This window comes from Castanea sativa, chromosome 1 (genome assembly GCF_040712315.1).
Source record: "Castanea sativa cultivar Marrone di Chiusa Pesio chromosome 1, ASM4071231v1".
Classification (NCBI taxonomy): Eukaryota; Viridiplantae; Streptophyta; class Magnoliopsida; order Fagales; family Fagaceae; genus Castanea; species Castanea sativa.
In genome coordinates this window covers 71,335,204-71,400,500 of record NC_134013.1, presented here as the reverse complement: position 1 = coordinate 71,400,500, position 65,297 = coordinate 71,335,204, and the positions used below count along the sequence as shown (strand labels likewise).

Genomic DNA, 65,297 nt, shown 5'->3' with positions numbered 1-65,297 from the left:
ACTGCACCTGCTAAAACCGATTATAAGATAATATAGTGATATATATTCTTGACGGTTTGTCTGATTTAACTTATTTCAATTATTTTTAGCTTTTTTAATGTAAATTTGCTTGGTTTATATTTAAAAAAAATTAAGTTTGTTTGGTCATGATCAGGACCAATCAGTTTTTTTTACCTATTAATTCAATCCTGCTTTTAAAACCAAGATGTGGATGTGTGTGTAGCTCGGATGTTGCTACTTGCTAATCTTTGTCATTGTCCTAGATTTTGATACTAGGATATGGTTTTCTTTCTTTTTTTTTCTTTTTTCTTTTTCTTTTTTTGATAAGAGGATATGGTTTTCTATGTTTAAGCATTAAAGTGTGTGGTTAAGAATAGGTCATTGCACAAGTGGGTATGAATTTGTGATTGGTTTTTTAGGGAGGTAATAGTTAAAAGTACTTAATTCGTTTTGGTTGAGGAGGTCCCACGCTTTGAGATCCTTTGGGCAAAACCTAGTGGCTTCTAATGATTTCATACACTTGGTTGTGTCATGGCTTTTTGAACCAAAACTCGGCCACCAATACTCACATAATCATTGACTCAAAGCTCCACTAAAACACATTGTTATTGCATGCTCTATTCTATGTTCTTTGGTCACTTTATAGGATTAGTTTTTGTAGTCTATTGGTGTTTTTTACTTTTATTGGGAAGCAAATGTCCCAAATTTTTTGGGATGTGTGTGAATCTTAATGATTCTTCTTTGGTTAATGACAAAAGATGGAGTATATCATTCCTCTTTGGTTGTTTAAAAATCAAAAATTACTCAAAAGCATTTCGTTGAGTCTGGATACTGGAATGAAAATATTTTGCATGACTTTTAAAGCACACTAAATCTGCTTTTCAAATTGATAACTGTTGACTTAGGAAACTTTGATTAATATATTTTGTGTGTGTTTGGTTCCAGGTTAAAAAGTCAGCTTATTTTATTATTTAGCTAACTTTTACATTTATCTATAATATTTTTAACAACAAAAAATTTTAGTTTTAACAAAATAAGCAAATCTCAAACAAACCATTTACCACTAAATTGGTGTTGGTTAACTTTATGGACAAGTTCTATAGTCTTTACTTTTCACTCCTGCAAATCAATGAGAAGTCCCTGAAATCAGAATTTCTTTTTTATTATTGTGTTAGTGATGAATATTCATAGGCATCAAAATTTGCTTGAGTGGTTTGAGCATAATTCTTTAGAACATCCATGTGATACAATAACACAAATTGAGGTTCTTAATTCCCTCGTTTAGGGACCACAGTTTCATTATTGAACAGAATCAAAGTCTTAAAAAATAATTATAAAAAAAAAAAGATTCAAAGTGGTCAAAGGATTGATTGGCTGCTTACCTTGGATGGTTGGCCAGCTACCAAATCAAACACGCAGCTACTGGTACTTCTGACCTCTGTTTTAACTTTTAGCTATTACAATTTTTTTTAAGAAAAAAGTTTAACTATTTAAAAGCCGTTTAGATACCACTTATTTTGCTGAAAATTAAAAAGTAATATAAATAATAATAATTAAAAAATCACTGTTCACAAAATATTTACTGTTCACATGCCTAAATTCACTGTTCATGGACAATGAACAATGCAAGAGGCGCTCAGCTAAAAAAAAAAACGCAAAACGTATGGTCGCAGAAACGCAATTCAAACGCCACCTTAGTTTTACTTGGTCATACGAAGGACAGTGAAATATCAATCATTTTGCACAAAAAGTTGGTATAAGAGCGCATTCACATGTATAAATTCTTGTCTATTTTAGCATAACAATCTACTTTTTTTTTACTTTCTAAAAACACTCACTTAGTCACATTAGTTTATTTATTCTACAAATTTAGTTCCATATAATTTTTTTTTTATTACTTCATTCAATAGTTCAACATTCTCTCTATCCCTCTCTCTTATAGCTACCACCCATGTTTAGCCATAACCACCACTGCCACAACAACCACCAAAATACATAAAACATATCCGACCTATGTTGAAGCAAACCCCATACTTGAAATCTCAAACCAAATCCACAGCAAACACCACACAGCACAAACAACAAATCCAAAAACACTTGAACTTTCCTTGAGATGAACCCAAATACATTTGAAATCAAAATCCAATCCAAACCAAGCACATGCAAGCAACATCAAATCTATAATAGCCAAGCCAAATCTAAATCCCTAAACCCACAAATCAAACAAAGAAAAAATAGAGGGAAAACCTCCACAGAGGTGGCAATGGTGAGCGGCATGGGTTGCTTGGGTTTAGGTCTGGCTAAGGTAAGGGTGAGATCAAAGAGGGCTTTGCAAGGTGGAAGCAGTGAGCGGGGAGCGGCGGTGAGTGGTTAACGGCAATGAGATGTTCGACCATGGAACTTTGAGAGAGAGAGATTCTGAAATGGAAAAAAAGAGAAAGTGAAAGTGAAAATGAGAGGGTACAATTGAGAGAGAGAAAAAAATTTTAAAATTAAAATACAAAACTACAATAAACGTGTAAATTTACACAGACGCTCCCAATAATGGATAGCTACAGTAATATAGAAGAGCTAATGTGGGTAAATATTGAGTAAAATGTGTAAAATTATGAACTTTTCCTATTTTACACCTATTGGTGTAAGTGCTTTAAGAGATGCACACTTTGAATGTGACTCACAACTAGTTGCGGATGCGGTATTACGTGCAAGCAACCCTCAAGTGACCATTTCTAACATCATTGCAGGAATTTGTCAAAAACTCCAAGCCTTCAAGACTATGCAACTTTCACACGTTAAGTGAACAAGTAACCGGCCAGCACACGTCTTACCTTAGTATGTCAAGAGTATTGATAGTTATGAAAAATCCGAATATTATCAAGTCTATTTTGGAATAAGATGTATTGAATTTATTTTCATATTAATAAAGTTGTAGTCTTTTTATAAAAAAAAATCAATCAATTTCACCTTTTTAAATGGTTGTAGTAATCCATAGACTAAAGTCACTAAACATTCATTACTCAAGTCTGATATGATATCCAACAAGTTTTGGTCTTAGAATATACAACTTTATGCCCTTCGAGATGGATCAAATATTGGGTATCATTATATTCTGTGACGAAAATACATTTTGGTCGTTTTCTAAGTTCTTTCCTAGTTTCCTTCATGAGTTTCATATGTTTTTGTTTTTTTTTTTTTTTTTTAATTCTCCTTATTGATTGGTTAGGATGGCCTGCATTTCACATCTTTGTGACAGCGAAGTAACATCAATTTTTCTGTTAATTTCGCAGAAAGAAGATAGTTACACTAGTGTCAACTTTACGCGTCAATGGCAGTACCATGAGGCACAAAATTATGACGCAAGCCATTGTGTCGGACATAAATTATTAATTTTTATGGTGTTTAACTTGTCTCCAAATCACATATATTATTGTCATTAAATATTAAATTATTCTCTCTAGTAAAAAAGAATCATGGTCTCAAAATGTTAGTAAGAAATTTCGAATAGAGAATTTCATGGATATCAACTTATAATTGGTATAATTATTTGTCAATAATACTACACTAGTAAATAACTTCATATTTATAAATACAAGTGAGCTCCAGTTAACTCAACTAATAAAGTTTATGTAGAGACGAAACCAAACCTTTGAATTAGGGGGCAATTTTACTATTGGTTGTGTGTAGCGGTTTCAACTTCTAATTCTGCTACTTAGCTGTTGATATTTTTTTTTTTGAGGGTAAGAACAAAATTATTATTGTTTCAAAATATTTAAAGGGCAGGGTTATTTATTTTGGATAAAATTAGTTAATTGAACCTTTTTTTTTTTTAGTTTTACTGGTAATTTTTGTTGTTGAGCTTTTTTTCTTTTGGCTTGTATATTTTGTTTTAGATTTTAGATCTATAAATTTTTTTATGATTGCTAAAATGAGAAAAATGCTATAATTACAAGTTTTTTTTTTATACAAAATTACTGATGTGATAAGTGGTTACTAGTAAGTAAAAAAATGATGTGAGTGGTGTGTTTATATGCAAACTAATAAAAATTTGCTACTAAAATAGTTTGTAAAAATGTTATAAAAAAGTTTGTGAGTATAGCATTATTCTTAAAAGAATCAATGATATTGTTAAAGGAAAACAAAATGTAATTTTATAGGACAAAATTGCTAAAATTAATACACATATATATAATAATATATATTTTTTAAAATCTAGGGGGCAAAGGGTGGTTCCGTCCCTAAGTCTATAATGGTTAAATAAGAGATTTGAAATTTAATCTCCACTTACACTAAAAACTTATTAGCATCTTTATTTGATGGTAAAAAATTATTATAAAAAACGGATATCATAAATTAAAACTCTTTAAATAAATAAATATATATATATATATATTATATAATAGAAGCTTTATAATAAATTTGTCAAAACTCCTGTTGCTTTGCGCTTCTCATTGTCAATGGGGTTACAGCATGCATGAACGACGAGCTTCCAAAAAGTTATCTTAATAAAATTTTGGGAAACACTATTTATTATCATTATTTAATAGGAGATAACAACTTAGGAGATAACAACTGTAATTAATCATAAATAAGACATTAGTCATTTGCCTTTGCACCTAACTGATCACATGGTTCATTATTTTAAAAGTTATTTCTATCATCTCTGCCAAAATTGTAAGGTTCTTTAAAGTGGTCTAACGTTTAAAGTTTTTATTTTTATTTTTTTGGTTTCTCACTGTGTTTTTTCAAAATTTTCAACCAAAGACTAATCACTGTTCACAACGGATAGACCCGTAATGGGGTAAATCGTTGTTCACTGACGTTTAAAGTTTGAACTATATGGTTGCATCTTTTGGCTATTAGTTTATGCCTCTCGACTTATTAAATGAGCATATAGTTTACTTTACACACAAATATATACACAGTATGTGTGTGTGTGAAGCGTGAACAGGAGAAAATTTACATTATGCTTAGATGTGACAAAAATAAATAATTTATTATTACGTGCTTCCTTTAGCATTTAGCGGGTATTAGTAAAGTTTTTTACGTTTGTATTTGTCTGTGTATGCATGTCACGTTAAGCGTAATTTAACAAAGAAGTAGTTCAATTTGTGAATAAAGAGAAGTTGCTTTTTGGTTTTGGCGAGTTTTTTTAAGGCTATTAAGTCTCTTTGCTAGATTTAAAATATTATTGGAATAATTACAACTTACCTACTTGTGGTTTGACTAAAATTTAAGTTATTTACCCATAGTTTAAAATTTGACACTTTACCTACCTGAGATTAGCTTAATTAGGGTTCTGTAACCCACCTCTGTTAAAACATGGGACTAAATAGAAAGGTCAAATGATATTTTTTTCTCCTTCTGGCAGGAGCATCTCTTTCTCACTTAGGGTGAGTCTTTTCTTCCCACGGAGCCACGCCGCCGAGTGGATCTTCACCCTACCCTCTATAGTCCCACGCCCTAAAATTTGGCCAATATTTAAGTTGTTTACCGGTCGTTTAAAATTTGACACTTTATCTACTTAAGGTTAACTTAATTAGGATTCTGTAACCCACCTCTGTTAAAAAATAGGGCTAAATAAAAAGGATATTTTTTTCTCCTTTTGGCAGGAGCCTCTTTTTCTCACTTAGGGTGAGTCTTTTCTTCCCACGGACCCATGTTGCCGAGTGGATCTTCACCCTACCCTCTATAGTCCCACCCTTATGACCCCCACCATATAAACCACCATTGTTTCCCTGTCCCTACCATATAAGACTACTACTGTACTAGGTCGGGGTTGAGATGGACCTTGACATCCTGGACCGCATCAAACGGATATTGCTGATAGCGAAGGAGATGTCAAATATTGCAATACAACACAATAGCCAGGATGAAATTTTGAAGGATTGTTCGCTAAGCCTCCTTGGGCATTTTCTCACAGAGAGACCGTTCAACAAAAGGATAGCTAAAAACCTTCTCCGTGATAGTTGGAAGTTGGGAAACGATCTCAAAATTGCTGACGTCGGCGACGGTATTTTTCAATTCAGATTCAAACTTAAAAGCCAGATGGAGTGGGTGTTGGATAAAGGCTTGGGGAGTTTTGAGAACCACTTGCTAGTGGTCTAACGATGGGAGAGAAGATTGACAGCTCAAAACATCACCTTCCCTACAGTTTCATTGTAGGTCCAGGTTTAGGGAGTACCCTTTGAACTATTCCATGAAGATGCAGCGCGCAACATCAGTAAAGGCATTAAGACTGTGATTGACATGGAAGAGAAACCTTTCTCTTCAAAGCAAGCACGATTTCTACAAATCATAGTGGAGTTGCCCTTGAACCAACCCTTGAGATGGGGAGGACTAGTGGTGAGCCCGAAGGGAGAACGGTCATGGGTTATGTTCAAGTATGAACATATAGTTGGGTGGTGCTTTTCCAATGGTAGACTCGGCCATGAGAAGAAGGCTTGTACTTATCCCAAACCCAAACCGGATAGGGAGAATGCCCTTACGGGGAGTGGATGAAAGCAGGGGGTCGACAACAACCAGAGGAAAAGGACAAGAGCTTCAGCAGCCCACCGAGGAGAACTAAACAACCTAATGAGATGGCATAGGCGACGCCGCAACAAGTTAGGGCAACACTGTTGATTGAAACAAGCAAACCTATTTTAGGAAAAACTCCCATTAATGCGAAGGGCCCACAAAATCTTGAAGGAAAGGCAATCAAGGATTTTCCTTCCCATTTAAATGCACTTATCCCATAACCCAATATGGAAACTACGTTGCATGTAAACCCACCACCAAAGAAAAACAATAATCATATCCTAGATAGCCATGAAGGAGACGTTAACCATACCAAGGGAGTGCATGGCCTTGCTCTTGAACGAACCATAATGGACCTACACATATCATCCACGCTGGCAACTTGGAAGAAAATACCACGCCCTTAGTACGCAAAGATGGACATGGCCAATGAGTCCAACATATCATATGTGGGCCAAAGACGACGCTACAAAAGGAAAATGGATGGACATGTATCTGAGGAGGAGGCAGATAAGAAACGAGTCAAGACTACATGAGAGTTTGTTCACATGGATCTTCAAACAGCGGAGGCTGGTTCCCAGTCCTGCTGAACACAATGATCATCATGAGATGGAACTGTCGGGGGTTTGGGAACCGCTTGACAGTTCGAGTACTCTCCAACCTGGTGAGATCAAAAGGACCCACAGTTTTGTTTCTTATGGAAATTAAATTGTTAGTAAATGAAATGATTCCGATTAGAGATGAACTGGGGTATCATTCCATGCTCACGATACCAAGTGTGAGACGAAGTGGGGGTTTGGCTCTACTTTGGAAGGAAGACATTACAATAGATACTTAGACTTACTCTCTTAATCATATTAACGTAAAAATCATGGTTTCTTTACAGGTAAAATGACGCTTGATTGGAGTGTATGGCCATCCAGAGGATTAGAGGAAGAAGGAAACCCGGGCTTTGTTATGGCATCTCCACTCTAGGGCCTATATGCCATGGGTTTGCATTGGCGACTTTAATGAAATCTTGATATCTGATGAAAAAAGTGGTGGTGTGCCTAAGCCATTAGGGCCTATGCAGGATTTTCGAAGAACTCTATTGCACTGTGATTTAGCTAATTTGGGACACCATGGGTACAAATATACATGGACGAACGGCAGACCCGTGAACACATTTGTGAAGGAGCGGTTGGATAGAGCTTATACGAACCCGAAATGGAGGGAGATGTTTTTGGCTACTAAAGTTAGACACTTAACAGCCTCTTACTCTGACCATGACCCTCTTTTACTCGAAATAGAGATTGCTTAGTTGAGACATGGGCGAAGGAGAATCCAACACTTTGAAGAAAAGTGGGTGGCCCATGTGGAGTGTGAAGATTAGATAAGAAGTTCGTGGACCCAGTCCCACCCGATTGGGAACCCAATGTTTTGTCTTTTTGAAAAGATTAAGAAATGTCATATGGACCTTGTGAAGTGGAGCCGGGGTGCCTTCGGGAATATGCGGGATCGCCAAAACGCCAAACGACAAGAGTTGCAACAGTTGGTTAATTCCAACTATGGAGTTAATGTGGAATGCATTAACCAGACAAAGAGAGAAGTCAATGAACTCATGCATAAAGAAGAGGTTTTCTAGCGACAATGATCTCGAGCTATATGGCTCCCGATTGGCGACAAAAACACTAGGTTTTTCCACTAGCGTGCGAGCCAACGAAGACAAAAAAAAAACCATGTTGAAGGCTTGGTTGATTCGGATGGGATGTGGCAAATGGAGAAAAATAAAGTGGCAAAGATTGCTGTGGACTATTATCAGACTCTCTTCTCAGCATCTGCAACTACTAATATGACCGAAGTGGTGGACAAGGTAGACAGGGTTGTGAAAGATGATATGCGATGCACACTAATGCTTCCATACACTGAAGAGGAGGTGGGGGTGGTCCTCTTCCAAATGCATCCATCCAAGTCTCCCGGCCCCGATGACATGTCACCATAATTTTTCCAAAAATTATGGCACATCGTTGGCCCCGATGTCACGTCTGTTGTGTTGTTTGTTTTGCACTTTAGACGGTGCCTATACAAAATAAACCTAGCCCACATGGTACTCAAACCCAAGAAAAGTAAACCTGAGCAAATGAGTGAATATCGCCCCATCAGCCTTGCAAACGTGGTATCAAGGATGGTCTCAAAGTCATGGCTAATTGTTTGAAGAAAATTCTGCCAAACGTTATCTTCGATGCCCAAAGCGCCTTCGTGCCGAATAGACTTATCACCAATAATACCACAGTGGCTTTTGAGATGTTACATCGTATGCGTAACCAACAGAAAGGGAAGATTGGGCACATGGTAGTGAAGTTAGACATTCAAAGCATACAACCGGGTCGAATCGAGCTTTACCTAGCAAATAATGCTCAAGATAGGACTGCATGTACAGTGGGTGGACATGGCCATGGAAACAGTACAAATAGCAACTTACTCAATCCTCGTCAATGGTGAGCCTCGAGGACATATTACTCATATCCGTGGAATCAAACAAGGTGACCCCCTTTCCCTTTATCTCTTTTTGTTACGTGTTGAAGGTCTGTCCTCTATATTGAGAAAAGCCACGAAAACCAAAGACTTGCATGGCATCACTTCGTGTTGAGGCGGCGTCAAAATATCACATATCCTCTTTGCCGATGATAGCTTACTCTTCTGCAAAGACACTCCCGGTGAATGTCATCGCTTGCTTGATATCTTGGCCAAGTACGAGGCTGCCTCTGGACAAGCCATAAATCGCCAAAAGACATCCCTTTTCTTTAGCTGAAATACAAGACATGAGGTGAAGGAAGAGATTCAAGGATTAATGGGAGCGCAAATTATGACTGGTTGCGAGAAGTATTTGGGGTTGCCAAAGGTAGGGGGAAAGTCCAAAGTGTGCATGTTCAAAGAGCTACAGGAGAAAATCACAAAAAGGGTCATGGGGTGGAAGGAGAAGCATATCTCGAAGGCGGGTCGAGAAGTGCTGATCAAAACTGCCGCCCAAGCGATTCCCACCTACTTGATGAGCCTCTTCAAAATTCCCAAAACAATTTGTGATGGTATAAACTCTGCTTTATCTAAGTATTGGTGGGGCCAAACTAGGGATGAGAAGAAAAAACATTAGATTAATTAGAGAAGGCTGTGCACATCGAAAAGGAAGGGTGGAATGGGGTTTCATGACATCCACGCCTTTAATTGGGCTATGTTGGAGAAGCAGGCATGACGGCTTATCCATGAAACACACTCACTATTTTACCGTGTGTACAAGGCCCACTATTTTCCCTCATGTTCCTTTATGGACACGGAATTTGGAGCAAACCCATCTGTGGTATGGCATAGTCTGTTACAAGCACGAGATGTGATACGGGAAGGGTCTATATGGTAGGTGGGCAATGGAAAACGATTGATATTAATACCTATAAGTGGCTACCTCGACCACCAAACTTCAAGAACGGAGTCGATAAAAGCTTAAACGTGGCTAACCTCATTGACGCTAATACAAACCAGTGGGATCGATCTAAGGTGCATGCCATCTTCGACCCGGGTACAAGGGAGGATATCCTAAAGATCAAGTTAAGTAACATGACCTCGAGGGAAAAACTGGTATGGAAAGAAAATAAGGCAAATAAGTTTTCAATGAAAACGGCCTACTAGGTGGCTCTTAGACTCCACCACCCACAAATAGGAGAGCACTCCCAAGCCAGCATGGACCAGAATATGTGGAAAATGATATGGTCTATAAACATCCCTCCCAAGGTATGAACTTTTATTTGGCATGCATGCTCTAATATCCTACAGACCAAAGCAAATTTGTTCCAAAAGAAAGTGCAAGTGGACCCCACTTGTACTCTTTGTGGACAGCATGAAGAAACAACAAGACACATCTTGTGGTAATGCCCTCTAGCTTGTAATGTGTAGGCACTGGTTAGGGGCAGAATTCAGAAAACAAGCTCCTTAGAGCCAAGCTTCTTCCTACTTATGAGACAAATGATGGAGAGACTATCGGGGAAGGAATTTAAGCTATGGGCTATGATTACGTGGGCGATCTGGAATGCACGAAACCGTATACACTTCCAAAACACACAGACCCATCCAACGGAGATCCTCAAGCAAGCAACTGACCTAATGGGGGACTACCAGAAACTTGTTAAAGATCTTGTGTAATGGCAGAAAGCATGATGCCTTTTATAGTTTATTTTTGTTAAGGGCCTTGGCGGCATACAAGGAACTTGTTATGGACCCTCTTCAAGTTTTGTTTATTTTATCCTTTGTTTTTTTAATGTTTTGGGTTCGTAGAAGCTATAGGCCACGATGCATGGCCTTTTTGTATTGCAGCTCCTCAACCAAGTCTCTATCTGTATATAGTTCACTTTTAATTTTTTAATATACTTCTATCTTTGATGTTAAAAAAAAAAAAGGGGCTAAATATGTATTTTTGCTCTCTTTTATTTCTCTTTCCTCTCAAAACATACAAAACATAAAAGAATAATGCTTCGTTTGTTTCCATGGAAAACCTTTTGTAAATTAAGATAGTTTTTCATATTTTCCAGGATTTGATAACATAAAAATAGATGAGTTAAATGAAAACAATCTTCGATCAATATAAAAAGCATGACTTATTTTTAAAGATTGTTTTCTGTCAATTTTTTTTGGAAAACAATTCTATCTTACAATAAGCTAAATAAGAAAAGTTAAAATATTAATTTTGAACTCATTTAAAGTTGCTACCAAACATTGAAAATGAGATAGTTTTATAGAAAATGCTTATTGAAAAATGACTAATTTTCTAGAAAACATCATCTTTAAAACAAACAGAGCGTAAGAGAAAATGGGATCAAAGGGTGAGGGTTTTACAATGGAAGCTTCTATGGTTGTGGTAATTTTTGTTCTTAATTTTTACAAAACCCTCACTTTTTGATCTTATTTTCTCTTATTCTTTTGTGTTTTGTATGTTTTGAGAGGAGAGAAACATAAAAGAGAGCAAAACACATATTTAGCCCCATTTTTAACCAAGGTTGGTTATGGAACCCTAATTGAACTAACCTCAAGCAGGTAAAATACCAAATTTCAAACCATGAGTAGACAACTTAATTTTCAAACCTCATTCCCGCTCCAATTGTGAAAGGAACCTCTATATCGTTGTCACTTTTGCCCTACACCACCATGAGCTCTAATACCACTTATTGGGGAGATAAATACCTTGGGAAGACTCCTTGAATAATTAATATAATATATAGAAATACACCTAAACCCAAAAAACCTAAGCACCAATGGGTATGTACTTAATTATATTATATTAACCACTCTTTTTTCTCATCATTATTCAATGTGGGACTTTACTCATATATGCAACCCAACAGTTTAGACTCCCCTCTCCCTTCTCGTTTCCCGCAATTGTTTTTCGATGCTAGATTTATTAGGAATAAATTTTATGCAAAAAAAATATGGATTTAAGCATTTCTTTTATTATATTTAATAACATTTAAAAGCTACAAATATATATATATATATATATATATATATATATATATATATTGAAAATTTTATATTCTACTTAGTAATTGATAAATTTTCAAATCAAGTATAAGAATCGCATATGTTCATAACAATGAAGATTATGTGATGCTTTTGGTGGATGTTGATACACTAGATGTTGCATCAATAAATTTTTAGTGCATATATGTCTTGGAAGAATTTTACTTGGTACATTTTACCATGTATAGCACCGCACTATTTGGGCAAGTCGGTTCCCAAGTTTTAGCATCCGTTTGAATTGAGTGGGAGGGGAAGTAGAGTAGAATCAAGTAAAATTGGCTCAAAATTAGCCTATTTTCAACTAACTCTACTCCTACTCTCTCCCCCCTCAATCCAAATAAGCTCTTAGTGTTTCGGGAAGAAAAGAGAGGATGTAGATTCAAGCTACGAGGCATCAAAGACAACATATTTAGGATTTAAGTATTTCTAACAGTCTCAAAAGTTTATAAAGTATAAGTATACATTATTATTAATTATCCATGAGTATATCTGTATATGGAGCTTTTTATAACTTCCTCAAAAAAAAAAAAAAATCTTTCAATATTATGAAGCATTGTCAGTATGTACCAATAAGGTAAACACACTCTGACAAGGAGAAATAAATATTAAAAGGCAAATGATTATGCTTAGGTTTAGGTTTAGGTTTAGGTTTATTGTGACTAAAACAATGAGTGAAAACTCTAATTAAAGTAGTATAAATTTGAAGATTATGGTAATGCTATTGTTAGACTTTATCCTGTGTCCGCATGGGGTTAGCTTCTAATTAGAATTTTCTTTTTTTAGTTCTTTTTCCTTGAAGTGACTAATTAATATTTTTTAAAATTCTAAAGTAAAGTTGCTAACCAGTGTGGGATAGAAGCCAACGCATAACAATTACAATAGCATTACCATTGAATTTATACATTCTCCTTCTTCTCAACTCGCACGCTAAATTAAATTACAGTGGTATGAGTTTCGTTGATGGTAATGCTATTGTTAGACTTTATCTTTCTATCCCGCATGGTTTAGCAACTAAGCATTTTTTTTTTTGAAGTAACTAATTAGATTAAGAACAAAGTTTGGATATACCTTTGGTTGTAACCAATGACTATAACTTTACTCAATATCTTTTTAATAGATGTAAATTTTAACAAATCCACCATTAGATTACATTTTTTTCTTTATATCTTTTATGCTTGCAAAATTTCCAAAAGATTAAAAATCAAATATTTAAATTTCAAGTTTTATAGTCTAAAATTATGCATGAAATTTATGCGTTTTACATATACGAAAAACATTGAATCTAATCAACAATTAGGTTTTCAAAATAGCTACGTTAAATTTTTAGTGAGAGTTGTAGTCAATGGTTACAACCAAGTTTGTAATTGTAAGTGCACAATTTGTACTCGATCCAATCACTAGATGGACTCAGGCCCAAAGAGCTTTATACAATGAAATTTGTAGAGTATGAGTTTGAAACTTAGGTCATGGACGTTGGAGAAATAATAAACGGGCTAGATTGCTGCTATTTTATGCAAATAATAGATGAATATGACAAAAAACTCTCCTCGGACGTAAACCGAGGACCACTTGTATTGCCTTTCTTTCTTTAAGCAAAAGATTACAATTGAAATTAAAGTCTTCAATTCATTCTCTCTCTTGATCTCCTCCTTCTAATTCTTCGATCCCCCTCTTCATACCTCTCTCGTTTTTTTATATCCATCTTCTTCTCCCATTTTTCTTCCACATGTAACACAGATCTTTCAAATAGATACTTGTCTCATCCACCACCTTCTTGAAATCTTCAAACAACAGCTAGAAGGCTGAATATTACTGTTCAGAGGTCATTTCTCCATCAATGCGGCTAGGGAGGTAGGTGCAAGGTCTTCAATGCGGTGGTAGCAGCCTTTTCTCTCGATATTTCACATACGTTTTTTCTCTTTACAACAGCATGGAACACATCTTCACCCACCAGGCCTTCCAGAATTCTCTCCCCATACATCATGATATGTCACACGGTCTTTAGCTGATCTGGCCAAGGAGATGCCTCTCCTCAGACAACCTCACCAATCTATCTAGCACGAGTCGACTTGTGGGCCTCGAAGGCTCTGCTCGGACAGACTTATACCACCAAATCAGGCCCAAGGCCCAAATGCATATTTTGACCATTTTACCCCCATAGTATCAATTTTTTTTTTAGATTAATAATTTTTTATAAAAAAAATCTAATTAACCTCTTATCCGTGTTGGATAGACGAAAAAGTCTAACAATAGCATTATCATTGAATTATACACTCTTTTTTCTAAACACGCACACCAACATGTCAATTATATGTTATTTACTTTTCAATTAATAAACTCATTTTTTGTGTGTAATTTAAAATAATAAAAAATTGAAATTTTAACATTTTATAGATAAAATAGGTATTGATCTCTAATTGTCTTAAAATTTTGAATGTATGGAATATAAAAGAAAAAAAAAAGTGTAAATATCAGTAGATTTGTCAAAATACACTTTTAATAAGAAATTATTGAATGATTTAATATTACCCAAAATTACACCATATGTAATTTGAATTCAAACCATAATATATACTCCTATAACTATTTCAAAATCAAGACAATTAGAGGTCAATAACTATCTTAACTACAAAATTTATGAGTTTCAAGTTTTTTGTATTTTAAAATTATATACAAGCCATAAGTTTGGATCCAAAAGTTATTTTGATAAACTTATGAGATTGAAGAGGATGTGGCTCATAGGATAAGATAGAGTGGATGAAGTGGAAAAGCACATTAGAATTTTTGTGTGATTGTAAAATACTTATTAAATTAAAAGGAAAAGTTTATAAGAATGCGTTTGGGAGCTGCGTTTTGTGTCCACGTCTGGACGTAAAACGCATTTCAGTAATTTTTTTTTTGTTTCAGCTGCGAGGGGACAAAACCGCAGTGCGTGTACTGTGCACATACTGTGTGTGCACTGTTCATGTACTTTTTCAAAATTTTTTTATTAAAAGTGGGTCCCACGGTACTATTTACACATTAAAAATTTATTTTGCTACAATATTTTTCAGTTTTCAGTTTCAGTTACATCCAAACGGACCCTAAGACTGCTATATTATCACTTATACTCTATGGTATCGGGTGTTGGGTTAATAAGAAGTAACACATTCATAAAATAAGTGTAATTTAAATGAGAATGTTAAGATGTATAAATTAATGGAAGCACACAGAAAAAAAGAATTTAAAATGAGAGAATTCACTTAAAAGATGGGGGTAATCCCTATTGATGAAAAGATGAGAGAAGATAACTTGAAATGGTTTGGTCATGCTTAGAAAAGAGCAATTAATGTAATGGTAAAAAAAGTGAGTTGATCCAAGTTGAGGAAACAAAAGAAAGTAGAGGAAGAACAAAAATAACACTAGTAGAAGTAATTAAAAATGACATCTTTCAAAAAATTAAAAATGACATTAATTAAGGAAGTAAAAGAGTATAATTTCAAATATATATATATATATATATAATTGTAAAAAATAATACATGTGACCAACCCTAACTAATTTGTTGAGAATCCATTGTCAATTTCAAAATTTTGGGACTAAAACTATAGTTGTTGTTGTATATGAGTTTATTAATTGAATAATACTTAATATGAAATTTGGTACGCGTGTTACAAAAATGAGAAAGCCTAATCTAATGGTGTTAAAACATTAATTTAAGTACAAAATTTGACTCCAAACATGTTTGGAGCATTGGGCTCTAACCTGCATAAAAAGATGACATTAGTTCTTGTCATATGCACTGTACATGACTCAACATAACCAATCAATTGAGTTATTTATATTACACAGATAGGACACATGTCACTTTCCTATTAGTAGTTGAAGTCTAAGGCTCCAAACAAACATTTTCCTTCATTTAATAAGAAGTTATTTAATGGCAGTGGCGGCGCCACATATAGGTCAGGGTGGTCCCAGGACCACCCTAACCTGAATTTTTTTTTTAATATATATATAATAAAAAAAATTTATTTATCTACCTATAAAAAAAAAATTAGGAACATCCTCAAAAAAATTAGGAACACTCTCAAAAAAATTTTATGCCAATAAAATTAAATTTTGGTAGATTATTTGTTACATTTTGGCTGGTACCAGTTTTTAGAAGAAAAAAAAGAAAAACTCTTAAACTGACAAATTCGTCAGCACAGTATGTCATTACTTGCGTCAAACGCCTAAAAAACAAATCCAACTATCGCAAAGATCGGCTTCTTCTTCTTCTGTGCTTCATCTCAGACGTTCTGCTAGTCTACCTCTTCTTTCTTTTTTTACTCTAGTTTTTGCTTTGTCAAGTTTTTTCTTTAGTTTGTTTTTTAGACTTTTAGCTTGCTCACCCCACCCACATGACAAAACTTTGGAAATGACAAAACTCAAAAAGCTAACAAAAGATTTTGATTTCAAATTTATTTATTGAGTCTTGCCTCTTCCCAATATGATATACATATATACGCTCTTATTGTACTATTTTTTGTTGTTGTTTTTCATTATTCAATTACATATTTATGTTTTAATATTCTAAAACAAAAATTGTTATGTAATAACTAAATGATTTGAGTGTCAAAAAAGAAAAACTAATGATTTGTTTATTTGAGTTTTACTTATTTGGATCAATAATTTTATGTTGTATAAGAAAATATAAATATTTTTTATTTTTATTTTTTTTTAGAAATCCCGAAATACCCTGAAACGGTACGTCGAAATAGATCGGTACCAAAATATTTCCTTCCACTAAACAAACCGAAACAAGGTCCAAAACGGTATTCATAACATTGCTTTCAAGCAAAAAGAAAAAGCTAAAAAAAAATTTGAACTAAAATCTAAAAAATAAAAAATTGTAATAGAAAATCTGAAGAAAAAAAATTGTAACAGAGCAAGCCCACCAAGGAACACCCTGAGAAACAATCTTGGAGCCGCCACTGTTTAATGGTATACCTAATCTTTTTTGAGAAGGTGGTATACCTAATCTAATGGTGTTAAAATATTAATCTAATATTTTCCTCAAAATCTTAATATATTAATCTAATATAATGTTATTTTATGGTATAATATTAACAAAGACTATAAATCCTGACCCATAACATTTAATATTTTGGTAAATTTCATTGTTATTTCTTTAGAACTTCGTATGTTTGCCGGTACATTAATATTTTGGTCATTTTCATGGTGATTTCTTCAGAACTTCCTATGTTTGCTTGTACATTTAATATTTTGGTCATTTTCGTGGTGATTTCTTTATAACTTCCTATGTTTGCTTGTTTGGCTTGGATAGGATTTTCTTTAAATAATTTGACTGTCCAAAACCCTATGGCAAACCAGTAGTTTTTCTTTTCTTTTGAGGCAAAGGGTAAACGACCTTTACAATCATTTGATGGTGAAACCACATAAAACTCGGCCTAACACACAAATAATCCTGAGTCAAAGTTAGATAATCAACAAACAGCAGAGCTTTTAAATTAACTCTTTCATTTAATATCTAACCATCAATCTCACTGCAACATCATCTCCCCTCTATTTACTATTTTGTGTCTTTCATGAGCATTTGCCAGCTATTAGAACAACAGGTAATAGCCAACTTAATTAGAGATATGACGGATAAGTAAATTTGTATCTACCTATCCAACACATAGGCAGGTGATCGATTCCTTGCTTGTGGAATCATATAGAGCCAGAATCCAGCCAAACACCACGAGTTTCATAAACATGCATACGCTTAAAGAATAATGGGCAATTTCACTCAAGATGCTAGGAAACTTCGATTTGTCAACATGTTTTGAAAGTGACATTTTACTCACCTAAGATATGCTCCCTTGAGATTCCTTATGCTCTTCTGTCAGACATTATCATGCAAACAACAATTATAAACAACACTTCTGGATAAAATGCCATTTTTCTAAACCCACCAATTAGTAAAATGCTAACTTTTTAAACCACAAGAAAAGAGAGTAAAATACTACTTTTCTAAAAGCATGTGAATTGCCAGTGCATGTTTTGACATCAAACTTTGGCAGTAATGGCATAGAACTCAGATGGGAAAAGATCATGTTTTTTAGACCAAAGGTTAGCAAAGCAAACTGGCCTCATACCACAAGCGAGTAGAGTGTAGTTTTCCATAAAGAATAGTTACGTAACCTTTGTTCATATTTATGTGATGCATACAAATCTGAAGCAAGCAGGAACTGAAATGAAACTAAAGGCTAAGCTGCTTAGACGCACAAGAATGGGAAATAAACTCTTCAAGAGCTTTATCTTGGAAACTAGCACTTAGGCTAAAATCTGTACTCTCATCTAAAACTGAGTAGGTTTACAATCCTTGGCCTATTTAATATTTATACAGTACACTTGAATTACTAGGGCCAAGATCTTAGCCAACTCAACATATGGCTTCTGCCAGCTGGCCTCAGCCCCCAACAAATTTTGTTACAGCATACTAACTACTAATTCCTGTAACTGACCAGCAGCTGTAGCTTTCTACTACAATGTGTTCTACTTATCACATATTAGAATTACAATTACACAAGCATGTTAACTGCTGCATCATTATGGATGACGGAATAGTTTGTTGAGTGAATTAAGAGAGACAATAAGGGGGTTGATAATGTAAATAAAACTTAAAGAGAATTATGTTCATTTACAATTTGACCAGACCCTTCGTGCACAATGAATCACTAAGAACTATTTCCCAAAAAATCATCCTCTCTGTGTGAAAGCTAACCATGAATGAGTCAGCAGTCATGTCCAAATGTCTATGTCATAAAACTCCCTCCTGAAGATAAGCATTGATTGCTAATTTACCAATACTTGTTCCTGCAATGTATCCACCAGACCAAGCATTCTGAAAAGAAAAACTAATGGCTCAATGAGGAATAAATAATATCTTGTTTCCTTCAGGAGGGCTTAGAGAAAACTGAATAGTGATCAAACAGCTAAGTCTCAAAAGTAAAAATTGAAGTCTCTTGGATGGCTATGAGGACTATATATAAAACTTTCACCTGTAGCACTACAGTGAAAGGGTCAACGTGCTACCTTTCATGTTAATCATGGATTATCTTTCTTCAAAAAATAGGTTGTCTTGCCTAGGTCACTACAACCACTGGAAAGAGTGGCTCAAATTCTATCATTTGGCCAAATGAAAAGAAGGAAAAAAGATGATCCTTCTTGCAAAGCAAAATGCATGAAACATCTTATGTACTAGTTTCTGGGAAGGAAATACCAGATCCACTTTGACGATAGACAATAAGAAATTATATTGAAAAACTGTATATATGGTGGCTATATCAAAAGTTGAACCTACTAGAGCAACTAACAAGGAAGTGCTTCCCATAGAAGCTAATTGAGATATTATTTGATTTTGGAAATGGTTCCATTAGAAGAAGAGCTACAAGATATATAATTTATTAATATGTAACAGCTAATGCTAGTTATTAAATGGATGTTTTACCTGGAAATTAAAACCACCAGTTACCCCATCAACGTTCAGTACCTGCAGAAAATTCAAACTTTTGAGGGCCATAGATGGGCCTTTATAGGTTGCAGTGGGTGTGAATGGAAAGCAAAGAAGTACCCAAGTAACATTACCTCTCCGGCAAAGTATAGATGTGAATGTATTTTGCTTTCCATTGTATTCAGCATGATCTTCATAAGGGAAAGAAAACCAGAGTTATATTTACAATGAGAGAAAGAGAGAGAGAGGCAAGAGTGAGTGAGAGAGAGTAACCTCAGAAAGTGGGACACCTCCCGCAGTGACAAATTCATCCTTAAATTGACCCTTCAACAGGAAAGAAGGTGTATCATCTCAAGAAAGCATGAAGTTATTAACAATATAAAGAACTAGAAAGTTCAAGCGTTGAAACCTACCTTCCCTGTTACTTTGAACGTACAATGTTTTAACAAAGAAGCGACAGAAATTAATGAGTTATTAGAAACAGAAGCCCACAACATATCTTCAGATAAACCCTACATATAGATAACAGAAAAAGAAAATCATCCTTCTGGAAAATTTCACCAGAAGACAGCATATGAACTCTCAACTTGTAACACCACTTATACCTCACGATCCAATATATATTTCCAAAATCTCTTTACAAGGCCAAATTCTGAAGGACATGAATTGACCGCTTTCTGCTTCTGCAGAAAATGTGGCCAAACAATCAAGCAAAAATCAATTCAAGTACAACAAAACATCAAAATATTTTTAGTGTGTCACAGTATGCAACAACACCAAAGGTCAACATGAAAGCTTAGCACAGCATCTAGTTAAGACCATATTTGAAATAAGCTTTATTGCCCAACCTTAAGTAATACCTGTTAAAGAGCATGTTAAAACAATATCATTACTTTTAATACTGCACTATCTTAAGCTAACCTCAGGTGTTTGCAATGAGTTGTATCTAATCATACATTCCATGTTTAAATTGCTAGACCTACTTAAATTACTGATCCAACTCTATGTATGATAGCCAGATAGGAAGTTGGGTTCACCATGAATTATCACAACTCCATCCTAGCAACAAATATTTCCATATTAAAAAAAAGTTCCTAGTTCCAGCCATACATATAATAATAATAACTTAATGGAAAGTGCTAGAATCTCTGCAAGCAAAACATAAGATCCAGGATTACCACAAACCGATGCTTGTGCTTATTAAGTATGGACTTCACATCTTCTATATGCAAATCAGGTGTAAAATCCACAACAAGCATCCCTGCATAAAATGCTATCAGGTTGCCATATAGGAAAAAGAAAATTATAGGAACTTTCATTACCTTTGTAACCAGAAATGAACAGATTTCGTGCCCCCCAGGCAGATAGCCGAAGAACAACAGGCCCACTGAATCCCCAGTGTGTGACTAACATGGGCCCAACCTACAATTCCAAAGTTGTCATCACATGGTATAAATTATCAAGTACTTAGATGGTCACAGTGAGAGAAGCATGCCTGTGTGAGCTGTGGTACGCTACTTTGGACATTATCTAATTTCAGCTTAGCTTTAACTTTAGGGAAAGTAACCTGGCATAGAAATGTTAACAAATTGATTGAGCTACGCACTTATAATAGAACATTGACTGTTATACTTTCAATATCAAGTAGCTACAACTAGTAATCATCTAAATAATGATTATAAAAAAAGAATATCAGAATCAGAATAGCTACAATCCATAGCTCCCAAAATTCCACATTGTGTAATGGTGAATTAATTGCAGAGGTTATTATCAGGTTACAGCTTATGTGATCTGTACAGAATCAGCTACTTCTGGTCTGGAAACCTGTAAACAATTTTCCAGTTATACTCATCATTAATTTGTATGATTTGCAATATCACATTACTATGATACTGGATTGCAACGCATGATGCACACTCTCTTTTATCAATAATTAGAATAAGAATATTTTATCATTCATATAACCATTACTTGGTATAGATATCTTTTTCCATACTACCATTTCTGAAAAGTAATTATTTACATATTCTCTCTATTATTTCTTCTACTTTTATCTCAAGAAATGGATAATAATAACTACTATTTGGGTAAAGAACCACTCATACAAAATTTTCCCCTCGCACTCAAGTACATGAGTTTTAAAAAACAAAGAACAGGAGCTATTGTAAAGTAGTAAAGATTTCGATTAAAATAAACATTACTCCTGACAACTCTGCCAATTGTGAATCCTCAATCTTGAAAGTAAACAAACTTGGGACTGGATCAACAATTGAATGACCAAGTTGAGCTGCAAGACTGTAACCCTGTAAGAAGAACAGGAACAACTTATCAAGAAATATAATCCACATACATGACAATCCAATTGAACCACTTATTCATCACAACCTGCTGACTACTGCCACTAGCAATCAATAGATAATCAGCTTCAACATATTCAACATAATTTATTGTTCTCTTCTCAATCTTAATGAGGAATTTTCCACCACTAGTAGCAGAAGCGGTTGTCACAGCTTTTCCAGTCTGCAAAGAAACTGATTGAGGAACTTTTAGCATAGGCTGCTCAAAAAAATGTTGGATTATATTGAGAAGGCTACAACTCAGGTTCTGTAAAATATATTGAACACAAAACATAGAACTGGCAGAAAAAGGCAAGGTTGCTCATTAATGAACTGAAGACATTTTTAGTGGTTTATGAACATCTGTGATATTTCCATACGATATGAAGTTGTTAAAAGAATCACGCAGCAGTAATATATCCCTCTCACAAAATGCTACAAACAACAATTTTTTTAGGCTTGAGGATATTAAAAGAAGCAGACTATTCCTCAAATATTCCTTCAGTTACAATAGCAATAGCCTTTAATTTTGACAGGAAGCAGGGTTCTGGCATCTTGCAAACAGTAAATATTCAGATGCCAGAATTTTTATTTTTTATCTGTACCACATTCAATAAAGAAATCCTCCCTCTTGAGTCTAGCACTAAGAAAAACGTTTAATGATTAAATTATCTACTTTTTGAGATATAATGCTATCAGAGATATATTAGCTAAGCATGGAGGTTACAATTGTAATAATTGATAAATAATGTAATCAGAGAATCAAGGCATCTGGACACTAAAGACAACACTGGATCATTTGCATTGAACATACTTACTAGTAATTATAGTCAGTAAACCATTGACCTAGGCCATTTGGTGAAATTATTTCTAAGGCATTCACAACATGAGAGATTATTTCTATTTGTTTTTGAAGCTCTAAATATTAGGGATCAGTGCATAGTGAAATCAAGCTAAAACATAGAACACTTGCAAAAGAAACACAAAGTAATTTATGAATTGGATAGATGGAAGTCATCTCAGCCCCTGAAACCCAAGATTCCTGTGTAGCCCACCAATTGCAATGCATGTGATGTCATGCAGGCAAAACAACCAGTTAATATTCAAGGCATACCATTACAACATAATTGAATGCAAGATAAATAAGAGTAAACTTTATTCAATTCATAAATAAGCATACCTCCCAACCTCGTTGCTTCAGACATTAGACAATCAATTATTGAAGAAGAACTGTTACTGACAGGAAATACCCTTCCATCATCCTCAATCTATGCGCAGATAAACATAGATTATGCATGCACAAAAAATAAACAAACAAGTGACAGGCAGTTTCAAAGAAAACCTTAAGCTTCACTCCATGATCAGAAAACCAGGACATGGTATCCACTGGGCCGTGCATGTAGAAAAAAGATCCTCTCAGTTCTTTATGACCCCTAGGATAATGTTCTGCAAGAATCTAAGAACAAATTCTTAGGTTTTAGGGAACATCAATATACTAAGTTTAGTGCAATGAACCAATTGGGAAAAAGGAAGAAATTGTTATAAAGCCAGTTAAAACTGGCAAACTCTCTACATTTAATAGAGTTAACAACTGAGAAACATCATAACAAGAATGATTTCAATCATTTCCCTTCCCAGACATGAGCAAAAATTAATTTAATAACCTTGAAATTTTATGTCACCTAAAAAATCCAAGCTACTAAAAATTTTCATGTTCCACTCCCACAATAGATGATGAATAAGTTATTCTAGAATTTTAGAGTGTAGAACTGTAGAGCAAACAATCTTCCGCAGTTTTTGACATGTGGGAATTCATTATTATGATTACAATGTGGCATTTAAAATGTAGAACATAACTGTAGGCAAAAATATTGTCATAACAAAAACAAGTCCAATATTCTTGTAACTACTTGAAGTCAATTATTGTGAAAATTTCTTATTCCCATAATCGCAAATAACAACCAGCTGACAATTTCACTTAACAAATAGAGAAGTGCTACGTCTACAACATTTTCACAACAAATCATAGGTGGTAAGTTGTTATTGGTTCTAATTTGAATTCACAACTTAAATTATTTTGTTGTGAAAGTATTGTGAAAATGTTATGGACATAACATTTCTCTAACAAATATGATTTACATTGAGGAGGCCAACTCTAACTGAACAGACAAAAAACATTGTCAAATCACCATCTTCTAGTTCTTCATAAAATTTAGGCAGGAGAAATGTGGTTTCTTGAAAAAAAAAGTATTAAAAAAAAAATTCAAAGATAACATCATTAGCTTAACAATATTATTACACACCAACACCATACAACAATTCATCCATAACTTATGGCACTATGTATTGCCATAAAGTGTGTGAGCTATTTCATTATAAAACTTACACCCAGAACTTCAATTTATCAAATTTCTTATTTATGATAATAAATTATAATGCTCACCAAATTGTCAGTACAATGTCCATTTGTCACATTGCACCTACCCCCTCCAGATATTTTCACCTACAAACAATAACATTTTAAAAATATATATATGAACAATAAACCAAATAATATTTTTATTATTATAAGATTTTCCAAGAATATGTAATAAAACACAAACCTTTGACAAAGGTTTCCCTTTCTCAATAACCACCACTTTAAGATTTGGCGCAAGAGTCTTTGCTCTAATTGCCCCAAAAACCCCAGCAGCTCCACCCCCAACTACCACCAACAGTTCTTCACTTGACTGCCCATTAAAGAAAACCAAACAATTAAAAAAAACCCAACTTTTTTTTTCTCTGTTTGGTTGCTGAGAAAAAGAAGAGGGTAATGCGTAAAAATGTTACCTTTTGTGCTAAGGGTATGGCAGTTGTAGTAAATTTTCTTGCTCTGGGAGTTAAAAGGAGAGAGCCATGGTTTCTGGCGGTACTTCCAGCTTGTGTGGAAATCCCACTGGTGAGGATAAAGCGCGCCAAAGTGAAGCTCATGGTAACTAGTGATACAATGAAAATTTGGGCGCACCAGGGATAAAGAGTGTTTTTTGGCGACCTGATACGAAAATCATAACTTTTTGCTGTTTACTCCCCAACTATTCGAAATCATAGGTAGTAACTTAGGAGATTTGGTACACCCAATCAAATACACATTTTTAGTTTTTAAACAACAGTACATATACTTTTATACATTTTTTTTTACCCGCATGTAATTTCACATATATTTTCAAATAACAAAACGCATATTTTTAAACACATATACCAAACATCCACTTAATTGCCGTATAGCGTTTAACCCATGGTATCAATTTACTTGGATGTCCTTGAGGGACAGAGAAATTTCATTGTTAATCCTTAAAGTTTATCTACGGAGCACTTTTAGTTTTTGAAGTTTCAAGTGGGTGATATTGATCCCTAAAGTTTTAATAATGAGCGCTAGTGCTCTTCTATTAACTTTTGTTAGTTTTTTTGTCTACATGTCTAAGTGGGTGATATTGATCCCTAAAGTTTTAATAATGAGCGCTAGTACTCTTCTATTAACTTTTGTTAGTTTTTTTTGTCTACATGTCTAATGAAATAATGAAATGATAATTTTTTAATAATGTGTCATTTTGTTATTATTAAAAATTACACATCAAAATATACATTAGCTTAGGTCCGCCAAATCAAACCCAGTTCTATTTTGGATCATACATTGATTTTCTTAGTAATCAAACAGAATTACTACTAATTTTTTTTTCAGATCTTACATTGATTTTCTTGGCAATTTGCATCTTATAATGACTGCTTGGCTTCTCCAAGCTGTAGTAGTACCCCCACTCTCTCTAAAACCAAAGGATTTAAAATCAAAACCCCAATTTGAATTAAAAAGAAAAAAAATTACAAGAATAGGACTATCTGTGATAAAAGAAAAAGATGGGGATACCCTTTTGATTGTCCACCAAAAAATATATTATATAGGGTAGGGAGATGCCAACCAAAGGATTTAAAATCAAAACCCCAATTTGAATTAAAAAGAAAAAAAATTACAAGAATAGGACTATTTGTGATAAAAGAAAAAGATGGGGATACCCTTTTGATTGTCCACCAAAAAATATATTATATAGGGTAGGGAGATGCCTTCCCAAATGTGGGTGTTAACTAAACAATCTTGAAGATTCCCGTGTACTTTGGAGAAATATATGAGTTGCGGTTTTTCTTTCATTATCCTAATAATTATTTTGGATATTATGTTATATCTCCAAACCTTGAGAATATTTTCAATTTGTATTTGATTTTCGGCATGTACTACAAATTTCCAAGCAATGGTGAATCTAATAGCTAGTAAGAAGGCAGACAACGATAAATTCGGCAAGCTAGGTTTCAGCGATTGGAGAGTATTAGTAGTAGTTTTGTTTGGTTGGTAAGAAAATCAATGAAAGATCCAAATAGAGTTGGGTTTGATTTGGAAGACTCAAGCTGATGTGTAAGTTTTTAATAATAAAAAATTGTCACATCATTAAAAAATTGCCACATCATTATTTCGTTAGACACAAAAACAAAAACAAAAACAAAAAACAAAAAAAAACTAACAAAGTTAATAAAATGACCACTAGCACTCATTATTGAAACTTTAGAGTCTAATAGTGCTCACTTGGAACTTCAAGGACTAAAAGCGCTCTGTAAGTAAACTTTAGGAACTAACAATGTAGTTTCGCCAAGAAAATACATGGTGTTTCATGTGTATATTTATCCCCTCACAACTGATGGGGCCCATAGCTAATGAGTTACACTAGCTAAGAGGAGGAGGACATCTGATATAGGGTATACTTTCTTGAAGGGATGAGGTCTACCCTCTTACATAGAGTAGATCTCATATTTGTAAGGTTCACTCTCACGAGAGAAGGTAAAAGCATGTATCAAATGTAGGATAAATTTACTTCTAAGAGATCTCCTCATAATAGAAATAAGACAACAAATATATGGACACAAATTATTATTATTTCTTTTGGTCACAACTTTAATATTCTCTATTAAGTGATAATAGTAGATCTAAGTATCTCACTATCTTTTGTTTATATGAATGAGGAGGAAGTATGCATTTATTATTAGGTTCAAGAACCGAGGGTAAACCACTGCACATTCTTAGTGCGATGATCACTCTACAAGTATAAGTCCTTGTGGAGTGTGGAGGGCAAAAATCGGGGTTTAAGTCTTTAGAAGGGAGTTTCACAGACATATACATTTAGATTAGGTTAGAGTAGAAATTCTATCTTATATAAAAAGAAAAAAAAATGAGGGTAAAGATAGATTTAGGATAATTCTAACCATTAAAAAATCATTTATTTTTGCTCAAAAAAAAAAAAAAATTTTGTTAACTAGTGTTTCATGCATTAATGAAGCATCTATTAAGTCCCATTTGCATTAAGAAATAGCAAAAAGAGCAAAATTTAGTTGAAAGATCGACTTTTTTATTTATTTATTTTTTAATTTTAATAATGAGAGTAGTTTCATGGTCTATAAAAGTAGCTCCATTGCATTGGTTTCCCAATATTAATGAATGCCATTAATTTGACCATTTATTTATTGAGAGGTGCTACGTCCACAACATTTTTACAACATTTTTACAACAAATAATAGGTGGTTAGTTGTTATTGGTTCAAATTTGAACCTAACACTAAGATTACTTTTTTGCCCCAACAATAACAACCAGTAACATCCTGCCACTTAGGATTTGTTGTAAAAATGTTGTGAAAATGTTGTGGACATATCATTTCTCTTATTTATTTATTTATTTATTCGATGATTTTACTTATCAAAACTCAATAAATGTTTTTGGCTCCAAAATTTTTATTTATTTATTAAAAGTCCATTTGGAACAACTTATTTAGCTAAGGGCACGGCTCTTGTCTAATGCCTTTAGTGCACTAGACCCTCTGTGATCATGACGTGTATTCGTTTTTCGGACACGCATCATGATTGTAGCAAGTCTAGTATCACAGGACATTGGATAGAAGTCGCACCTTTTAGCTAAAACTAAAACTTTTTATTAAAAGTATTATAGATAAAGCTAAAAACTAGCTGAAACAATACAGTTAAACCCATGAATAGTACCAAAAAGTGTAATGAAACTTATGAATAGTAGTAAAATAAGTTGAATAGTAGTAAAATAAGTTAAATAATAGTAAAAATAAGCTAAATAGTAAAAAAAGTGCAGTGGACATTAATTATTTTTGCTAACTTATTTTACTATTTAATTTATTTTTACTATTATTAATGGTCTCACTACACTTTTTGGTATTTTTTATGGGTTCTATTGTACTATTTCAGCTACCATTTATTTTCACTAAAAAAATTTTAATTTCAGCTAATCCTAAACGGATACTAAGGCTGAGTTTGGATACGGATGAAAAATGAAAGCGTCTGCGTTCAGCGTTTTTTTTTTTTTTTTTTTTTTTTTTGCCCTTCTGCTTCACGCGTTTCATAGGAGAAGCGGCTACTGTTCATGCTACTGTGCATGAACAGTAGCCGATTTTGTTGACTTTCAGCAAATTTGTGGGTCCCGTGTACTGTTCACGGGACCCACAAACTTCACTTTTCAGAATTTTTAAAATTAAAAATGGGACCCACGGCACTATTTACACATTTAAAAATTATTTTGATACAGTGTTTTCAGTTTTCAGTTTTCAGTTTTCAGCAATAAGCTGTATCCAAACGGACCCTAAGGCTGAGTTTGGATACGGATGAAAATTATTGCGTCCGCGTCTGTGCGTTTTTTTTTTTTTTTTTTTTTTTCTTCTTCTGCTGATGCACGATTCAGGGGGGACAGCGGTTACTGTTCATGCACTGTGCATAAACAGTAGCCGATTTTGTTGACTTTTCAGCACTTCTGTGGGTCCCGTGTACTGTTCACGGGACCCACAAACTTCAATTTTCAGATTTTTTAAAATTAAAAATGGGACCCACGGCACTATTCACACATTTAAAAATTATTTTGGTACAGTGTTTTCAGTTTTCAGTTTTCAATTTTCAGCAATAAGCTGTATCCAAACGGACCCTAAATGTTATTGATTTTTTTTTTCTAATAAAAAAACTAAATTATAAAGTAACCTCATATATTCAGTTATTGGAGGGTAAAAAACAAACACTAAAAAAAAAAAAAAAAAAAAAAAGGGTTAGAAACACACTCGGACACAATAAAACTGAGGATTTCTATTCCTTACTTGCATGGCATTCGAACTCAAATTTCACTTTGGAAACTCCTTTCATCAATACAATCGTTGCCTCGCAGCCCCTTAAACAATGCACACACCACATGGCCGCCCATCTCCGAGCATGGAAGCGTTGCATGTCACTGGCTCAACGCTGCACCACCATGCGCCAACTCAAGCCCATCCACGCCATTTTCCTCACCCACGGTCTCCACCACAACAACTACGCCCTCAGCAAACTCCTCGCCTTTTGTGCTCTCTCCGATTCCGGTAGCCTCTCCTACGCTTCCCTCATCTTCGCCCATATCCAAACACCCAATTCCTTTATCTACAACACTCTCATCAGAGCCTATTCACGTAGCTCACAGCCTCAACTTGCTCTTCATTACTTTAACCTCATGTTGAAAGATTATGGTAGTAACTTACTAGCTCCCGACAACCACACCTTTCATTTTGTTCTTTCGGCTTGCGCGAATGCCAAATGGGTACATTCAGGCAAGCAAACTCACAATTGGGTACTCAAAAATGGGTTGGTTTTGTTTGATGGTCATGTCCAGACTGCGCTTATTAGAGTTTATGTTGAGTGTAAGGTTTTGGATGATGCACGCAAAGTGTTTGATGAAATTCCTTGTTTAGATGCTATTCAGTGGAATGTTCTTATGAATGGTTATGTTAAGTGTAATATGGGTTCTGAGACTTTGAGGGTTTTTCGGGATATGTTGGTGAGTGGAGTTGAACCTGATGAATTTTGTGTAACTACTGTGATTACAGCTTGTGCTCAAACGGGGGCGGTTTTGCAAGGTAAATGGATTCATGAGTATGTTAAGAAGAGGAATGGGATGGAATCAGATGTGTTTGTGGCGACAGCGCTAGTTGATATGTATACTAAGTGTGGGTGTATAGACATGGCTGAGGAAGTCTTTGAGAGGATGCCTAAAAGGAATGTGTTTTCATGGGCAGCCATGATTGGAGGATTGGCAGTACATGGGTACGCAAGGAAGTCAATTCATTGCTTGGAGAGGATGCAGGTAGATGATGGGATAAGGCCTGATGGGGTTGTCCTCCTTGGGGTTCTAGTGGCATGTACACATGCAGGACTCCAAGAGGAAGGCCAATTGCTGTTGGATGACATGGAAAATCGATATGGTATTAGACCAAAACATGAGCATTATAGTTGCATTGTGGACTTGCTATGTAGAGCAGGTCGATTAAATGAAGCACTTCAGCTCATAAGAAGAATGCCAATGAAGCCACTTGCTTCTGTCTGGGGTGCCTTACTGAGTGGTTGTCGAGTTCATAATAATGTTGATCTTGCACAGCTTGCTGTTGAAGAGCTTTTAATGCTAGAAAATGATGGAGTAGAAGAAGATGGAGCTTATGTTCAGTTGTCAAACATCTATTTGGGTGCACAGAGAGGTGAAGATGCATGTAGGATAAGGAGGATCATTGGTGATAGGGGACTTAAGAAAACACCAGGGTGTAGTATGATAGAGGTGGATGGCAAGGTGAATGAGTTTGTTTCAGGGGATGTAGCACATTTGCACAGAGCTCAGATATGTGCAATTCTGGAGCTACTGTCCCTTGAGTTAGTTTAAGATCCTTGTTAGAACATGCTGAAGGATCTGCAGGCATATGATATGTATAATTTTATGTTGGAAATCCTTAAATTAGTCATACTCCAATGAGCTTCAATAACCTGGTTTCTGTTAAAGCCACAGTGGCAAATTGATCATCAAGAGATGGATGGCAACCATTTGTATATGCACAGGATCCTGAGAGATTGAATGGCTTCCACACAACCATTCACATGTTATGCAATATAATTGGCATCTTGACATACTATTGGCATCTTGACCTACTATTGGCAAGCATTTGGGGAGAAAACTAGAACAACCACTGAAATCTATTTTAATAATGCTACTCTATCATGGCTTTCTAATTTAGTGGGATTTCCATGTTTTCAGAGATAGTATCATGATGTTTTTCCGTAGGTCAAAATGGGTCTTGCAAACTCAATGACATAAAAATTCCACTAACCAGTGAAGAATGGTTTAATTGGCATTACTTAAAAGTATCAACACTAAAATTAGTTAAAAAGGAAATTTGAAAGTGAATATGGTAACAAAAACGTCCCCAAAAACTGAATAACCATTGCAGGTGCCTGTGGCAGATTGGGGAATGCTTACTACTGCATTAATGCCCTGGTTTGTAACTGAGAGCTGGTATGTAGTAAAATGACCATGATATTAACTTCAAAAATGATTTCGAAACATCCTCTGTTCTTATCCAGATTTTAATTGTGCAGGTGGTTGGTAAATGTCTTGGATTGATGTCCATAACATGCGTGGAAGAGGGCACTTACAACCACAGGTTCTCTTCTTCGAAGCTGTATTGTAGATTTGTTACCCGAAACTTCCACCATTATCACAGAATCATTTATTCATTCAAACAAAATTTTGGGGAGCAAGCTTGTTGGAGCAACACATTACACATTGTCAAAGGAACAGGGACAGGAACAGAGGTTCTGTTTCCTATAAGCTAGGAACATTTGTTTTTTTGTTCAGTAACAGGATATGAACTAAAGGACCCTGATACCTTCAGAAAAAGGCCCAAGTACTTAATTTTCCTGCTCCCACACCCAAAATTTTTCCCCCTGCAGCAGCTGAAGGCAGAACAACAACCAGACTAGTTGATCACTTGAGCTCACCATGCTGTCATCCCATCGGCCTTGGTACAATAAATACAAACAAAAGTACAAGGCGTACATACTTCTCAGGGGCGACAAGTTTCCTGACCCATTTGTTAGAAAATTATTTGACTTTGCCTCTAATGTGCATAAAAGTTAAGTGGTCACAAACCATGGGTTGAATGCTAAAAGTAGATTTTTTTTAGAAGAATACTGTAAATAGAATTGGATGATGATGTTGATATTAATGATGACAATAACAACAAGAAGTGGTTATGTTAATGATGATAGTGAAAAAAAAAGAAGAAGCTCCACCTTTTGTTTTTTTAACTTGCTTGAAGTCTGAAAGGTGGGGAACATGAAATCTGATGTAGTTTGATTAAAACTAGTGGCATGGGTGTTACCTTTTCATCAGTCCTTCATTTTTGTTGGTATGTACCATGGTCATTGTAGCTTTTGTTACAGTGAATGGATTTAAAGTCAGCTCACTTACAATATGCATAGAAGCAGCTCCCATTAGATAGACATCTCTGAATAGACATGTTACAATGCTGTATACTCACCTTGTGAATCCCAATGGGAATTTTAGACTGCTAATTGTAGTCATTGCCATCCTGATTTAATTTATCCTCACAGAAAAGATACAGAAGATATTACTTAGAAAGATATTGAATTGAAACGATATATCTTTAAATATGAGCAAATGTTGATGAACAAGTAATCATATATATAGAAAAGTTCTATAGCACACGACAAAATTCATGAGTCCTCTTCCTCTATCTATAACATGATAAAATTCAGGAGTCCTCTTCCTCTGTCCAAATTTCAAAAACCATGCAGCAAATACAATATAGTAGCTTTTCTGCATCATGCGGTGCTTCCTTGCCCCAGTGGTTTGAATTAGGGAGTACAATTAATGTACGGAATATGCGCATATGTTATGGTGCCGCAAATGCAAACTCGGATTATAGTTCAGTAGGATTCCCTGGTAAGTGCACAAAATGAACTATGTTAGGCCACCATAGCAAAAAGGAAAAGAACATGATATATATTTGTCATTCTCTTTGACAGTCATGACCAGGGGTCACAACTACCTATTATGATATTATGAAAAATTATCACCTGTCCCAAAATCTTAACTGGATAAGAAACTATAAATTTAATGTTTAACAATTAGTCTAGTGGACACATTAAAATGAAAAAAGACTAGTAAAAAAACTAACCTTTCCATGATGATGGAACAACAACGACATGCATATTAGTCTTGTTTGGAGGAAGATGTAAGCGAATGGGGTAAAGTTCCCCATTCAAGGGATTGCGAGAGCACACAAGGATATCACTAAGTGCCGTCTCTTCCATCAACTTTTCCTTTAATTCCTCCACACCACTCCCCTTGAATGTGAAGGAAAGTCCTTCGGATTCATCCTCAACGTCTCCTTTTTCATTAGCCACGTTATAATAGATAATCCTGCCTTCGGTTTTCATGGGTGAACCATGTAACTCGTCACTCAACTACATTTAAATAACAAAAGACAACATAAGCTCAATATAAATTCCATTTAACAAAACATAAAGTCATTGTCAAATATTACTTTTCATAATGACATGTTCTGTTTCTAATGCAAAATCCAACACTTTTAGTGGAATCATTGAAAAAGGGTTAGAAACATTGCTATCACAAATGAAAAGATATTTTATCACAAGCGTTGTATAAACTCATCTCACTATAAACTTTCTCATCACATGCAGAATAGTCTATTATTTACTCATTAGATGCCCTTGATATTTATGATACTTACTTTATAGTTTATTTGGATGGAATTATTTGAAGAAAATAATTGGAATTAGAATTTTTAGTTTAAATTACACGAACAAAGTATGAGATGGAAACCCTCAAAGCTCAAATCCATCAATTATAAAAGTTATAATTAAATAATTTAGACTAAATCTAAATGTAACCTTCAACTCATTCCTATATGAATCATATTCATATTTCATGGAACAATCAAGTAGGGCCATAAATGAATCAAATCATACCTCTTCTCCCAAATCAGGGGACATAAGTTCAATCTTGGAGCCTGCTTCTGAAGAAAAAGAATCCGTTCGCTTAACCGGTTGTAACACCAGTGGAGGTGGTGGAGATTGCATTCGAATCTCTACCATATCCACCTCCCACAGAACCCAATCCTGCGTTGCAGTTCTATGTGGAATATCATGCGTGATCGAGTTCCGCCAAGGCGGCAAGCCTCCATTCGCACGTAAGTATTGGCCGTAACGTGTCCTGAGCCTGACCTGGAATCCTTCTCTAATGGGCTCCCATTCCAACGAGGAATCCAATCTTTTTGGCAATGTTTGTAGCACTTTCTTGCCTGTCATTCCTAATAGAAATGGCATGTTTGAGGCTGTTAAGTACTTTCCATAACAGCTTTTGAAACGTAAAACATTGGCATTGTCAATGAACTCCACAGTCCATTTAGCATTCTTGACCGAACCATTGCGATCTTGGCTTACAGATTCTTCATCCTCATCGGCTAATAGGTACTTGTCGTGGTGGCTTCGGAAACGTACCACTTGGGCCTTATGGAAAAGTTCCATAGCACTCTTAATAAAATAAGATCAAATATTGACAAAAATGGGGGAAAAGATTGGTGTTTGATTTGGTTTATACCTGATTTTGAAGAAGCTAATGATCGGAGACAATGTGTGATGGTGTTAGAGAGAATGGGAAATGTGGTGGACGTGTTTGGTAGAGAGAAAACACTCAAGTTGATAAAGGAGGAAATGTTGCTACGGGGGTGTTACAAAAGCTAATATATTCGTTTATGTGTAATAGGATTTTCCCTTTTATAAAGGAAAATTTACTGAGGATAACAAAGACGTGAAAACTAACTGGCTGTTCGAGAAAGATAATGTTGTACTGGGCTAGTTTAGATCGGGATAGCTAATGTTGAAGCAATTCCATTTGATTTGTCATTGCTAAAGGAAGTGTCTTTTTAATGAAATTCTAGCTGTACCGTGTGTCTATCGCGTAAAACCAAAGCACTGTTGGCCTTAACTAATTAGAGCATACATTAATGAGTGGTTCTAAGCAATTTTCTGTTAATCTGTTTGATTCGGTATCTCTAATTCAGAACAAAACTATCTCAAAGAAAAGGTGTTAATTCTGAGTATTCAATTTTGGATTTGGTCAGGGTCTGGTGCTCGGTATTGAATTTGTCATGATGGTGCCCTTTGTGCACGTTTAGCGATGTGTCATCATCGTGACTAGTCAAATATGCTAGAAGGCTAAACTCAATTTCTGCCCTTCTATTTTATACTATATCATCATAAGTTGCCACATGTTCTTTTTTTCTTATAAAATAACCAAAGTTTAAAATCATAAAAAAAAAAATCAGACATATGACAGGTATTGTAGTTGATTGAGCATAAAATATAACTAAAAAAATGGATTAGAAGATTTTATTCCCATTAGCAGAGAGATGAATAAGAAAAACATTGGGACCAACCGATGTAAGTTATGTGATGGGCGTTGCATAACTGGATTTGTTTTGTCATGTTGACAATAATTTTTTTTTTTGGGTTAAAGGGAAGTTGTATATCAAAGCTAACTAGCAAAAATAGAGGGCATAGCAAAAAAACTAGCCAAAATAGAGGGCATAGCTAAAGAAAGCCTTGATTGTATTAAAAAAAAAAGGTCATGCTAACGGATGCTCTTAGGGTAATGGTTAACAACCTATTTTAGGAAAGTTTTGATACTACTTTTATGGGAAATAGAAAAAACTGTTAAAATATTAATTGTTTTTTTTTTCTTTTCCTATAAAAACTTTCTTTAAATGGATTGTTAACCATTACTCTAAGAGTATCTGTTAGCATTTCCAAAAAAAAAAAAAAAAAGCCAATAAGAGAACAAACTAGAAAAATCAAAGTTTAAAAAATTAAAAAGATCACAAAGGAGGGTTCTTCAAAAATTATAAAGTCAACCTGTTGAGCACATCCTCTTTTCGCTACATCTGCACGTTGTTCACCTCACGATAAATATATCGACAATTTGCCATTACAAAAATTTATAATTAATCATAAAATCCTAGTTCTAGTTTGACTATTATGCAACCCCTATTTAAAGGGCAATATTTATAGAAAGATAAAACTTAGGTATAGTACCTTGGGTGATGTTCCTTAGGTTCTTCTCTTAAAACACAGTCATGTAGCTATTTAACTAAAAAATACATTTTTATTCCATGAGAAAAAATCTACATGGTAAAATCTTAAGAGGGGAATCTAAGGAACAACACCTAAGTACTATTCCTAAGTCTTGCCCTTTATAGAAAGGTTGATGTAGACACCTCATTTTATACCCCTTATGACTCGGGCCTCCGTTTCCCAATGATGCTCGAACTTTAAGGCCCAAGGCCAGTTTAGAGCCCAATATATTAAATTGACTTAAGAAATGTTAAAATGGAAAATATAACATTTTAAATAAGCAAAAATATATTTTTGGAAATGAAATGACCCAAGTAGCTCTTGGCTTGTGTACGTTGGTTGCGGCTTGCGTATGTGAACCAAAGTATGCGTATGCAGCTAGGGTTTTAGAAACATAAGAAAGACAAGTTTTCTGCAATAATGACTGATGTTTGGAATGAATCCTATATTGTCTGGGAGCCGTTCCAAACCTCATTTTCTCAACTATAAAAAGCCTTATATGGTACATTATCAAGACACACAGAAATCCCACGGGAAAAACCTAAAATTCACTAGAAAATAGTGAATCACAAGGAAGTTTTTCACAAAACACTCTCAAGTCATTTTTTATTTGATTGGGACCTTTTCTGGCCCCAATCCTTTTAGTTTAACGTTGCTAATCACGTTTCTATTGATTTGTGAATAGATCGACTAAGGGCAACGGTCAAAATCAAGCTTGAAAGTTTTTTTTTAGGTATTCTTTTGAATTTTTTTTTTCCATTTCTACCTTTCATCTGTTTCTTTGTTTGGTTTATGTTTATATATGTTTGTTTATGTTAGTTTTAGGCTTTCTTTATGTTTTTAAGCATGTTAGGTTGCTAGATTTATGTTTCCTGTCTTGTTTGGTTTCTGCTTTGTTTCTGTGTTTTTAGGTTTTCTAGGTAAGATTTGCGTACGCATGATCTAGCCTGTGCACGCAGGCTGAACTCATACATATGCAAACCTATTCTAGCTTGCGTGATGCCGTTACCCAAAAACCCTAATTTTTTGTTTGTTTTGTTTCTGCATTTACATGTCTGTTCTGTGTAGCCTCTTTTTCATCTGTTTTAAGCCCCATAATTGCTTGTTCACCTTTTAACATGTTTGTTTGTTATCACATGTTTAGATTAGGGTTTCTTAGTTTTAATGCCGTTCATTCACATGTTCATACATTGATGCTATAGGTGCTGTGTTGCTGAGAGGTAAGTAAAGGATAAGTTATACATTGGCAATGTCCATGCATTTGTGTTAAGGATTCACTTTGATGATATGATGGAACATGCTTAGATGTATGATTAGGGTTTATGGTATGTTTTCCTTGCTATGATGATATTTTTGTTGTCGTGCTTGGGTGGCTGCCTTGTTGATACATGATAGGATTTTGCATGCTAGGGTTTCTTTTGTGTTTGGCTCTTTTGTTTTAGGATGATAAGTATGTTGTTTTAGGATGAATGATGCCATGATTGTATGCGTAGATGTATGCTAGTGTGTGTGTGAGTATAAATACAAATATCGAACATGCTTTTAATAAGGTTAAGACATAAGACACAATGATGGGGCTAACCTTATGGTTGGGTGGTCTTGGGTGCCTAACACCTTCCTAAGAACAAACCTACTCTCAACCTAAACTCTGATAGTAAAATCAAAGGTCCTTCCTCGAAAGGACGTTATATTCATGGTTCCTAGACCATATAATTAGGTGGCGACTCTGACACTTTTCCCCCCTTATGCCCACAGCTGCATCGTTGTAGTGACAGTGAAACACATTTTTTTTTAATTTAAAATTTTAATCAAACTATTCAAGGGAATCTAATTTAGTCCAACGAGCAGTTCTTTCAATTCTTATATTTGGAATTCCTAAGGTTTTGACTTATTTTTAATAGATATATTAGTCCAAACCTTAGGAAATTATGTTAAAAATAAAAAAGTGGACTAAATTGTGATAATGTCAAATCAAATAAGGTAAATTGTTACTTCTCGAGCTCATCTAGGTAATTAGTTGGCTGGATATGCTTAAAGTCAATGCAAATAATTACTTGAACCTAATAATTTAATAGAATATTTAAAATTTTGGTACAATTCATAGTTTTTTTGTGCGACCTAATTCCATAAGTGTTATATCATAGATTTTTCAATTAAATTGAACCAAATGATTCTATTCTTCCCATAAAAAAATGATTTGATTATTCATAATACAGATAATGTTATTTTCTAATAAGAAAAATAAATTCATCATTGATTGATCAATACAACTACTTGATTGAAGTTAATTGAAAGATTTAAAGTATAGCACACTTGTACCTATACCTAAATTTTATATAAATGAAATATTATAGTTATTTTATATGACTATATATTTGAAGCCACTTATCAATTATTTGAATAATATCAATTGTAATTATGTAATAAGTTTTGATTATCATTGTATTCTCCTTAAGAGAATAAGAAATTTGAAACTTAATTTTAGTTAATCCAAAAGAAATTAGGAAAATATAATGCATAATAACAATAGTTAGACGAATATGAATCACTTTAAATAAAAAAGAATAATATCAACAAAACACCAAAATTTTAAAATTATAGATTTGTGAAAATAGGGAGATGAAAATTACTTTTAGAAATTGTTTAATATTTAAGGAGAACAAATGATTTATAATAAAATTTAGAGAATAAATTATACATTAGACCACATTTCATAATAATTATATATACCAAACATGGCATGGGTTTGCAGCTAATTGATATAAAAGTTGTGATTTTAAAAGTCTAATTAAATATGTCTTAGGCTTAAAACAATTTTTAAGTTGTGCTTTTATTTTCTTCTCAAAAAAAAAAAGTGGTGTTTTTATTTAACCAGTCATGACAATTCTGAATTAAGGGGGGAAGATCTATAATTCTTTCAATTCTTGCTATTTAATGATATTTTGGTACTTTAGTTTTTTGAGAAGGTGGTACTTTTAGTTTCTAGGTTTTATTTTCTTTGAGTTTAAGTTAGTCTTTTATTAGATTTTCAATTTTTTTGTCAAACTAAGAGTTAAAATGCTAGTACAATAAAGACTCTTATGCATATTTGTGAATGTACTCAAAGAAGTAATAAAATTGATTAATTGTTGTTCTTATCGTTTTGTTCTCCTTTCTATTCTCCCTTTTCTTTTTCTAGCATTTTTTTCTTCTTGTGATACAATTCATACCGTCCTTAAACATCATAAATTTCTTTGTTTTCCTTTTTCCTCACATTCCCAAATTAAGTCTTTTCTTTTATCTATTAAGACCCTAAAACCATACATATTTACTTCTACTTAAATAATCATTCAAATAACTTATTAAATCACCTTGTAATTTCTAACACAATCTCATTTTGCTTTCTTCAACAATTCTAATTAAATGCATGAAAAAAAAAAAATTGAAATTCTAGTTCAACAGACCATATAGGTGCCAAGAGCTTTTTAGTAGTGTAACATAAATTGCTCTTCTTTATTAGGAAAATAGTGTTCAAATCCCATTCTCTCATTGTTGTAACTAAAAAAAATCCACCATAGATGCATTATACATGTAACAAATTTTTCCTTGTCCTATGTCAATTCAAATCAAACTTCTTCTCTTGATTTAGGGTAAAGGAGTTTAATTTTGGAGCTTGCTTCTAAAGCTAAGGAACCGGTTCGACTAGTGCCTTGTGACATTGGTCGAGGTAGTGTAGAATGCCTTTGAATCTCTACGATATCCACATCCCACAGAACCCAATTCGATGTTGCAGTACTATGTCGAATATCATGTGTGATCGAGTTCCGCCAAGGTGGCACACCCCCATTTCCACGCAAGTATTGGCCATAACGTGTCTTGAGCTTGACCTGGAATCCTTCTCTAATGGGTTCCCATTCAACCGAGGAATCCAATCTTTTTGGAAATGTTTGTAGCACTTTCTTGCCTGTCATTCCTAATAGAAATGGCATGTTGGAGGCTGTTAAGTACTTTCCATAACAGCTTTTGAAACGTAAAACATTGGCATTTTTAACCATCTCCAAGGTCCATCTAGCATTCTTGACCGAACCATTGGGATCTTGGCTTACAGATTTTTCATCATCATCGGCAAATAGGAACTTGTCGTGGTGGCCTCGGAGACGTACTACTTTGGCATTTTGAAAAAGTTCCATAGCACTCTGAATGAATAGGATTAAATATTCTGCGTACGTAAATTAAATTAAAGAGATTGTAAAATATGTAACTAATTTGTTTTAAAGAAGCTAATGATAACCAATGTGTGTTAGAGAGATTGGGAAATGTGGTAGACGTGCTTGGTAGAAAGAAAAAGAGTCAAGTTAGCTAGAGGAAATGTTGTTATGGGGGGTTACAAAAGCTACAATATATAAGAACAGTAAAGATAACAAAGACTTGAAAACCAACTTGCTGTGAATTTGCAAACCCCCCCCAAAAAAAAAAAAAAAACCAACTTGCTATTAGACAAAGTTATAACGTTGTATTGCGCTAGATTAGTGCATCATCGATTTGGTGCAGAGAATTAATGAAGAAACAAATGCCTTTGAGGTCTCATTGCTAAAGGAAGCTTTTGAATTATGAAGTAAAATAATTCTAGAGCAAAAACAATTTTCATAAAATATTTTACAACTTTTGAGGAGATAAATTAGTAATAGTAGATGATAAAATAATGTCAATTGTGAGGTTATATAAGAATCAATTGATTAGTACTGTTGTAGATTCAACTATTGTAAAAATTGTTATAAAAATTGCCATGTATGTAATATTACACTATGAAATACTAAATATATTAGCTGTACCGTGTGTTTCTCACAATAAAACTTAAGCACACAGTTCCTACTGTTAGGCCTTAGCTAATTAAAGTATAGATTAGTGAGTGGTTCTAATAGCATTTGTTATGTTAATTTGTTTGATTGGGTTTATATCTATAATTCGGTATAAAACTAATTTAGAGGATGTAGAAGGAAATGCAAATTAAAACTAATTGTGATGAAACACCTACGACGTATAAAATACTATTAGTATAATCTTATATCCACTGTGTTGTTGTTAAGGAAGTCAATACCGTATCGGAGGTTGTACCGATTTGGTCAACGGTACGATATATTTCGGATACCGGTTAATACCAGTGTACCGTTTCGGGATTACCGCTAATATATATATATATAAAATTTTAAAATGATAAATTTATGTCACTCATCTAATCAATAACAACAATAATAATATATACTTTAGAAAAACCAACAAGTTCATATATAAAAATAAAAAAAAAACCAACAAAAATATATTTTAGTGTGTATCATTGTTGTTATTTAATATATATATATATTCTTCAACGTGACTATGGGTGGGTGAGTGCTGGAGTGGCAAGTCCCATCAACTTACTTAACATTAATAATAGTAATATAATAATAATAATATTAGAGCTAAAGTCCCATCACATTTCAAATTAGTGTCAGATTTTCACATGGGCTTGAAGTCTTGAGCAGATAAATTGAGGGAAAACCGGAGAGGGAAGTCTTGAGCAGATAAAAGAGGAAGAAGAATAAAAGAGAGAAGAATAATAAAAGAGAGAAGAGACCACAGGTGAACTGATCCGGTGTTGCTTGGGTGATCAACAACGGCGACAAATTCGGTGCTGCTTCTTACTTTAATTGCTTCTTCTTCCTCTTCTACTTCTTCTTGTCAGCGTTCCTCTCTCTCAAAATTTACAAAGCAACTCTCTCTTTTCCTAAAAGTTTACAAATAAATCAAAGATTTTTGCTTCGGTCCGAAATACACTTACCGGCCGGAATCCGGTATTTATCCCGGTACGGCCGAAACAGCTCCGGTATGGCTGGTATTAAATCCGGTACGAAATGAAAGTGTACATGTACCGGTGAAGGTGCCGGAACGGAAAATTTCGACCGTACCGGCCGGTACGGTACGAAACTAACTTCCTTGGTTGTTGTTTTACTTAGAAAAACCTAGAGCTATTTAATAAAATACTATTAGGGCATGTTTGGTAGACTGTAATAGGTGCTGTAATGTAATAGTTATTCCTATGGTTTAATTATTCTTTAGTTTGGTTATGTTATTCTTTAATTTGGTTATATTTTTATTATAAGGAATAATCATTGAAAAGGGGTTTATTACTTGCTTTGCGACACTAATTACCGCATGCAGTTTTGGTGTTGAAGTGTGAGTGTATTCTCTTATATCATCCTCCTTCCCTTATGCATGTGTGTGTGTCTCAAATAAAAAAAAGATGCTTAGTATTGTCAAGTCATCCTACATCGGTAAGGTGTGATATTGAGAAGGAGTTTATCACTTACTCCGCGTCATTAACTGCCGCATGCAGTTTTGGTGTTGGCGTGCGAGTGTATTCTCTTATCTCATCCCCCTTCCCTTATATGTGTGTGTGTGTGTGTGTTTCTCAAATAAAAAAAAGGAATAATAATTCCTTATGAATAACTATTCTTCAAAATGAGGAATAATTATTCCTCTTTAAAAGGTTGTATTAATTTCAAAACTTAATATATTTCCAAATAAACAAATTTTCTATATACATCTAAAAATTATAAAAATAAAAATCATAAAAAATAACACATATTTCTCTTAAATTTAAAAATAATAATTTTTAAGGAGATATAATTGTACGAGTAAAATATTTCCTAAAACAAATGCTAAGTTTCATTATAATGTTATAACTCACAACCAAACTAATGAATAAGTATAGTTATTACATTACAACACATTTTATTACTAGTAATAAAGATTACAATTTCTGTCGTAATCCCCATTCAATGTACCAAATATATCCTTAGAGTAGTCTTTAAACCTACTATTCCTGCCCTGATGTCATGTTGTTACTGTTGTTAATAAAACATTTGTCTATTTCTATAAAAAATAATATTTGATAAGAACAAATAAGTTAATTGTAAAATCATAATTAAAAGCAGCACACATGATAATTAAATAAGATATTTAATTACTTGACATAATCATGACTTCTTGAACCCAAATTCTATTCCTAGTATATAGTTTTAAGGTTAATTTTGTTAGTAAATATCTTCCGCTATTTCTATATAGGAAAAAAAATAATGTATTATAGAAACAAATAAAATAAAAAATAGTTAATAAAAAGTGGACAATTTTTTTAAAAAGTTGATAAGAATAAATAAGTTAATAGTAAAACTAGGGGTGACAAAATTTGAAGCGATCTACGAACACGATACGGCTCGATACAAAATTAGCAAGTTATAGGTTGAAACTTAACAGGTTTGTGTCATATTCAGACTGACACGACTAACCTATTTAGTAAACGGGTTGGGTTAGTGTCCAACCAATGGAACCTATTTGACTTGTCTGACTTGTTTAATTAAATGATATTTTACCAATATACCATTCAAACCCTAGGTATATAAACTTATTAATTATTGTGGTTTATTTTCTTTAACATATTGTGATTGATTATTTGTGATATTGAGATATATTTTTGAAAGTTCAGATTTGTGCAAAAACACAAGAGCTTGTTTAGACCCTAAATTAAAAATTACGGCTAAATAACTTTTACTCTTACTTATACTAAGTGCGAAATAAGAGTAAATGAGCGCATTGAACTGATAACACTACCCTAAGCCATATTTATCCATTATCAACAATAAAAGGAAAGTTTAAGAGTATAGAAAAGAGATGCAAACACAAGATAATACCGAGACGTGTTATCGAAGAGGAAATCGAAGAACTCGGCGAAAAACCTCTCCGCGACTTTCTAAGTCAAAATCGATCCACTAGAGAATAAAGTTGGAGTACACGAATAACAAAAGACCCTCCAAGCCTAGTTTACCCCATGTACTTGAGCCCTCTAAGCTCCTATTACCAATTGACTTCTTGGAGTCTTGTCTTTTCTAACTTTTCAGATCCTATAATTCAACCCGATTGCATCTGCCAATGAATGACTCATTCCAATACTTTCCAATAGCATCAAAATCTCACTTTACACTCAGAATGAGTGTGGTAAGTGTTTAGGCTAGCAACCTCTCAAGGATGTAGAAATGGAAAGGTAGGAGTTGAGAAAAACCACAAGAAACAGTGTAAATGATTGTGGGTATGACAATCTCTAACTTTCAAGTGTATTTTCTAGGGTTTTTTCTCTAAAAAAACACTCCTTACAATTTGTGGGTAATGAGGGTATATATAGCGTGGGTAAAGATATGGTAAAACAAAATATAACTTTTTGCCAAACAGAGAGTTTCGCAAGTCCTTCGCGGGTTGGCCTTACCCATGAGACACTCGCGAAAACATATAGTTTGTCACGACTCTTCATCTTCCAGTTTTGTGCTCTGCACGTGGCTCTTTGTTCCGGTAAGCTACTTGCAAGAGAGCCATGAGCCAGTCCTGAAATCCACTTGTTCATTCGAAGCTTGAGTCTTCATTGATCTCTCAGACTCATCCTTTATAATTAATCCCACATATATATAGGGAAAAATGATTGAAGAAATTACAATCAAATTTGACACGGAATTAAAGCCAACACAACATAATTGGAAATCACAACTTTACAATTTTAATTTTAAATGATTATTTGTGATTCATTTACTTGTTAATTCTAAATTTTATATTAAAAAAAAAAATTTTTGGTTTTTTTAGATCAATTTAGTTAATACTAAAATTTATTTATTTTTTTCACATTGATAAAATCTGATAAATGGGTCGATATGACTAACTTATTTAATAAATAAATTGTGTTAGGGTTGAGGAATCTTGATCCATTTAATATACATGTTGGGTTAGTGTTGATCCATATAGTTGAATACTTATTAGTCGACACGACATGAACTCGACACGTGAATGCGAATTGCCACTCCTAAGTTAAACTCTAATTAAAAAGCATTACTTGTGACAATTAGGTAGGATATCAACTTGGCTTAATTGTGGTTTCTAGAACCAACTTTTATTATATAGCATAAAATGATATATAATCGCAGCTCATAAGTAAGACTGTATAAGGCTCAATTTAAATATATATGTTTCTAAAAAAAAAGTAGATATAATATTATATGTTATATACATAGAGTTCAGATAAACAAGAAAAAGATGCTATGTTGGTTAAAAGTTTGTAACATGTTCTACTTTCTCATCCATGCAAAATCAAAATAAAAGTTTTTCAATCAGTTTTATTATTATAATATTTCTCTTTTACTACATTGTATATATTAAGACATGTAAAAGTATCACTTATTATTTAATGTATACGGAAGGAGTTGATTTGTATGAATTTTGAGTTATTTAATACTATCATGTTCTACTTTCTCATTCATGCCGAAACGTTTAACTTTTTGTTAATTATACCTTATTGTGTCACGTGGTTACATAAATTTATACCACATATACATTTAAAAACACGAACAGTTGTTTCATTTTTCAATAGACACCTTTTCGGTTAATAAGCATATTTTCATTCAATAAACACATTTTCAGCTAATAGACACATTTTCGGTAAATAGGTACCTTTTTAATTTTTGATAACCGCTTTTTATTGCATCATATGACTACATAAATTAATCTATATCTATATATGATATAAAGCCAACACGTTTCAGTTTTTGTTGACCACTCCTTATTGCGCCACATAGCAATTGAAATTTATGCCATGTATACATTTAAAAACTCCAAGCAGTTATGCCTTTTCATTTTGCCCCTTAAGTTTCAATATCTGCTCACCATCTCCCATAAGATATGTATATTAAAATAACAAGAAATTTATTTTATTTTTGTAGCATAGGTAGATTTGAGACATTTGTATAATGGTTGACTTGGTGATATTGTATTGAATAATAAACAAACGGAAACCATAACATACCTGTTGGGTTTTTGTATTGAGTAGTTGCCACATTTCACATGTCCTTTTCAGATATTAACAAAATGCAATAATGGTCAATGATTTCAGTAATGTATGATGGTAGAGTAATGGACAAAAGATTTGAGTTCAAAACTGATGAATTTGATTTTGATTGGTGACCTCCTTGGTTCCTTTGCACATCCTCCATGGCTTAGATTGCTTTTCAATTTGTTTCCAAATTGAAGAAAATGAATGCAAGGAGATGAAAGAAATGGTTACCACAAGTAATTGCTAGAATTAATAGTTTAAATTTATGGGCGATTGAAGAAATATAGAAGAGTTCGAAAACCAGGAGAGTGATCCAATTTTTTAGGCAATGTTTTAGAAATTTTATTGATTCCTAGACATTTTCACTTTTAACAAAAATAAATTCGATTTACACATAACAATCGTAGAGAAAATGCACCGGTTTCTTGTATTTCTAAGAAAGATGAAAGAGAAAAAGTTATTAAATGAATATAAATCACTATTTATACCCAAAGAATTATGACCGCTCAATAGACACATTTTCATTCAATAGACACATTTTCATTGAATAAACACATTTTTGGTCAATAGACACATTTTCATTCTATAGACACATTTCGATCAATAGGTATATTTTCATTCAATAGATATATTTTCATTCAATAAGCACATTTTTGTTCAATAGGTGTCTTTTCGATTAATAGACATTTTTTTTTCATTCAACAGGTACATTTTCAGCCAATTATTATTATTATTATTATTATTATTATTATTATTATTATTATTATTATTATTATTATCTCTTTACTTCACTAACGTGATATTTTGTGATATAGTGCAAATTTATAGCCATAGATTATTCTTTTGAATGTAACCCAATCTTTTTCTTATATTTTTCTATTTTTTAGTCATATATATTTTGTTTTATTTCAATAATTTCTAAGTAGCGAATCATTTGATTTTTTAAATATTTTTTGGTCTTTCAGAAGTTTTAATATCTGAATTCTTGAGGTATTTTTTGCAGTATCTGAAATTGTCCAACAAATTTTTTGTAAGCCATGACTTCTTCATTAAATTGTAACACAAATTGAAGTCATACAAGAGCAAATCATGTAATGGTGTAGTTTCTTAATCAATTTAAGATTTTATAAAATTATTTTAGTCTACTTCACAAATAGGTAGGTTCCCGTGCATATCACGGGTTAGCGACTAGTAAAGTAATGTGACTGAAGCCAAAAAAAAAAAAAACATTATAATCTATTGTGTAATTTTGAATTTATTGAACAAATAGAACTTAATTTAAAATTTTTGTAAATAATATTAATTTTAATTAATATAATTTAACAGATAATTACACATGACATTATGAAAGAAATATATATTTTTCTTGGATTATATAAAAGTTGACTTATTGAAAATTTTAATTTACAAGAAATATATATATATATATATATATATATATATATATATCGTACTGTGCTCTCCAAAGAGCAACTCTTCTCAAAATCTCAAAAAAGGATGCTGAGTTGGAATCCCATTCTAACTAAGGATTCTTGTGGTTTCGGAGGATCCAGCTACAGGAGAACCAGGAACAGAAAGCCCCCCCCTTTCCTCCCGGCTCTTTGGTCTTAAGAATGCTGGTTTTAAGAATGAGTGATTGCCCTTCTCCGACCCTTACTGCCCAACCTTAGAACGGATAGCTAATGCATTCCACTTATTGAACAGGGTTCTATGGTCAGTCTGCGACCTCTGGATGCCGAAGGCGTCCTTGGGGTGATCTCGTAGTTCCTACGGGGTGGAGACGATGGAGTCGGCCCATGGATTTTCCTTCCTTTTGCCGCATTTCGCTCATATATATATATATATATATATATATATATATATATATATATATATAATAAATTATGTTAAAGACATGTTTTAAAGTATAAATTATACTTGTGTATTATGTTTTGCCCATATATACATGTGAATAAGTTTGAATAAAGAGCAATTAAAATTCAATATAGTGCTATTAACAAAATTCACAAGTTAGAGGACAACCTGAACAATTAACAAAATTAACAATCAAAAAAAAAAAAAAAAAGATGTAACAGCTTGCATTATAAAACTCACATAAGCAACTTCCATTGACAATATTCTTTATTGCAACTTGCTATGCATTACAAAACTTAACAACACCCATGCCGAACAAGCATGAAGCATCACACCACAACACCCCTAGCAGTTTTTGACCAATTGAACCTAGCATCAACGTTACCAAAGCTAAACCCCTTTAGTTTAAGATAAAACAAATATTGTTCCGTAGTTGAACCAGACATTACTGAACTTAAAAATAAAAAAATGAGTAACCCACATATGACCCAGCACAACAACAACCAAAGCCAAAACTTCTTTTCTCTTCTCTGGTACTCAGTAACCTGACCACCAAGTTTTATGATTTCATCCTCATCAGATTTCTTGGAATTACCAGATCCTTCTTCATCCTGTAGAAAGACAAACAGAAGCACGATTATACGCTATCAAATTGACATGAGTATGTAACAATGAAATTTATTTAACTCGATCCTAAAAGTCAAACTAATCAATTTGTTAGATCAATATAATGAAATAATAAAAAATTGGTATTAATAGACTTCACACTTCCTCTAGAAATTTACTGTTGAGGGATCATGTATGCATCTAAAGCTGTCATGTTCGTTTCTCCATGGTGCATAATTTGAAAACTAAAATTAACTCCAACAAATAAGTTCGATGGTGATCATATTTAATTTCCCAGATTTTTGAAGTGAATTATAGACCCAAAAAAATTACTTACACAGTAGTTTAAGCACCTAAAAAAACCTCCTTAATGGTAATGGATTGTCTGCAATCCATGAAGTGACCATTACTAACACCTTCTGATATTTTTAATAAAAACTTCTAGGATTCAACCTCCCACCCCAATAAGTGAATCATCAAATTTTTTTGAAAGCTAGCACGTACCTTTCTTTCACTTGCAATCTCAACATCTATAGAGATAACTGACGGCAAGCTTGTTTCTGAACACTCAGACCCCTCAGAATCCTCCGCAACCGAAGAGTTTATTGAAAATGATGATAAAAACGAACGATCTCTTGTTATGTCCATATCCACCTCCCAAAGAATCCATTCCTGCGTTGCAGTCCTAGAGGGCAAATCATGTGTGACCGTGTTCCTCCAAGGCGGCGTGCCTCCATTGCCTCGCAGATAATTCCCACTTTTCGTCCTCAATTTCAAGTAAACACCATCTTTTCTAGGCTCCCACTCGATAGAACTATCATTTTCTGATACTGGCATAGCTTGTAACACTTTGTTTCCTGTCATGCCTAGTAAAAATGGTTCGTCTGAGGCCTTGAGGTACTTGCCATGACAGCTTTTCAAGCGGATATGATTGCTGTTTTCTTCTACAAACTCGATGGTCCAAAACGCTCTGTTTGAGGCGCCGTTGCTCCTTTGTCGTACTTTTTCTTCGTCGTCTTCAGCTACTAGGTACTTGTTAAAGTGACTTCTGAGTCTTACAGCTGTGGCGTCCTTGAAGAACTCCATGATGCTTTGTATTTTCTTGAAAGTTGAAAGACAAATGATATAAGGAAGTGAATGTAAAATCTGGTTGCAATTTTCAAAGGTTGAGGAAATATTAAAAAAGAAAAAAAGAAAAAAGAAAGAAAGAAAGAAGTTACTTGGTTATTAAGACTGAGATTAGGTCGTGAAGCTTGGATCAGTTTTTATTAATATATTTTGTTTATTTTTGTTGGCCAATGTGAAATGAGAACAAGCTTCAGTACTTCATTTGTGTGTTGAACGGTTAAAAGTCTTCGAAGCCTGTATGGTATCTGGTATATACTATACTGGTCCCACAAACAGAGTACAAATTACTATTTTTTGTGCACTACTCTATGTTCTACTAATTATTATTTGTCATGTTTTCATTTTACTTTCCTTATAAAATAATTGATATTTAAAATGAAAAAAAAAATCATATACATAGTAAATAGTAACTGATGGAATATAGAGTGGTATACAAAAAATGGTACAAAGGATTTACATTCTCACATAAAATAGTAGAACTCGTGTCACATAAAAAATTGACATCTATATTATTTATAACTCGTCATGTGAGTAAGTTGTGAATTGTGTCATTTTATATGGCACCAACGTAACTCACTATAGACATCATATACACACAATTGTAACAATTGTTGGCTGTTTCAACTTTCATCTGTTTTAGGTTATGAAATTTATAAAAAATTTTAGTTATATATAAAAAAAAGGGGAAACCTATCAGTTTCAAATAGTCTACAAGCGGATTAAACAAAGGAACAAAAAGAAAACATCGTTTGTAAAGGTCATCCAAATAAAACAAGAAATTCACTTTGCCCGTTACTTCTATTGTGTGTTCGTTACATTCTAGCTTCCAGCCTATGCAACAATAAAGATAAGAGAAAGAACAAGGAAAATAACAGATACAAAAATAAGAAACAGTCTAGTAGGTTTTTTTTTTTGCTATAGTTTTGACTAAATTGGCTAAAAAGTAAAAAGCCAATTTGAAAGAACAGATGGGAACTGACTTGGGTCTAAGGATTCTATGCACTACAGTACTAGACTGTTAGGATTACTTTTATAATGCTTCTGTACTTACTGTTGTTGTATTGAGTGCTGAATAAACTGATGCCATTGGTTGTATTAGTTGGGTGTGTTAGTAGTCATACCTGTTAACTAGGCTTAACTATGGTTAATAGGGAGTTAGTTAGGCTGAGGTGGTTAGTTGGTTAGGGTACAGAGTAGAGGCAGTTATGAGGTAGAACAGGGCCTTCACTCTTGTATAAAGGGCTAGGAGGATCATGAATAACAGTCAAGCAAATTGTTACCAATTCAATCTACTTCCTATTCTAATTCTCTAATTCCCGTTCTTATTCTCATTCTTTCTCTATTCTGGAGGCAGAGTTGTCCTCGAACTCAGCTACCCCAACTACAATTACCCATCATTTCCTTTACAAAGTAGTTCACGATCCTTGCAATTGGTATAAGAGCAGGCTTTCCTTGGCATCCATGGCAGAGACTCGTGCTTCTGCTACAACCAAAGAGGCTATTGCTTCGCTTCGGAATACCATTGATCATCACACAAAGGAGTTACAAGAGATGAGAACCATTCAAGAAATTCATATGAGAACGTTGAATGAAATGAGTCAACAGTTGACTATAATCTTGTAGAAATTGAGTTCTTTAGACCAGGGTGGATCTCTCCAATCTCAGAGAATTGGGGAAAATCACAATCCTAATTTTGCAATGTTGCTTGTGTCTTGCTCCATGAAGTTGGAATTTCCCAAATTTTCTGGTGAAGAACCTGTGAGTTGGATGTATAAGGCTAATCAGTACTTCAAGTACTATAATACCCCCATTGGAGAGAAATTGATGCTAGCTTCATTTCATATGGAGGGAGAAGCACTGATTTGGTTCCAAGAAAGCGAAGAAACAAGGGTGTTCTGTGATTGGGAGTCTTTGGTTCAAGCTATGCAAGTGAGGTTTGGCATAACTGCGTATGATGATCCTATGGAAATGTTAACCAGGTTGAGGCAAACATCTTCTGTGGCAATGTATAAAACTCAATTTGAGGTCTTGTCAAATAGGATCAAAGGGTTATCTCCTGCACACAAGTTGAGTTGTTTTCTCAGTGGCTTGAAGGATGAGATAAGGCTCCCTATCTGTATGCTCAATCCTCAATCATTAAATGAGGCCTTTGGACTATCCAAGATTCAAGAAGAATACAATTAGAGTTGTAAGAAGTCTTCTAAGGTTCAGATGGAACAAGGTAAGCCTTTAATACTTGGTCCACCCAAAGCTCTTCCTTTGATAGAAAGCAAGACTAACAAACTGCCAATTAAAAGAATATCACCTGCTCAAATGGAAGAGAGGAAGAAAAAAGGATTATGTTATAACTGTGATGAGAAATGGGGTCCTGGACATAAGTGCAAAAATGCTATGTTGTTTCTACTTGATTGTGTGGAGTTTGTGCCTAATGATAGTTCAAGAATAAGAATTGCTGAATTGGAAGAGGGGGGGGGGGGGGTGAGAATTCTGTTACTGATTGTTCCTTGAATGGTCAAGAGGGCAGTGTTGAAGAAGCTGGAATCACCCTTTATGCTCTAAGTGGTACTCCTACTTCTGGTACCACGAGGGTGATGGGAAAAATTAAGCACAAATCCTTGGTGATTTTGATAGACTCGGGTAGCACACATAATTTTGTTGATAATTCATTGTTCTCTCAGTTGCACATTCCTGTGGACACTTCTCAAGTTTTGGAGGTGAAGGTGGCTAATGGTGATGTACTTAAGACTCAAGGGTTGTGTGAGGAAGTTTCTCTTTGTGTGCAAGGGCATCAGTTTTTGGTTCAGTTACATGTATTACCTATTGGGGGGGGGGTTGATCTGGTGTTAGGGACCCAATGGTTGAGTACTCTTGGGGTCATTCAATGGGACTTCAAGCTACTGACTATGTGTTTTTCTTATGGACAAAATTCTGTACTCTTGCATAGGTTGAAGGAAGCAAGCTCTCACATTCAAGAAGGTAACCAGTTCTTGAAGGCAACTGTGAATAGAGGACTGGTCTTGCAAATTGCATGTCCTACTATTGCTCATTCTACAGATCAGGTTGTTCAAGTTCCTGATCAGGTTGTTGATCTACTGCTGGAGTTTGAGCTAGTTTTTGCTACCCCTGTTGGTTTACCTCCCATTAGGGCGCATGAACACCAAATTCAGCTGAAGGAGGGAGCTCAAGCAACCTACCAAAGGCCTTACATGTATCATTTTTATCAGAAAAATGAAATTGAGAAAATAGTTCAAGAGTTGTTATCTGTTGGTTTAATTAGGCATAGTTGTAGTCCATTTGCTTCACCTGTTCTCTTAGTAAGGAAGGCTGATGGGTCTTGGAGGATGTGAATTGACTATAGGGCATTGAATTAGGATACTATTAAGGACAAGTATCCTATTCCTGTCATTGATAAGATATTGGATGAGTTGGGTGGGGCTTGTGTGTTTTCTAAATTAGATTTGAGGTCTGGTTAATTACCACTAAATTAGAATGAAAGAAGAAGATATTCCTAAAACTGCTTTTAGAACACATGAGGGCCACTATGAGTTCTTGGTGATGCCTTTTAGCTTAACTAATACTCCCTCTACTTTTCAATCATTGATGAATGACATCTTCAGGCCTTTCTTAAGGAAGTTTGTCCTTGTGTTTTTTGATGACATATTGGTGTATAGTAAATCCTTGTTTGATCATCTTGGCCATCTCAGATTGGTCTTGGAGACCTTGGCCAAACATCAGCTATTTGCTAAGAAGTCCAAATGTATGTTTGCTTGTGGGGAGGTAGAGGACTAACGCAAAAAAGACTGCTGCTATGCAGCAATGGCCTATACCTAGAGATGTTAAAGCTTTGAGGGGTTTTTTGGGTCTCACTGGGTACTATAGGAAGTTTGTGAAGGGCTATGGTCAAATTGTTGCACCCTTGACTGCTCTATTGAAGAAGGATTCCTTTGTTTGGACTCCAGAAGCTACCACTGCATTTCAGATGCTTAAGGAGGTTATCTCAAGTCCTCCTGTATTAGCTTTGCCTAATTTTATAAGGCTTTTTATTGTGGAGTGTGATGCTTCTGGTGTGGGCTTAGGGGTTGTCCTAATGCAAGATCATAGGCCTATTGCCTCTCATAGTCAAGCCTTGAAAGGTAATAAGCTCTCACTTTCTACCTATGAGAAGGAATTACTAGCTCTAGTGGTGGCAGTTAAGAAGTGGAGACCCTATTTGTTAGGGAGACCATTTGTAATCAAAACATACCATCAAAGTTTAAAATACCTCTTAGAGAAGAGGGTGGGCACATCAGCACAGCAAAGGTGGATTACCAAGCTCCTTGGTTATGCTTTCATTGTGGAGTACAAGCAAGGTAAGGAAAATGTGGTGGCTGATGCACTCTCCAGAAGGTCAGGTGATGAAGTGGCTGCTTCTGTCCAATCTGATTTGCCTGTTTCTGTTCCAAGTGTGTTAGCTATTTCTGATGTTTCACCTGCTTCAGTGGGAACCTTGTGCATTATATCATTTCCTACTCCATCATGGTTGTTTGATCTTAAGTTGAGCTATGCTTCTGATCCTAAGATTCAGACTATTATGCAAGCCATTCAGTTAGGTTCTGATGCTCATCCGGGGTTTACCCTCTGTAATGGGTTACTCTTTTATAAGGGAAAACTGTATTTGGGTGACTCTAATGGTGATTTGAAGTCTGTGGTCTTGCAGCAAGTGCATGACAGCCCTTTAGGGGGCCATTCTGGTTACCTCAAGACCTTGTAGAGGCTCCAAAGGGATTTTTACTGGTCTGGATTGAGGCAAGACCTGAAGCAGTATGTGAAAGAATGTGATGTCTGCCAGAAGCTTAAACATGAGACTTGTTTTCCAGCTAGGTTGCTGCAACCCCTGCCTATTCCAAAAAAACCATGGTTAGATGTGAGCATAGATTTTATGGAAGGTCTGCCCAAGTCTAATATGCAGTCTATGGTGTTGGTGGTAGTGGATAGGCTTACCAAGTATACACATTTCGTGGCTCTCTCCCATCCTTACACTGCTGCTAAGGTGGCTTATGTCTACTTACAATTTGTGTTCAAATTGCATGGTATGCCTTCCACCATTGTCAGTGATAGGGATCCTATTTTCACTTCTCATTTTTTTGGAGGGAATTGATGGGACTGCAAGGAGTAACCTTGAATATGTCTTCTGCTTACCACCCTTATTTTGATGGCCAAATTGAGGTGGTGACTACCTAAGAGCTTTTGCAGCTGACAAGCCTACTACCTAGGTTGAGTGGTTACCCTTGGCAGAGTTTTGCTTTAACACCAATTTCCATGTTGCTGCTAAGATGACACAGTTTGAGGCTTTGTATGGTTACCCTTCTCCTCGGATTCTTGATTATGTAACTGGTACTACAAGGGTTGGGGCAGTGGACTTGTTACTTAAGGGTAGACACCAGCTTTTGTCCTTGCTTAAGCAGAATCTGCTTGCTGCTCAAGAGAGGATGAGATGGTTTGTAGACAAAAAGAGGGTGGAAAGGTCCTTTGTAGTAGGGAATTGGGTGTATCCAAGGTTGCAGCCATATAAACAGTCCTCAATGCAACATAAGAAACTTGGGAAGCTAGCTCTAAGGTACTATGGGCCATTTCAGGTCATCCAAAAGATTGGAGAGGTGTCTTATAAATTGGACTTGCCTTCTGGCTCCCTTATTCATCCTGTGTTCCATGTGTCCTGCCTCAAGGTTAAGTTGGGTGATAAGGTGGTGCTTAGGCCTACATTGCCTGCTGTGAATGCAGATTTAGTGCTTACACCAGAACCTATCCTGATCTTAGACAGACAATCTATTCAGTTAAGAAGCAGAACTATGACACGGGTTCTAGTGCAGTGGCAAGAGGAGTGCAAGGAAGATGCTACTTGGAAATCCTATATGATTTGCAAGCAAAATTTCCTCACCTTGTGAGCAAGGTGCTCTAAAGGAAGGGGTATTGTTAGGATTACCTTTATAATGCTTTTGTACTTACTGTTGTTGTATTGAGTGCTGTATAAACTGATGCCATTGGTTGTATTAGTTGGGTGTGTTAGTAGTCATACTTGTTAACTAGGCTTAACTATGGTTAATAGGGAGTTAGTTAGGCTGAGGTGGTTAGTTGGTTAGGGTACAGAGTAGAGGTAGTTATGAGGTAGAACAAGGCATTCACTCTTGTATAAAGGGCTAGGAGGATCATGAATAACAGTCAAGCAAATTGTTACCAATTCAATCTACTTCCTATTCTAATTCTCTAATTCTCTTTCTTTCTTTATTCTAGAGGTAGAGCTATCCTCGAACTCAGCTACCCCAACTACAATTACCCATCATTTCCTTTACAAAGTAGTTCACGATCCTTGCATAGACCTGATAAGATGCAAACATGAATCAAAAACTTGTTAACAGTGGTGGCTTTAGAAATTTTTTCAGGGTGATCTTTTGGAAACTTAAATTATGAAAAATCTAATAAACAGAGAAGTTTATATATTGACCAAAAAAAAATGAAAATACATAAAGTTTTATAATTTCATTTTATAAGTTTTCTTATTTTGAAATTTTTGCATGATAATCTCTTATTATCAATATGCAAGTTACATTTCTTTCAAAATTTTGATTCAATAAATTTTTTCCTGAACTTTTTCTTTTTGTTTGTAAGGGCCTAATATATTGTTAAAGGAACCAAAATTTGGCTACAAACTCAATTGTAGCCTACTAAAAAAATTAATATGGTTACATATTTTGAAAATATAACAGTTGAATGGTATATTCTTTATATTTTTAGAACACATGTCAAATTCCATGCCAATGAAATATTATTTACTATTCGATTCATAAACTTAATTTTTATTTATAATTTTAGACATATTTAGTTAATGACATAGTTATTGATTTTCGATCTTATTGAAATTTTGCAAGTATGGAGGATATAAGAAGAAAATGCAAGCCAATGATGAATTTGTTAAAATTCACATCCGATAAATAAAAAAATTGTAGCTTTAATTTACAACCAAAGCGGTCACAGGACCACCTTGACCTCAATGTGGAGCTGCCCCTACTTGTCAAGTGTCAACATTTCAACAAGTCTAGTACACAGGAATACTAGATCTAATCTTCGTCCGGATATGAATGCTCTAAGGATTATCTTGGAAAATTATATCCTAGTGCATTTGTGATGTGGATGAACTCTTATTGTATTCAGTTTTGGAATTAAAAACTTGATTATTATAGGATAAATTATAATTTTTTATGGAATAAATGATAATTATCTTAGCAAGAAAGCAAGTAATCTGAATCATCTCCACTCTATATTTCATTTATAAGAAAATGACATGTGTTAAGTTCCGCTAATGGTGTAAATAAGAGTAAGTGATACTACATTGGAAATTTGGAACTCAATTCCAATTCTTCTCTATATCTTCACCAGGGCCTGTGCAAGAGGCTCTACTAATTATGGTTACGAGAGCTTGGTTTGCTTGTTTGTCAAGCACTAGCTATAACTTCGTTATATACTAGTTGGACCGCTCTAGCTAGCTGATAGATTAAAATTTTAAGATATATGCTAATTTATATTAGGGTCATATTTTCTATGTATTGGCATATTTTTTGATAAAAATACACTTTAGTTGTAATTGGGTAGATCTAAGATGAGTTTAATGTATCAAGAAGTATGTTGCACAAACATAACAAATGGTATCTTTAAAGCCATGAAGATTGAACCAAGAAACAAGTGAAGAAAAGTTGGCCCATGAGTTCTATTGAGCTCTGTGATTTCAGAATTTTCAGATCTGAATCTTGGCCCATGATGACTTTGATTACTAGGGTTTCATTCTCAAAAACCTAGTCCATATAAAAGGCTTATTTTTAAGTCATCCAATATACAAAGACTCAGTTAGAGAACTTATATACACTTTGTGAGAAGTTATTGTGTTTTGTGTGCCTTTGGTTTTGTAACCAAGTACTTCTAGATCTTCAACGTGCTTTGAAAGTGAAGAACTTCGCAACAAAAAAAAAAAAAAAATCAATCAATCAGTAGTTGGGAGTTAGTCACATACTGAGATCCGTGCAAAAAAAAAATTCTTCTAGAAAATCAAGTCCAATTGGGGATTGAAATAAAGGTTCAACTATAGTTTGGTATTTTGGGATAGTCCAGGGTAGTGGTAAGATACTTTATACTTGTAATCGCTTGTTCTTGATTCGTGGATTATTGGGAGTGGTGACTTGAAATTCACCTGGTGAGGTTTTTGCTTTACGAGAGATTTCCCCCATTTGTCAACAAATTACTGCGTCTATTTAATTTCCGTTGCACTTAGTTTATTTGGTGATTTGTTGGTGCCTTGGTGATTTGTATGTAATATGACCTAATTAATCAACTTGGGTAATTAAAATAATTAACTGGAGTCAATATATAAAACAATTTATAATGTATTTTGTATCTTCTTCTAAAAAAATAATGTATTTTGTATCTCAAGCTAGATTAATTTATTTTCATCCTTGATGTTATGATAAATTGTTTATATGTATAAAAAACTACAAGCAATAATAAGATAAAGCAATATCTAGTTAATAGAAACCTAATCGACATTATAAAATATAGGGTAAATTACATAGTTGGTCTTTATCCTTTATACTATATGTCAATTTAGTCCTTAACTTTCTAATTGTGTTAGTTTGGTCCCTAACCTTTTAGTGTTGTGTCAATTTGGTCTCTTCCGTTATCTCTTTGGATGGAAAAATTTGATGTATCAAATGAAGTAATAAAATATAGTTATTCACACTACATTAATTGTCAACTGTACCGCCATGTCAGATTAAAAATAGATAAATAAATAAACCCAAATATTTTTTAAGCGTGAGAAAAAAAATTTCAAACCAACATATTATCAAAAAAAAAAAAAACCAACAGAAGTAAAGAAATTGAAATTTTAGAAATAACCCAACTCTTTAATTCAACTATTAATCGAAATTCCACATCCCAATCCAAAGCATAACTATCAAAAACAAATAATATGCAAAGTTGTCAATTCACTCATAGACATTGAAAACCCCTAACAAACCTAGAATTAGATTGTTTAGCAGTAGGGGTGGCAATTTGTGTTCATGTGTCGGGTTGGTGTCGTGTTAACTCATGCGTATTCGATTATATGAGTCAACAGTAACCTGATATGTTTATTAAACGGGTCAAGATTTCTCAACCCTAACACAACACATTTATTAAATGGGCTAGTCGTGTCGACCTATTTATCTAATTTTATCAAAATGAAGAAAAATATTTATGAAAAAAAAAATTTAAATATAAAATTCAGAACTAATGAGTATATCTCAATATCACAAATATCTCAATATCTCAATATTACAAATAACGATTCAAAACTAAAGTATATCTCAATATCACAGATAATTAATCACAATATGTCAAAGAAAATAAATCACAACAACTAATAAGTTTATATACTTAGGGTTTAAAAGATATATTGATAAAATTTCATTTAATTAGGTCAGATATCAAACAGGTTTCATAGGTTGAACACTAAACCAACTTGTTTATCAAATGGGTCCGTCATGTCAATCTAAATATGATACAAATTTATTAAGTCTCAACCCATAACCTACTAATTTTGTGTCATGTCATGTTGAGTTCACGAGTCGTATCTAATTTTGCTACCAGGTAGCAGGAATTGGGGAACTGAAACCTCAAAGAATTCAAGCTTGGAATTGGAACAAATGTGAAACACGTGGATTGTGTTGTGGTTATTGGTAAAGTAGGAAAAGTAGGAAAAGTATCTTTGGACATTGGCCCATCTGGGATTCCATGCCCACCCAACCAAAACCACAACAAGAGCTACTACCCAAAGAGGCGCTATGAACATCATCAACTCGCTTAACACATCAACTATTGTGGGTCGCTGCAAAATTTCCAATAAAACCAAAACCAAAGCCATTTTCAAACCAATCCAAGAAAACCTAGATGGGCAAAAATACACAGAAAAAAATTGAAAAAAAAAGTAAGAAAAACTATCGATTTAATCGGATTGGTAAGCATGAAAACACAACCATTACTTGAGGGTTTAAATAGAAATTTTGGGTTTTTTTTTTAAAAAAATTTATTTTTAATTTGACTTGGCGGTACAATTGGCAATTAATGTGGCATGAAAAATTATTTTTATTACTCCATTTGGCACGTCTAAATTTTCCATCCAAGGGAATAACGATATGGACCAAATTGATATAACATTGAAATATTAGAGACCAAATTCACACAATTAAAAAAATTTAAGGACTAAAAATAACATATATTGTAAAGGATAAGAACTAACTATGTAGTTTAGAAAGAAAAGAATGAAAAAAAAAAACCTAATCAATGCATGTATAGTGAGCAACAAATTCTAGAGATTTTTGTGGAAAAAAAAAATTATCAACGAGACATTGACCTGGTCATTCTGGATGTCTAGCTAGAATTATCGAAGTTGAAGTGTTGGAAAAGTAAAGAAAACTTTTTCTTTTTTGAGAAAAAAGTAAATAAAGCTAAACTACCACTAGCATAGTTGTTGTCACTTATCTATCATGCCGGAGTTTTATATTTTGAAATTAAAAAAATAGTATCTCAGCAAAAAAAAAAAAAAAAAAAAAAGTTAAATAAAAGAATAGTCGTGCTGGATAACTAATATTTCTAATTAAGACTTCTATTTGGAGTTAAATTTTATTAGTACTTTAACGCATTCATATTGTTGGTGTTAAAATAGTGAAAATGCTATCTTAGTATTTAAAACACAAAAAAAAAAAAAAAAAAACTTACTCTATTGATGATGGTAAAGTTAAAAATTTATATAAAGCGTTTACTGTAGCACAATGTGCTTGAAAAAATATTAGTTTATTTTATGGGGTCATATCTTGTCATTACCGTAGCATAAAGTGATAAAAAAAAAAAAAACATAAAGACTATTTAAATAAAGGGGTAAAAAAAAAAAATTAAACCTTTGATTGCAAGTATATTGTAAAATGATGTATTAAAATAAATAAAATGGTTTTTGAGTTATGAAAAGTTAAATTTTTTAGGACTATCAATCTATGCATATGAATGTGTTGCAAATAATTGAATTTTTTTTTATGAATAATACATAGTATAAGACTAAAAAAAAGTCAACTTAATGAGTGTAAAAAATAACATGTTTAATACAAATTAAAGTAACAATCAATGTAAATGGTGACACATAAGCAATAATAATAAATGTTTTGTGTTTAAAAATGACATATCATTTCCTGCGCTCATTTTGAAAATGGAAAATGAAATACTATTAAGGCTTTTCATCTGAATTAATACCGTGTGGGTATAAAACTATTAATATCTATCAAATACTTTAAGACTCAAAGTTTGTAACAAGATCCTATTTTCTGAATCTGAAATTTGCGAATCTTTACCGGGTCTTTCTGTTCCCTGCTCATGGTTAACAATTACATATATTTGTAATAACTATATAGAATTTGGATAACAAAAAGTTTGGAATGTTTTAAAGAATAAAAAAAAACATAGAAATTTCGGGATAAGAATGAGTAGTTTTTACATGAGATAGTGTTTTTTTTTTTTGAAGAATAATTTTGTAGTGTGTGTGTGTATATATATATATTGGTAAAGATAATTGAAGTGTTTGAATTCAAATAGATAACAAATACATATAGGAATTAGACATTTGAATACAAATGGGCAGTGAGAATAACATTTTTTTTTTTCCTTTTGTACGTGAGATAGTATTACTATTTTAACTTTTTTTGCTTTTTTATAGGAAAAAATTAAACTAAAGAGTATGTTATCTTAAAATTTGTATGAAGATATTTTGGTACTCCAAAAATTGAAAACGAAACAGAAGAATTCTATTATTAATAGTATGGATTCAACATCCATTGTGTAGCATAGCTCCAATTGTGGAGTTATACAAGTTTCCATTAACATGTACCTATTTCAGCATAAATATTGAAAAGGTAGATCGTTAATAGCTCAACCACGGTGATTTTTTGTGTTATCAAAGTGAAAGCGTGAAAAGATGTTAATGGTGGTATCAAGTAATACCTTGATTCTTTGACATGTATATATTTGATGTTTTATTAACATTCTTGCTCTTATTGAGTTCAATGTGGTTGAGCTTTTGGCATATTACAATATCTTATATTTAAAATAAGATTTTTAGAAATTGTGCTTAAATAAGTTGGAATAAATAATTTAGCCAACAAATCCATAGCTTCATTGCATGTGTGCTACACACATATAAACACTATTAAAAAGAAGATTCCTATGTTTCCAAAATATCTTTATACTAATTCTGAAATAACATATTGTTTCGTTTAATTTTTTTTTTTTACAAAAAGGCAAAATAATTTAAAACAGTAATACTGTCTCACGTATAAAAGGGGGAAAAAAATTATTCTCACTACCCATTTGTATTCAAATTTTTGATTCCTATCTGTATTTAATATCTATTTGAATTCAAATACTTCAATTATTTTTATAAAAGAAATACAAAATTACTTCTTCCAAAATGAAAAAAATCCATTTCCTCAAATAAAAACTACTCATTCTTATTCCAAAATTTCTATGGTTTTTTTTTTTTTTTTTAATTCCTTACAATATTCCAAAATTTTTGTTATCCAAATTCTATACAGATATCACAAATCTCCATCCATCCACATTAACGTATATCATTTTTTTTTTTTTGTTCAAATCTTTACAATTTTTATTTCAATCAATAAATTCAAATGTCCTATTGGGTTTTAACTTCTTGCGGTTTTCTATCTTATTTTTAAACATATTCCATGTTACCTTACTTCATTTAAAAAAAAAAAATACACAAGGTTATTTATATATCACTTTTAAGCATTATAATACTTAAAAATAAATAAATAAATAAGAGCATTATTGGATAAGCAAATTGCAAAGCTCGTGTGATGAGTCTAGTGTGTGTCTATAGAAAAACTATAGGGAGTTGCGTATTCTTCCCTTTTGCTTGTGGTCTACGATGTTTCTTTATTACAAATTTGTTCATAGTACTAGCAAAAAAATAAAATATAAAGTATTAGTTCATTTGGCATATAGTTTCATAATACAATGAACATAGTAATTATTATTTCTAAAATGAAATCTTGAAAATCATCTATAGTTTTCAAATACAATAAAATTATTAATTATTATTGCTAACTGAACTTTAGTTATTATTGCTCAGAATACTATTAGTTTGTTTTAACTCTTTACAATTCTTGTATTTAATAAATATTCAACTCAACTTTGACAACTATTGTTTTTTGTAATTATATTAAGTGTGTTTGGGTCTTAATTATAAGCCAACTTATGACTTCATCTTTTTTCCTACTATTTGCGGGTCTTATGTGATTTCCTACTTATTTTATACTTTAAGCAAAAAATTTAGATAAACTGTTCCCAAATAGATATTAAGCAAATTTTTATTGTGTTAACATTTACTTTTGTTTTCATTCAATCACTCTTGACTTGTCCTATGCTCCTAATCCCTACTCAACAAATAACAAATTAAAGCACCTCAGATTCAGTAACTAATTTTTATTTTCAATGTTTTAGATTAAATTAGCTTTTAAATGCCAAAATATTAGTAGGAGAATTATATTTAAGGTTAATTTAGTTGTGATTAAAAAAAATTAGGGTCAAAGAGTTCCAATTTTTATTTTAGTGGATCAAAAAAAAAATTATATATTTTAGAACCCTCACAAATTTATATATTTTAGTGGATTAAAAAATTTATATTTTAATTAATGACCTTCAACATGAAATCAAGGAAACCAAATTTGAGATTAGAACCCTCAAGGAAGAAGTTAAGAAGCTTGACCAAGCTCTAACCATTCTTAGGGTGTGTGTGTGTGTATATATATATATATATATTACTTTCTAGGTGAGTTAATATTGTGCAAAAGATGAAGAGTTTAATATAAATAAACCATAAAAAAAACCCAATAAAAAAGAGTAAATTCATGTGTATATCTAAAAAATAAAATAAAAGAAGAAAGAAAGAGTAAAATTCATGTATATATCTATGATTTAAACAAGGTATAATTTGAATCCATATATGTGCAATTGTGTTGTTTTAAATTGTACTGTGCATATGCACAGATTATACACTAGAATATATTAATAGCTAAAGTTTAGAGAAAATTCAATTAGATTTAAATTGGATTCTCAAATTTGTGCCACTTGTCCCATTAAAATCATAATTTAGTGCCAAGTAAATTATTAAAGTGTAGAAATCGAAGAATCTAAATCCAATTAAATTCTAAATTGGATTTAAATTGAAATCCAACTTTTTGACACGTGTCCATCTAAGCTTATAATTTTTGTGGCAAGTTAATCATTGGGTGCAAAAAACAAAGAGTCTAAAACCAATTAAATTTTAAACTATATACACACACACACAAAAATGAGAAACCATTACTCCTCTGGCACATGAGCACTGAACAAAATATAGACAATGGTCAGCCATCCAAATTCTTAAAGGAGTGTACCATATATTAAGTGTATGTTTGGCTCTTGCTTAAAAAATCAGCTTATTTTACTATTTAACTTATTTTTGTTACTATGCATAAGTCGTACTGCACTTTTTGGTATTATTCACGGGTTTACTGTATTATTTTAGCTAATTTTTACCTTTATTTACAGTACTTTTAGTAAAAAGTTTTTAGTTTCAGCAAAATAAGCGGATTTCAAACAGACTTTAAGTGTAGAAATCGAATAGTCCAAATCCAATTAAATTATAAATTGGATTTAAATTGAAATATAATTTTTTGCCACGTGTCCAAGTTTTTAATTTTTGTGACAAATGAATTATTGGGTGCAAAAAACAAAGAATTTAAAACCAATTAAATTCTAAATTATATACACACACACACACAAATGAGAAACCATTACATATATATTTTAGAAATATATGGTTTAAGAAAAGTTTAAGCTAATACTATATATAATTTGAACCTTTTAAAAAAGTTTAATTTGAGTCATATAGTTGTGATTTTTTTTAATTGTACTCATGTATATTCACTGAACTACACACTAGTTTATATAAAAAGTTAAAACTACTGGAATACAATGATACATTTAGTTTGATCATTTTGAGAAAATTCTCTGGCTCTGCCAACTTACTCCTCTGGCACATGAGCACTAAACAAAATATAGACAATGGTCAGCCATCCAAATTCTTAAAGGAGTGTACTATATATTAAGGGTCCGTTTGGATACAGCTGAAAACTAAAAACTGAAAACTGAAAGCAAACACTGTAGAAAAATAATTTTTAAATGTATAAATAGTACCGTGAGACCAACTTTTAATTAAAAAATTGCTGAAAAGTACATGAACAGTGCGCGCACTGTGCACACACAGTAACTTGTCCCCTAAAAGTAGAAAAGGCAGCAGAGGAAAAAAAGAAAAGAAAAAAAAAGGGAAAACGCTGAACGCTGGACGCGTTCAGCGCTACCCAAACCAGCCTTAAGTGTGCGTTTGACTCTAGCTTAAAAAACCTTCTTATTTTACTATTCAGCTTATTTTTGCTACTATTCATGAGCCTCACAACACTTTTTGATACTATTCATGGGTCCCACTGTACTATTTTAGCTAATTTTTATTTTTATCTACAATACTTTCAGCAAAATTTTTTTAGTTTCAGTAAAATAAGCGGATCCCAAACAGACTCTAATTATGAGATGTGGGTTTTGTGCGCTACTTTTTTTTTTAATTAGTTAATTAATTAATTACTCCATTGGTCTCACTTAGTTTGTCCTGTTTGAAAAGTCAAACTTTTTAAGGGAACATCATTTATTGTCTTGTCTAACTTTTGAAAATGTATTAGTTTCCAAAACTACCCTTAAATAATTTTGTTGATTTTCTTTTCAAATGGAGTAGTTTTGAAAA

At 33.5% G+C, this 65,297-nt stretch overlaps 5 protein-coding genes across 6 annotated transcripts; 1 reads left to right on the top strand and 4 right to left on the bottom strand.

Annotated features, from left to right (window-relative positions):
- Positions 1-18,312: 18,312 nt before the first annotated feature.
- On the bottom strand, positions 18,313-24,925 carry LOC142644114 (uncharacterized). Of its 2 annotated transcripts, none has more exons than XM_075818794.1 (16): positions 24,700-24,925; positions 24,474-24,599; positions 24,314-24,373; positions 23,213-23,326; positions 23,051-23,138; positions 21,920-22,065; positions 21,736-21,837; positions 21,030-21,101; positions 20,857-20,956; positions 20,713-20,795; positions 20,140-20,217; positions 19,948-20,046; positions 19,808-19,858; positions 19,669-19,725; positions 19,532-19,573; positions 18,313-18,925 (listed from the first exon to the last, which is right to left on the bottom strand). In XM_075818794.1, exons 1-16 carry the CDS (start codon positions 24,838-24,840, stop codon positions 18,842-18,844), a joined length of 1,443 nt encoding a protein of 480 aa, XP_075674909.1. In that variant the 5' UTR covers positions 24,841-24,925; the 3' UTR covers positions 18,313-18,841. The 2 variants fall into 2 exon arrangements, with proteins under 2 accessions (XP_075674909.1, XP_075674915.1); XM_075818800.1 differs by having other exon boundaries at positions 20,140-20,211.
- Positions 24,926-29,075: 4,150 nt separating this feature from the next.
- On the top strand, positions 29,076-32,025 carry LOC142608137 (pentatricopeptide repeat-containing protein At3g28660-like). The gene is made up of 2 exons (XM_075779850.1): positions 29,076-31,258; positions 31,342-32,025. Exon 1 carries the CDS (start codon positions 29,141-29,143, stop codon positions 30,629-30,631), a length of 1,491 nt encoding a protein of 496 aa, XP_075635965.1. The 5' UTR covers positions 29,076-29,140; the 3' UTR covers positions 30,632-31,258; positions 31,342-32,025.
- A 300-nt stretch (positions 32,026-32,325) lies between these two features.
- Positions 32,326-34,662, bottom strand: LOC142608147 (uncharacterized). The gene is made up of 3 exons (XM_075779862.1): positions 33,760-34,662; positions 32,946-33,234; positions 32,326-32,707 (listed from the first exon to the last, which is right to left on the bottom strand). The coding sequence occupies exons 1-3, from the start codon at positions 34,315-34,317 to the stop codon at positions 32,688-32,690; spliced, it is 867 nt and encodes a 288-aa protein (XP_075635977.1). The 5' UTR covers positions 34,318-34,662; the 3' UTR covers positions 32,326-32,687.
- Positions 34,663-39,527: 4,865 nt separating this feature from the next.
- Positions 39,528-40,112, bottom strand: LOC142633637 (uncharacterized). The gene has a single exon (XM_075807880.1). It carries the CDS (start codon positions 40,089-40,091, stop codon positions 39,528-39,530), a length of 564 nt encoding a protein of 187 aa, XP_075663995.1. The 5' UTR covers positions 40,092-40,112.
- A 7,761-nt stretch (positions 40,113-47,873) lies between these two features.
- On the bottom strand, positions 47,874-49,412 carry LOC142627209 (uncharacterized). Its single transcript, XM_075801057.1, has 2 exons — positions 48,770-49,412; positions 47,874-48,270 (listed from the first exon to the last, which is right to left on the bottom strand). The coding sequence occupies exons 1-2, from the start codon at positions 49,349-49,351 to the stop codon at positions 47,989-47,991; spliced, it is 864 nt and encodes a 287-aa protein (XP_075657172.1). The 5' UTR covers positions 49,352-49,412; the 3' UTR covers positions 47,874-47,988.
- Between the last annotated feature and the right edge of the window lie 15,885 nt (positions 49,413-65,297).

Excerpts from the sequence above, each read along its gene's own strand:
- LOC142644114 (XM_075818794.1), bottom strand. The coding sequence starts at position 24,840 with ATGAGCTTCACTTTGGCGCGCTTTATCCTCACCAGTGGGATTTCCACA. Across the intron at positions 22,066-23,050 it reads TGAAGCAACGAGGTTGGGAG|TTTCTTTGCAGACTGGAAAA; the intron begins GTATGCTTATTT and ends TTCCTCAATCAG. Across the intron at positions 20,796-20,856 it reads GTTCATTTCTGGTTACAAAG|GGATGCTTGTTGTGGATTTT; the intron begins GTAATGAAAGTT and ends CATTTTATGCAG.
- LOC142608137 (XM_075779850.1), top strand. The coding sequence starts at position 29,141 with ATGGCCGCCCATCTCCGAGCATGGAAGCGTTGCATGTCACTGGCTCAA.
- LOC142608147 (XM_075779862.1), bottom strand. The coding sequence starts at position 34,317 with ATGGAACTTTTCCATAAGGCCCAAGTGGTACGTTTCCGAAGCCACCAC. Across the intron at positions 33,235-33,759 it reads CCCCTGATTTGGGAGAAGAG|TTGAGTGACGAGTTACATGG; the intron begins GTATGATTTGAT and ends ATTTAAATGTAG. Across the intron at positions 32,708-32,945 it reads TGTTCCATCATCATGGAAAG|GGAATCCTACTGAACTATAA; the intron begins GTTAGTTTTTTT and ends TGCACTTACCAG.
- LOC142633637 (XM_075807880.1), bottom strand. The coding sequence starts at position 40,091 with ATGGAACTTTTTCAAAATGCCAAAGTAGTACGTCTCCGAGGCCACCAC.
- LOC142627209 (XM_075801057.1), bottom strand. The coding sequence starts at position 49,351 with ATGGAGTTCTTCAAGGACGCCACAGCTGTAAGACTCAGAAGTCACTTT. Across the intron at positions 48,271-48,769 it reads AGATTGCAAGTGAAAGAAAG|GATGAAGAAGGATCTGGTAA; the intron begins GTACGTGCTAGC and ends GTCTTTCTACAG.